At 40.4% G+C, this 70,333-nt stretch overlaps 1 long non-coding RNA gene across 1 annotated transcript; it reads left to right on the forward strand.

Annotated features, from left to right (window-relative positions):
• The first annotated feature begins 6,719 nt into the window (after window positions 1-6,719).
• On the forward strand, window positions 6,720-58,506 carry LOC115292854. Its single transcript, XR_003909174.1, has 3 exons — window positions 6,720-6,798; window positions 56,509-56,813; window positions 58,145-58,506. It is a non-coding gene; the product is annotated as an uncharacterized LOC115292854 (long non-coding RNA).
• Window positions 58,507-70,333: the final 11,827 nt, after the last annotated feature.

A 70,333-nucleotide genomic window follows, 5' to 3' on the forward strand; every position in this document is an offset into this window, starting at 1 on the left:
GTTGCTTCTTTAGGAATTTGCTCCCAGCTCAATGGTCACTGCTATAAGAGTGGTCAATTACATTGCTGTATGAAGAAGAGCCCCATGAATCATGAGAAGGGAGAAGTGGATACTGGATAAGTTATCAGTAAGTGTCCGTTGCCTATCCAGCATCCATACACACCCTTCTTTCCATTCATCCTCTTAGAAACATGTTTCCTCACCAGGGACAATGGGAAGATTAGTGCTTTACCTCCACCTTTTGATTCTCTGGGTCATGTGGGGGGGGGGGTCTTCTCCACTACATCTGAGTGAAACTCCTCATAGTCTAGGGACTTTTGGCAATATGTTTCCCACCTATAATATAACCCATATAAAATGATAAAAAGCAAATAACTGCAATAAAAATTACCATTTGAAAAGAGAAGAATGGGAAAAAATACACACAATAGTCCTTCATCCACGCCAATATCAGTCCTGCTGGGCAGAGGTGGTGAGGACCACATTCCAGTAGGTAACTCTTTATATGATCATGCTGGCTGTCCAAGGTCTTCTCTTTGGGATTCTATCCTTTGTTTGCTCTTTTCCTTGGCAGTATGTTATTTGAGTTAAGAGCAAAAACTGTGCAGTAAGAATGCCTGTATTCCAATAACTGTCTTTTCTATGTTCTAATTGTTAAGAATGTGGGCAAATTTCTTAAACTCATTGTGCGTCAGTCTCTTCAGATGTATGGGGATATTAATAGTACATCGTCTTAGGATCAGTAAACATGTAAAGAAGGAATGGGTATCTGCAAAATGCTTAGAATGTTGCTTAATATATATCAAGCACTCAAGAAGTGTTATGGTAATTTCAGGTGGGCATTGGGAAGGATGATCCATCTGAGGGTCTCTTTGGCAATAGAACTTCCTTCTGGCTTATTTGCCAGTGAATAGTTCCTTTGTCAGTTATCTGGCCATAGTGAGAGATCAGATTCATAGCTCTTGAGTTTGAGAAGTAGAGTTTTTGAGCCTCGGTGTCAGGTTATTTGGAACCAGGCACAATTTTCTAACCAACCTGTACAGAAACAGAGGTATCTGATATCATCTCACTAATGTATATGACCAGGTAGATCCTCTTTATTTGCTTTTTCTTGAGCCAAACCTTTCCGTAGGAATACCCACTGTGGATAATTGCCAAACAGTGTATCAGCCATCAGATAAATTCAGAATACTGAATCCTCAGGCACCCAGTGCTCAACCACTTTGCCCTTTGGTGATGTCATAGCTGACTGTACAATTGTGGACCTTATATTACCTGTATCTTTTCTTATCCAGGTTGATAGAAACAGGTCACAGACAGAAGAATGCTCCATGACAACATGTCAATCACCGATAAAATGGACGCTTGTCCTATTTATGGGATTATACTGGACACCATCTCCTTCCATTGCCTTAGCTCCAAAACCAGCTGAAGTTTGAGCTGCTCTATAACTCTTCTTTTATAAAGATCTGTGGGGAGAAAATATGAAGACAGGCCCAAACATTTATAGAAAGTCTTTATTTTGTACCCATTTTCACACATCACTCAGATGAACCATGAATTCTACTTTCCTCCATTCTCATATAAAACTACATACACCGCACTGTACATGTAAAACAAATTTGGAAAGGAGCCTCAAGCTGGCCTCTGAAATTGTGTAAGCAATTATCACATTTTTGTGAGCAAATGCAGTAATTATATGTGTAATTTGGCAGCTGGGTTTGAAAATTTGGCCTTAAATGGAACATAGACAGGAAAAATAAATGTTGGAAAATGCCAATATTTTATAAAGATTTTGAATCAAATAATGGTGGAATTATTGCAAGCCATCTTAATTTTTAATTATAATGATCATTACACAATATACAATCATTTTTTGAGGAAGAAAAGAACTATAGATCAATTGCTCATCGTTTTTGTTAAAAAAATGCCTCAATTCTTGAGGAGGATAATTGCATTTTTTAGAGGTTATGGTACATATTTCAAAGGCTTTTTTTCTTTATGAAGAAAAGATAGTGATTGCCTACTAGTTCAACTTCTATGACATATTTTACTATGGGAAGAATAGAACTCTTTGTACTGATTATTTTAGAGAAAAGTAGTATTAATCCATGCTTATACTTGAGCTAGTACTTTTAAATTAGATAAAGCTTTCTTATAGGCATTTAAGCTTTGGAATATTAGATTATAACCCAAATGACAAGTAATTTAGATTTCTTTGATCTAGATTTAAATTGAACTTACATAGTAAAATTATAGTTTTTGTATTGTCATCAAGATTGATTCTAATGCATGTGGGTTTTTCATGTGGTTATAAGGACTAGTGACTTGGATATAATGTTAAGGATGACCCTGGAGCAATGTTATATTTTGTTGTTAGCACGGTAACGTAGAGGTGAATTGTGCAGACTCTGGAGACAGATGGCCTGGATTCCAGTTCTGACTCTACCATTCTATTAGCCCTGGGACCTTCAGCTGGTTACTCTGTTTTAGATGCTTGCTTTAAAAATGTCTTGCTAGTTGTGGTTGGTTCATATTATCATCAGCTATTACAATTCTATATTTGCATATAATAATCATTAACCAAAAAGTCAAGATACAACATACACGTTGGATGGATTTCATTGTTAATTTAAAAAAATGTAAACCCGTCTTTTAAATAGTCTTCTGGATCATTTTGAATTTTTAAGCACATTTTTTGTAACTGATTTTATCTTAAAATGTGTTAGATGAAGAATTTGTACTAGAGGTAGAAACGTTACCACTGCCATTTTCTTGTTCAACTGAGCTTACAAAAATGGTGTTCTCTTCTATTCATGGTTTCTTTGTGGGATTCTAAGCCAGGTGTCCATTTTGGGAAGGTGAGTTTAGTTAAAACTCAGTTATATACTTTGTAACTCCACTTTTACCTGCATCTGCCTAAACTGTAGTGTGCTGAATGCACAAAAGAAGTGAAGGGGTCCTGCTCATTTCCTCTGTTTGGATATCTCGGGTATTTCATATACTCTTGACATTCTTACACATAGACCAGGAAAAGACACCAGCATGAATTCATATATGAAGCATAATTAAGCATATACAATGTCTTGGTTTTTAGAGAACAATAAATAGATGTATATATAATTTCTAATATTTTTTTCTGCACAGACAAAAAATCATCTTGCTCATCCCCTGGACATGTGCACCCCTACTCTGGAGACCACAGCTCTGGGAGAATAAACCTGGTGGTGGGGGCACAGGTAGGCCACAGAGGTGAGAGGCAGAAGGCTGGAATCAAGTTAAGAAACAAATATGGTTTTCCAGGAACACTCAAGAAATGAAAGGCATGTCTGATCTCAAGGAGCTTTAAATTACATAAAAAGACAGAGCATATTTTCATGATGCGATTCTAGGACAGTTATAAAGCAGTGAATCAATGATTTGAACAGGGCTGTAAATTGAGGGGTATGAGGAAGGAAGGAGCCTGTTTTTCCCCATGGAATCTCTTGCTCCTTGATGCATGAAGTTGTAACAATGATTTATTCTGTTGATTATGTCGGCTTTATCCAGGCAAATAACTCTCAGGTGAATATAGGAAGTCCCAAACACTTTAGTATGAGTGAATTTCAAGTATTTTCACACTTTCAGGGTTGTTGTGGTGACTAAATGTCCACCACAGTGCCTGGCACATCATATGTGCTCAGCAATGAATAGTTGTCATCGTTAATGACAAGATCAGTATGAGGTGGTTGGTTGTGGGGTGGGAACATCCTTATGTATATCCATGAGGAGATGAAGTGCAGGGTGAAAGAAGTGCTCGGTCTATTTTAGGATAGTATGAAGTTCTGGAAGGATGGATAAAATGCATAAAGTATTCTCTAACTAGGTATGTGTGCTTTCTAAGGGGATTGAATAAAATGATCCACATGGTGATGGAAGTGGGTATGTCAGTCATGAGCTTAATTTGGGGAAAGGAAGTTTTGGGAGTTGAATTTTGAATTGAGAGGTGGCCGACCTAAGGAGAGTGGAAAGAACAGAAAAAATACCTGGTGGGAGCATTGACATTAAAAGGCAGGTCATGAAAAAACAGAAAAGGCAGTCCATGCATAAAAACCTGAACTTCTCCAGTTTCTGTTTTTGGAATATAAAATAGTGCTTAATTCTACACTTGCAAACGAACTTCTCGTTCAGTCATTGTCTAAACAATAATTTAATGCTTATATGTGCTAGGCATTGTTCTATTTATTGGCACTATATTATTGAACAAAAGGAACAGTCAATGCTCTCATAGAGTTTAAATTTCACAAGGGGAGACGGACATAAAGATAAGTGACAACAAGCAATGAAGAGAAATAAAGCAGGGTCAGAGTTTGGAGTATAGTTGTGGATGTGTGTGCACGCACGTGTGTACCTGTGTGTGTGTGTACCTATGTATCTGATTAGATACCCTAGAATACCAAGCCTGAGACAAAGCTTACATCCTAATACTTTTGGGAGGTACAATCTCAGGGCAGTAAAAGAGAGGGAATATGAAATGCGAAGCAGAGGAATCAGGAGGGGAAAAGTGTGCATTTTTGAACTGGCCACAGCGTCAGAAGAAACAGCAGGGTTGCTGGATTATTCAGGACATTCCCAGAGAGACCATATGGAGCTTTATGTCTGGGGAGAGAAAGAGAGGGCAATTTATGATGATTTCTTTCCATCCCTTGTCTCTCACTAATCAAACTCCACCCAACAGGGTGTTCCACTTCTGGTTGTCTTATCTAGCCTCCCAGGGCAGTTCTTGGAGCGTCTGAACCCTGTATGGACCCAGTTGGGATAGACCTGGGTTCAAAAGCTCCCCAGTGGAAAAGCGGAATCATCCAGCAAAGCTAAGAGGTGAGCGGATGATGGTGACAACCAGGACTTTGATCACAAGCATTGCGTGTGCTAGGGCTACTCTATCTGGGAAGTAGGGCAAATGGGTGATGCCTGGAGACAAGTGAATGAATCTGAAGAAGCACATAAAGTGAATCTTGTATATGAGCTCTTTTGTGTATGGTGGCCAGACCACCCTGATAAGGTACTATTTGAGCAGAGTTCTGAAACAAGTGAGGGAGCCAGCCTGGATATCTTGCAGAAATCCATTCCAGGCAGAGAACAAGTGCAAAAATCTTCTTGAGGCAAAAGATGGAAGCATAGTGTGTTTGAGAGCAGAAAGGAATCCAGTGTGGCTAAATTGGAATTATTGAGGGTAAGGGTAGTAAGAGATGAGACAGAAAGGCAGTAGAGGCTAATCCTTGAAGGGCTTTTTAAACCCTGATAGATCTTTGGCTCTTACTCTAAGTGTGATGGACATCTTGGAGTTTGAAGCAAATGAGTGACATGATGTGACTTACATTTTTAAAGGATCATTCCAGGTTCTTTTGGAGAATGGATGATAAAGGAGTAAAGAAGGAAACTGGGAAACCATCTTGGAGACTCTTGGGTCAGGCAGTGGTTGTGGAGGTAGTGAGATGTTGGATATTTGTTATGTTAAATTAAGGCTGTTAGGGTTTGCTAATGGTCGGATGTGGGCTGTGAAAGTAAGAGAAATCCAAGAGGATTCCAAGAGTTTTGGCCTGAGCAAGTGGAAAAGAGAAATAAGTCTCACTAGAGCCGGGTTCATTTCTTTTGGTAGTACTGGTTTGTGTAAATGTATAGGACTATTTTCATCAAATACCCTACAGGATATTTTGGTAAAAGCTGAGCAGGACCCTCTGTTGTAAAGAACTTCAAGTTGAATTCACTCAGAATGCATAATGTGTTCAACTAATTTATGTCTTTTAAGATACATTTGGTATGAGTAGATTGAAATTTAAAATTTCTGTTATGCATTATGTTTGGTTATAGTATCCCTATTAAAAAGAAAGGTTTAATTAACCCAAAAGTAGTAACTTGCCTAAGTGGTGTGTGTGTGTGTGTGTGTGTGTGTGTGTGTGTGTGTGTGTGTGTAGGGATGGTGGAATGTACTTATTTTTAGTAGTCCTCCAATGAAAGCAGGCTGGAACTCCTTGCACGATATTTCAGATTGCTTAAGACATTGTCATGTTGGTTTTCATTGTTATTGATGCTAAACACTCTAAGAATATCTCTGGCTTATGCAAAAGGTCCTGAAATATTTCAATGATTTATGAAACAAAAAGGCTTCTTCAATATCTGCGAATCAACCATGATGGCCTCAACAAACGCAGTAGTAAGCATTTATTAGAGTACGTGGAACCCTGCTACCTGGCGGCTTTCTGTTCCATTAACACGTTGTGAAAAAGTCTTGATGGAGCTTTTAGCCATAAAACATCCTAGAGTGTAATCTGTTTTTAGAAGATTAATTTCATCTGAAATAGTAGAGCAAATGATAAACAGCTTAAAGAGGACTAGAGAAATAGATTATGTTACAGTTGAGGGCAATAATATCATTCCACACTTAAGAAAGCTTTGCAGGAGAAAAAAAAACATGATAAGAAAAATGGGTTGGACCATGTTTATTGAATGAAATCCATTAGGATAGTACTGCCAAGGTGTGTTAAAGGCGAAGGAATATATAGGACCTTTTCTAGTTAAAAGAAAATGATGTAGAAAATTTTATTTAAAAAATATTTTTGGTTCATACAATTATTTGAAACCCCCTAAATTTTAATCTATTTATCTCTCTCTCTCTCTCTCATTCTCTCTCTCTCTCGTCTATCTTTTATTTTCAACCTGACGTTTCTGAACAAAGTGAGGTTAAACTCAAAGTGGACCTAGCTGAGAAGGACACCAATGAGATCTAGTTGGCAGAAGTTCTACTTGGGGCAGACAAAGGTTTGTTTTTTAACTTATCTTAAAAAAATTTTTTTTCTAATGTTTATTTATTTTTGCAAGAGAGAGAGAGAGAGAGAGACAGAGTGCAAGTGGGGGAGGGGCAGAGAGAGAAGGAGACACAGAAGCTGAAGCAGGATACAGGCTCTGAGCTGTCAGCACAGAGCCCAATGCTGGGCTCGAACTCATGAGCTGTGAGACCATGCCTTGAGCTGAAATCAAACACTTAACCAACTGAGCTACCCACGCGTCCCCGGGGGGCAGGCAAAGATTTTAATTAAGAACAGGGAAATAATTTAGTGTGACCTCTGACTCAGGAGGGAATATGGTTTGATTGTAAGATTTTGCTTGTTATGTCTCAAATTATTAATAATTGAGGTCTGTGCACATTATTAGTGGCAATGTTAGTAAGAAGAAAGTACCACTCTGTAACTCACCAGAGCTGAGTAGGAGAAACTGATTCAGGTTTTGGTGCAGCTCAAGACACACTCTGACTGAGTAGCAAACACTGAGTACCCAGCTTATGCCCTGTGGAGAGATACCCTTGATGACAAATAACACTCCTTAGAGTTTTAGACAGACAGGCACAGGGAAGGGATATGCTACTTACCCAGGGGACAGTAGCATATGACATTTACCACCTGAAGGAGATGTTGCAGATGGAAAATATTATCAATTCCAGGGGAGTTTTTGGCATACTTACAGATGATACACCCATGGAAGTTTGACTGCTTCCGGACATTCCAGAATCTTTGGACTTTGAGATCATTCACTAATCATCTTTTGATGATGAGCCTGATGTACCATCTTTAACCCTTCCTAATATTCTTTATATTCCAATTCCAGGAAAACCTGATACAGTGAGATAGTCATGCACCGATTTATTCATTTAGTCAGTCAATATTTATTCAGCACCTATTTGTAGGCAGTGATAAATACGAGAGACATTTTTCTTATAAAGGTTGCTATTATCTGATAAATAATAGTAATGATTACTATGCTTCCCCAAGCTACACAGATCCTGGTGGAAATGGAATGACATTTGCAGCCACAGTGCATACTTCTCTGAGTCTCCTCTCGTCTATAATTGCAGGATTTCTACTTCTGGAAGAGGGTCCTGCAGTTAGTGCCAGGAGTCTCAAAGGGTTTCTGATGGGTACACATTGGTTCCCCATTGGTTTGCTGCTTGGTTTCCTTCCGGTTGACCTCCAGTCCCCCCGACACTCCGCTGGCTCAGGGGCTCATAACTGAGCTGCTTTCAGTGGCTTCCACCTCTTCCACCGTGTGTCATTGCTGCTGACGTGTGCGATCCCTTAGTTGGTAACTAAGTTCTGGAGTCCTCAGGAGGCCATCGCCACATCATGTTTTTGGAAGAAGCAGATAAAATATTTGGGGTCATATGATGAAGCAGGACTATTCATTGCCTTCCTCCTCAGTTCTTCTTCCATTCTCTCTCCTTCTCCTCAAGACCTATCACCAGAAATGTATTTATTTATTTTTAAAAATTTTTATAAATTTTTTATTTTAGAGAGAGAGAGAGCATGAGCAGGGGAGAGCATGAGCAGAAGGAGATATAGAATTTAAAGCAAGTGCCAGGCTCAGCATGGGGCCCAATGTGGGGCTTGATCCCATGACCCTGGGATTATGACCTGAGCTAAATCAAAAGTCAGATGCTCAACCGACTAAACAGCCCAGAGGACCCTTAACACAATTTTTTAAAAAGTTGATTGGGATGGGGAATGGAGGGCAGGAGAGTGGGTGAACAAGTCCAAGTGACACCTCTTAACTCAGAATTATGCCCTCCTTGAATAACCACTGTTATTAAATTGGCTTGTATATCTGATTCCCTTTCCTCACAGGATAGATTCCTCTTAGTTCTTATTGCAAACAGTCTTGTCGTTGGCCCACTTTATCAGGCCTGAAGGCATGCTCAAATATGATAGGCTGAAGTCTATTAATAATACTCATCTGAATCTCATTTTTCTCACAAGAACCCAGAGATTTTTTAAAAAATTTATTCTACAAATGAAGTCATTGAGGTTCAGAGAAGATAACTCATCAGGGTCATACAGATTAGACTTTCCATGCAGATTCCATAATGTGGCATTTAGGTCTCTTTACGCTCTGGCCTCCACGTATTTGTTCATTTCGTCTCTCTCCACCTCTCTGTCTCTCTGTCTGATTCCAATGCCCTAGTCATAGAAAACTGTGTGCAATTTTCTGAATATTCCATACTCCTTTGACCTTTGTGGTATCATAGGTGTGTCTTAGATTGGGTTCCCTGGAATCAGATTCTTTTTTTTTTTTTTTTTTACCGTTTATTTGTTTTTGAGAGAGAGAGAGAGAGAGAGAGAGAGAGACACGATGTGTGTGTGGGAGGGTCTGAGAGAGAGGGAGAGACAGAATCAGAAGCAAGATTCTGTGCCCAGCTCAGAGCCTGACATGGGGCTTGAACCCCGTGTCGTGAGATCATGACCTGAGCCAAAGTCGTCTGCCCAACTGACTGAGCCTTTCAGGTGCCACATCCCTGGAATCAGATTCTGAGATGGAGAATTGTTTGTGAAGTGCTTTTGGGAGATTCACTTGCAGTGAAGTGAGGAAGCAAAGATTGTAAGGAATTGAGGAAGGTGAGATTGTAAGGAAGTGAGAAAGGCAGGATTGGGCTTCAGGAAAAGCTGATGTGTAAATGGTTTCAACTAAGGCCTCAAATAATCCTATCATGGAAATAACCTAGGGCAAGACCTGAGGCCGAGGGCAAGTCCCTCAGTGAAGAATGCAGATGCTTCAGTCAGCTTGTCCATTACCTTGGAGGCTAGAGGACTGGTGAGTCAGCCCTGAAGAAGGCATAGCAAAGTGTCCACTACACAAATTTTCCCTCTCACTTTAATGTTCTTACCCAGCCTATTGCTCAAATAAAATATTGCCATATTTTAGTTTCTTTCATATTTGAATCATTTTTTTAAATCTTCTTCAACTAATTTTTCTTGGAGTTTCTAATTGACATGCTTCCCGCCCCTCCCTACCATGACAAAATAAACATATATTTTAATCTAATTGCCAAGCTCAACTTAAAAATGAAGGGAATGGAACATACTTTCTTCTTAGAAATGTTTTTCTTGGACCCCCCTGACCTCTCATTCTATTTTGGAACAGCTGTTTTCCAGCTCCAGTACGCAATTCTCCTCCTGGGATATGTTTTCCCTGAACTCCTGTGCTGGCAGTAATATTTCTTAGATTCCATGCCTTCTTGCTTGGGTTTCTGTTTAGAGCCTCAAGTTACTTTTTACAAAGGACTAGTGGAGATAAACTTCTCATCTAAAAGTGCGTTCTTTTGCCATGGAATAGAAATCTAGTTTAAAAATAATTTCTACTCATTACTTTAAAGAATTACTTTATTGTTTAGAGCTTGAGAGCTAATGTTGATGAGAAGTCTGGTGACTCTAGGATTCCCCTTCCTTTGTGAGTCCTTTTTTGGTGGCCCTTTTTTGGGTTTTCATATCATCTTCTGTGACTTGAAATCTCATGATCACTGAGCATGAGTCCTTTTATTTTTTCAGGAGTAGAATTTAGTGATTTATCACTTACATATACCACCCAAAGCTCCTCCCAACAAGTGAGCCTTTTTTTTTTTTTTTAAGATTTTTATTTTTTTAAGAAGTCTCTATATCCAACATGGGGCTCAAATTCACAACCGGGAGATCAAGAGTCACATGCTCTACCAACTTAGCCAGACAGGCGCCCTTGAATGTGAGTCTTCTTAAGATCATCATGTTAGGTACTTGGTGGCTGCCTTTAATCTTATGGCTTCTGTCTTTTCTCAGCTCAGGAAATCCATCTCCAGTTATTTTTTCTTCATTTTCTTAGTTTCTTCTTGTATTTTGTTAATGAATCTCCTCAATTGATTCCTTGTGCATTTTCTATTTCTTTATAATTCTCCTCAGTAGTTTGGAAGATTTGCTCTTCTTTTTTTCTAACCCTTTCTGTCAAATTTGTTATGGCAATCATATTTTTAATTGCCAAAATCTCTTATCTTTGATGGCTCCTTTTTATGACAGTCGATTCTTGTTTACAAGTGCAGCTTTCCCCCCCCCCCCCCCGCCTGCAGTGCCGAGGGGGCAGGGTTTCGGGTCTCTTAACTCTTAGCCATTAGAACGCACAGAAGTGTGTTCCGGTGACTTGAAAGCACTTCTCAAAACAAGAAAAAAAGAAAAATATCTTGTGGGAATCTGGATGGAGCACTGAAGGTCTATTCTATGGATACAATTTTGACTGTGACATGACATTCTTTATTGACCCCTATGAAAATGATTAAAATGATTTGCATCTTATTTTAAGTTGGTTAAAATCCTATCTTGGAATTTCTTGGGATTCGTCATGACTTTTCAGGCATTCTCTGGGCCTCACTTATTGGCAAAATATGATTAAACCAGACAGGGCAGGAAAAAAGGTCAAGGTTAATTGGATTTATTCAAAGTGAGGAAATGTTAAGAGCTGCTATTCCATTGAGACTAGCGAGCCTCTAGAGAGAGGAGAGTTATAGTGGGGAGTGTGGTTTTTATGAGAAGTCTACAGAATGTGGTCACTTGTCCAAGGATTTTTTGGGAAAGAATAAGGAGAGGCTTCAGCTTACGGTATGTATTCTCCCTTATCCATGATCTTCTTTGCTGAAGGGATTCCAAACAAGTATTGTAAATAAAGGATAGGAGACTGAGAAAGAATTTCCAGAGGATAACAGTGCTGATGAATCACTTCCCTCCTAAGAGCTGTGGTTAGTTGGAGATTTCAGAACTCAGTTCCATGTAGTATGTTACTGGTATTTTTACATTATAAAATCTGTTATTTGTGAGTGTTGCTTAGGTTATACTAACTGGGGTTGAATAATTCCTGAAGGCTTTTTTGGCAAACTCTTTACTGTATTTTTCTAAGGCATGAGAAAAAAGAAGTAGTAACTTCCAGCCCTGGCAAAACTTCCACATTTCTCCTTAACACCTCCAATAAGAGTTTCCTTCCTCCCTCCCTCCCTTCCTTCCTTGTTTCTTCCTTGTTTCAAGAATTTAATGCCTGTGGGAAAAATCTGCAAAAGGACTTTCCATTGATAGAGCGGGCTGGTCAGGGTTATAAAATATTATCCTTAATCTTATACGATGACATTGCTCAGAGATATACTATCCACCTCTTGAATAACTTGTTTGTTTTTATTAATGTGACTGGATTAATAAATGGAGTACTAATTCCAATCAATCCCTTCTTTGGTGTCTCTGCAGATGAGGTAGGACAGGGTTTTGTGCACAGTTGGGATGAATGAGGTAAAGGCTACTGACCTATTGATTTTCTCTGAGACTTTGTTGGCAGCACTTGGTAATATCTAATATTAGGATAGATTTTATAGTTTACTAAGATCTATGCTCTAAGCAAATACTCCACTTTGGAATTTTGAGAAAGGGAAATAACAGTCATAAGGGCATGGAAATGAGGATATTTATTAAATTTAAACATTAAGTGTAAAGCCAAATGAGCATTAGTCTTTAATCTTACAAGTTACAAAATAAAATAAACAAGTCCAGTAGCTTCAAGTTGACACAAAGATAGGTTTCCCTCACTCCCTTCTCTTAGGATTCATCACACTAACACACATACAAAAATAAAACCAACATTGCTATGCATTTTTTCTATTTCACCACTATACTTTTTATTTTATCATTAGCCCCTTTCTTGGATTTTGAAGTATAGAGTCATTGATACCAAATTTCAAATAAACACACACAGACACACACACAGACACACAGACACAGACACAGACACAGACACAGTCACAGACACACACACACACACACACACACACACACACACACACACACATTCCAGTAGGTATGAACACATTTCCCATGGTTAAAGAGCTCTTGATATTTACCACTCAACAATTTCTCCAACTACCTTTAAAAAGGCTTTCAGGTTAACTATTGAAAATCCAAACATTATAGCTCAGTGCCATCCATCTTCAGAATCCAGGAAACAGATCAATATTTGAGATACAGGCTGTTGAATCTATAAGCAAACCTTCCAAAGGAGCTTAGTACAAGCAAATGTGATTCTCTAATTAATCACATTACATTTTAGAAACCTATTTGTTAGAAGTACTCACTATATAAAAATTTTTGGGCTTTGTTAATGGTCTGTGATAGGGTAAGTGTACAGATTTATGCCTAACCAAGAAAAGTCCAACTGAACATATTTTGTTTAAATTAATAAAGAACTGTGGAGGGAATTGGGGGTTGAAGGATTAGGTAATGAATAAGAGAAACAGATGCAGATGAAATATGACTTCCTTCGTGTGGTGTATTTCAAGGAATCTTTAATTTACCTGAATATGGCCATGAGTTATGCTTAGAGTATTGTATTAGAATTCCTAGTAGAAAGGGATTTAGATACACACGTAAAGTTAAATATGGTTAGACAGTAAAATATTGATTGCTTACCACAAACAATGCAGCAGGGTATCTAACACTTGTTTTCCTTGTGGAACATAATAAGGTAATTAATTTATCTCTAGCTGAGTTTTATTTGCGAAAAAATTTTTTTTCGTGGAATCGATTTGAATGTATTTTGTGTGTATCTCAAACAGCTCTCTATTTGTGCTATAATAACCATATGCAGTTTGTGGCCGCACTTCAATAACCATCACCTTGAAAATGGGGATACTTCCTTCTTCTTCTAAATAGTAAAATACAAGGCTCAGTAGTAAAACAGCACTGTGGATATAAAAGCTAATGACTAATAGGAGAGTTCTGACCCTCTGAATTGCATTTACTGTTCACCAATGATTATGTCATTAGGAATGAATTAGATAGTCAATGAGGTGAATCTTCAAATCAAAGCTGCCACTTTGAAATTTTCAATAATTTGTTCACTTGTAGGATTAGGCTAGTATTTAACAGCCATTACTGTTCTATTGCTGGGGTTATGGGGCCGTGAAAAGCAGTTTCTTATGGTATCATTTTCTCTCTCTCTCTCATTTTGTTTTTTGAACAACCGTATTTTTTAAAGCTAGAGTTCTCTGATTATTTACTCCTGATAGAAACAGCAAACTGGAGGCAAAATAAATCTACTATTTACTACCTGGAAATTACAGAAGAACACAGAGTGGTAGAGGTCAGGGGACTGTCCTGAACAGTGGACATTCCAGAAATGTTGACGGATGATGATTCTTGCTCCTGCCTCTGACTATTCTTTTCTGCATATTGTTTTTACGATCTAAATAATGTGAAAAAAAAAACCATAATGGCTATCATTATTTTGGTTTGTTTGTTTGTCTATTAGGAGAATTCACTTATGACTTTGAGAGAGAGCATGTGCATATGGGGGGAGGGGCAGAGAGAACTCCAGGCAGGCTCTGCACTATCAGCGCGCTATCAGCGTAGACGGACACAGGGCTGGAGCTCATGCATGAACTGTGAGATCATGACCTGAGCCAAGATTAAGAGTCACGACTGAACCACTCAGATGCCCCTGCATCCTCTTTTTTATTGAAAAAGCATTACTTTAGTTTGTTTGTGGATACTCAGCTACTTGTCTAATTTGGAATAATGATTACCGTAGCTGCCAGTTTCTGCGTGCGTGTTATGCTAGATGCCGCGCTGGGGCATCACCCCACGTAGTTCTTACTGCGCCCTGTGAAACTGCAGGGCGGGTGGAAAAGGGAACTGGCTAGGATGCAGATAGTATAACTGAATATACTATATTCATTGGTTTCACAGAATCACATCACTGGTTGCAAACCTCCCTCCCCCACTCAAAATTATTGATTTAAAAGACAAATCATCAGTAGTCTCTGAGAACATAGAGGAAAAGATATGGTAAAACTGAGTAGGAGAGAAGAGCTGGCAGAAAGGAAGCAGACAAATAGTAATTAAAGTAAAAAGGAACAATGTAAGAAGAAAACTTGCATTAAAATCAAAACAGAACAACTCCAGGCCAGTGAATTGGAAGAGTTTGCTGTGATTCAGGCAAAAATTTTAAACTAGGAATTCTGAAAATAAGCAATTGTTGACAAAACCAGTCTGGTGAATTTTCTAAAGTCCAAGGATAAGGGACCCCTTATCCTTTGGACCTTTGAGTCCCCCCTATCTTTGAGACCCCCCCCTTCAACCCTTGGAAAATTTAGAAGTGTATTCTTTAATTTCTAGTTTCTTGAGATTTTCCAGTAGCCTTTAAAAAAAGGCTCCTGTGGAGGTGGTCCACGTGATGCTGGGCATCAAGTGACTGAATCAGAATTTGCTAAATGCGCTTGGTGGAATACTAAAGTGGGATTTCTAAATAGTTAACACAAGGACAAAGTCAAATGTGTTTGGGAAGTACCTGGTTGAACAAAGCCAAACAAATTTATTTCCTGCAAATATTAGTTCCTTTAAACTAAGAGAAATTAAGAATTTCCAAGAAGGGGGTAAAGTAAGTAAGGTTTCCCAAACTAAGCTCCCTTACCTGTTTTTTTTTCTCAATGAATTTTTTTTTTATTTGACTCCAGAGAATAAATTTTGGGAAATATTTTGAGTAAGGATTGCTAAGGAAATTTTTAATGATGTTCTCCAGAAAGGGTCACGGCACCTATGTTTCAGAGCAATGAGTTGTTGATGGTTTCTTTCTCCAAGCTGGAAGTAGATACGTACCAAAGAGAGCTGAAAAGCACCTCTCTTGTTGTCCCATGGTTGGGGAACCTGCAGCTTTTACCTGCCCAAGAAAACACAGTCACTGAGCCCTTAGGTGAGATGGGAGGGGTAGGGGAAGGAGCAAGGAAGGGAGGGAGAGAGAAAGAGAGGTGGGAGAATCTGAGGCTGGTATCTGGTTCATTGTGAGTGTGTTAAGTCATCTATAGTGCTTTCTACAGAAACAAAACTCAGTTACTCTGAACATATTCTTTTGTGGATATCACAAATACTAATTTCAAGCATCTTTTGTGTTCTGTCACAACAGAACAGAAATCCAGACTAAATGAGTTTCTACAATATGATTACGAGTCAAGATTCTGGTTGTTAGCCTCCTACAACTGTTATGCCCAGATCATAATATCATCCCCAAAAACCAGAGACCGCCAGGGAGACCAAGTCACGCATTGCAAAAGCAAAGGGCTTTATTACAGGCTTAGGCTCAACGGGCCTAAACTAGGGCTCACAGACTTTACCAGTGCAGTGGATCCGTGTGAGAGCCCCGGAACAATGGCTGAGCAGGGTTTTTATGGGTTTGGGAGGGGGGGGGGAAATTACAGGAAATTGTGACACAGGTACAGGGGTCCAATCATTATTGCCTAACATCACTGGCAGTAACTTTAACCATACACATTGCTTAGAGTGTTCGTTACTTTTGGCGGGACCCAATCACAACATTTAGAGTATTAACCAATTACAGAGTGGACCCAGGACCCTCACGTAGGGTGTAACTAGCCTTAAGCAATAAGTGATTATCTATAGCTTCTATCTCTAGGCCCGCCCTTAGGAGTGTTAAGCATTTTAGCTGGCCGCTTCTGATTGGGTGTTACTAGGGTGGTCCCTGGTTGAGCTATCTGTGCCCTTTTATTGTCTAATGATTCTGAGAAACCCACACCTAGGCCTGTAAGGTCAGAGGGGAAACTTAAAGCCATGGAGTCAGTTTGGTTCAGACCTATGTCCTTTCACAACCTGGTCATTGTAATGGAGTTTTGGCTTATCAAGGCTTATCTCTGTTTAGTTGCATTACATGTTATGAGAGGGCTATAATATGCTACAGATGAAGAAACAGGCTCAGAGAGGTAGGGATTTGCTAAGGTCACATACTCAGTGAATGGCTGAGCTGGTAATTTTTCTAATGGCCAGGGTTAGTCCCCTTGGCCATACTTCTCAAAATAGGTGATAGTCTTATACAGTGGGGCTGTGAAATATTTCCCCAAATATTTCACAGTGGAGAATTTGTATGAATATGATGAATATAATGTTCCATGTAGTAGTCACTTATGAAACAGAAAAAAATTGTATGTGATTTCCTTCCCTAAGTCAAAATACCATTCTCTGCCAAGATTGAAACTTTTATTCGGTCCATAACCTTTGAAAATGAAAAAAATGAATTATTTTAACAGGGTATTTGAGATTGGTTCTATATTTTTTTCCAGAGAATATGCTCAAATAACTTATTTCCTGAATATGCCTCTTGAGAAAACAACCAGTCAAAACAAAAGTCTGATTTTTAAAATTATCTCCCTTTGGAACAATTTTTTTTTTAACCACAATAAGATATATCCAATTAATGTTCTTTAGAGCAAAGGACATTCGAATAAGTTCATATTTCAAAGTTAACCTCTGTGAAGGATAGAGTTCACATTAAAAAATGTCCTTGATTCTAGTCGCCATACTTTATTCACTGCTAATCCAGCCCAATTTGGGGGAGAAAAAAATACCAGGTTTAGAATGGAATTCTGTGAGAAGAGGTTTGAATTTGAATTTTACTTGATTGAAACAGTTGATCTACTTATGTTGTTAAATGGCATTCAAAGTTGGCCAGGTAGACCCCAAATGTACAGACCATGCTATAATTTTTGTCCTTTTAGAATTCATTGATTTTTGAAGTTATTTGGAGCCCTTGGTTGTTTTTTAAAAAATGTCTGCCATCTGACACATCCTTTGCTGGGTATTTAGAAATGTGATTACTTGCTCTTTGTTTTGTGTTGGAAAGTGGATTCTTTCCTGGTAGCCTGGCTTATCTGCATCTGCACTAATTAGTTGGGTGGTGAATTAAATAAGTTACACCTGAGTTAGTTGAGAGCTTTAATCTGCCTGCATGAGTAAGAAAATTCTAAGCTTCCAGTGAACTGAAAACCCAACTCACTGGCAGGATAGAGGGTGACAATGGTCACAGCTAATGAGGTTCTGTTGGAAGGGATTGAATAATCATTTAAAAATCCATTCATTGGCTGATCCGCCTGTCTGGACAGGGCATTGTCACTCATCTGGCCTGGCTGCCTGGGGCTCTGTATGCTGTGGTTAGTATAACCTTTCTGGAGAGTCCACTCCCAAATCAACAACCACATTTTAACAATAGGAGCAAATGTATGATGAACTTGTGTTTCTTAATCAAACTGAATTTCTGCATTTGGCTAACAGTATCCCGTATTGAGGCGGGGGGGGGGGGGCGGAAATGGCTGTTACATCTTCTGTTTGTTTCAAAGAGCCAGCAACAAGCTCTTGGCATCAATATTCACAGTGGGTTTTCAAACACTTTGCAAAAAACATCAATAGCATCTGCTCACACCCCATCACCCTACCCCACATTCATTTGGTGGATAGCTCTAGCTTGCTGGATGCTAGATTCTGCACCTTTATGTATTTAAGCTCAGGATTTATACTGTGGACTGACTCCAGCATAGTTAAAAAGTTGCTTCAAAACAGTTGCCTTTTGACTTCAGGCTCACCCATGCTGCCCAGGCCACTGGACCAAACAGCACACCGAAAGACTGAGGACTCTAGTCCTAGCCTCTCCCTGAACTTACTGAAGGACAATGACAATCACTGTGTAGAGTCAAAAGACCAAGATTTAAGTCATGCCTCTGTTTTGGCTAACTTTGAGATCTTGGTCAAATACTTTTTTTTTTTTTGAGAGAGAGAGAGAAAAGAGAGATTCTCAAGCCTGGGGCTTGATCTCATGACCATGAGATCACAGCATAAGCTGGATGCTTAACCAACTGAGCCACCCAGGCGTGGCTCAAATATTTTAGTTTTAGCCTTAATTTCCTTCATCTGTATTATGGGGATCAAATTATAATCCCCATGTACTCCACAAGGTAACTAGTTACAGTCGAAAGGAGCTTTAATTGTTATTTCTGATATTAAATAAATATATATTGTCTATTTTCTGGCCATAGGTTTATTCTCTAGAGAATGTTTACTACCATTCCACGTTAACATATTTGTGATCAGCTATCTTGTAGTTATTAAGCCATTGTATTGCCATTGCAAGAGCCACACCCCCCCCGCCCCCCGCCCTAGCTCCAATCATGGCATAGTTTTCCAAACCTTCATCTTTCTGCTCATACTCCTTTAAGAGAGTATAGGTTTTTTAAAATGTACTTGTTAGGATGTGGCACCCAAAACTTGAACACAGAACTCAAATTTGGGGCCTGATGTATACTTAATATATTCTTATTTTGCAGAACTCAGAATGAAGTCTCAAGATTGCTTTGGTGATTTTTAGCAGCTAGATCCACTGACCTTACTGAGATTTTAGCCTGTAAAACCCATAGGAATTTTTCACACCAATTTCACATGCATCTACAACTCCTTCCTATGTCTAATAATAATAATAAGCAACAGCTAACTTTTATCAAGTGCTTTCACTGTATAAGGCTATATGGTTTGCATATATTAATTGTTTAATTCTCACAAAAAATTTATAGCCAAATTCTATTATTTACCCAATTTATAGACAAGGAAGCTAGGACTTAGGGAAAAGGAAATGCAATAGATTTTTACATGTTAACCTTGTATAGTACAATCCTGCTGTTTGTTAATTCTAGGAACTTATTTTTCCTTCTTCCTCCCTCCCTCCCTCCTTCCTTCCCTCCCTCTCTTACCCTTTCTTTCTTAACAGTTTCCTTGGACTTTTCTACATACACAATCATCTTGTCAGTGAATGGGACAGTTTTATCTCCCCTTTTCCCCCCTTTTTCTTGCCTTATCCTTTGGCTATGACTTCCAGGACAATATTGAGTGGAAGTGGTGAGAATTGACATCTTGCCTTATTTCTGATTATAGGTAGAAAACATGCAGTCTTGCATTATTGTTTGATGTTAGCTGCAGATTTTTTTTGTAGATGTCTTTTATAATTTGGAGGAACTTCTCTATATTCCTAGCTTACTGGGAGATTTTAAGATGTCATGAATGTATGTTATATGTTGTGAAATATTTTTTTAATTTATTGATATGACCACATGTTTTTTTTGTTGTTTTGCTTTTTAGGCTGTGAATATAATGAATTATACTGATTTGTAAATATTAAGTCAGTCTTGCTTTGTTTAGGTTGTATTATTCTTTTTGTAAATTGTTAGATTTGCTTATATTTTGTTAGGGAACTTTATGCCTATTTTCATGAGAGATACTGGGGTGTGATTTTGTTTTTTGAAATGTCTTCGACTGACTGGTTTTGGTATAAGATAATACTGGGTTTGTAAAATTACTTGGGGCATGTTCTCTCTCTTTCTGTATTCTGGAAGAGAATGGGTAGGATTGGTGTCATTTCTTCTTTAAGTTCTTTGTGGAATTTGCCAGTGAAACCACATAGGCCTGGAGATTTCTTTTCCAGAAGGTTGTAAACTGCAAATTTCCTTACTTTTAAGACTCTTTGGATTATCTATTTTGTTTTGATTGAGTTTTCGTAGTTTATGGTTTCCAAAGAGTAGGTTAATTTCATTTTAGTTAGATTCAACCGTTTTCTCTATTGTTTTTCTCTTTTCAATTTTGTTGATTTCTGCTCTTATCTTTGTTATTTCATTTTTTTTTTTTTTTACTTAAATGAGGCTTATTGTGCTCTTCCTTTTCTAGTTTCTTGAAGTGGAAACTTGAGAATCTTCTTTTTTTTTTTCCCCCCTTTTTTTGAGAGAGAGAGAGGGCGTGAGAATCCCATGAGGGGCAGAGAGACAGAAAGGGGGAGAGAGACAGAGAGATAGAGAGAGAGAAGTGAGGCTCCTCCAGGGTCCGTGCAGGACTCAGGCTCACCAATAGGGGACTGGAACTCAAGAACTGTGAGATCATGACGTGAGCCAAAATCAGATGGTTAATGACTGAGCCATCCAGGCCCCCTAAGCATGTTCTTCTTTTTTTGACACAAGAATTTAATGCTGTGAATTTCTCTCTGAAATTTTTGTTACATTTAAAATATTTTCTAATTGGAAAATTTTTCCCTTTTATCCTTAGATTAGAAGTATGCTGTTTATTTTCTAAGTATTTGGAAATTGAAGAAGACAAAGAAAAGTGAATTAAATTTTTTTAAGTTAGGAGTGTCTGGATGACTCAATTAAGCATCCAACTTTGGCTTAGTTCACGATTTTGTGGTTTGTGAGTTCAGGACCTGAGTCAGAGCTTACTTGGGATTCTCTCTCTCTTTGTCTCTATCTCCCTCTTTCTCTCTGCCCCTCCCCTACTTTCTCAAAATAAATAAATAAACTTCAAAAAATTCTTTTAAGTCCATCGAAGTTTGATTTGTGACCCAAGATATGGTTCCTAGGTATAAGAAGGTCCGTCCCAAAAGCTTTGTACTTTTCCAAAGTCAGATCTCATGGTGAAGGGTGGGAAGGTAGGTCACTTGCAAAATAGTCCTTTGTTATGGGTTTAATGCTTGAGTCATATGTTTTGTTCTACAGCAATGAAAGGAAAAATGGACCAAACTATTTTTGAGAAATCAGAGTTAAAATCTCCATGAGCAACCTAAGAAATTTAATGGGTCCAGGAGTAGAGGTGTAAATTGTGAGGTAGTTAACTTTGCATTTTATTATATAAGATACTGTTTGTTTCTAATCATATCCAGAGTCCTAGCTATACTGTGGTAATTGAAATTATTTTTTAGAAAATAGACTAACCTCAGTGTTTGCAAATAGAGTTTTGCGTAGAAATAAGGCAAGGCAGGGAGGTTTGCTTCATCCACAGCTCCCTTCATGGTTTTCTACTGGCCTTAACCTGTAATTTCTGTCATAACAGTCTAGATTACTAGAATCCTACCAAATATAGCTCAAAAACTAGTTCTGTGGGTAAACAATAACATCCAACACTCAGAATTTCCAGCCTTTTTAGTCAATCAGTCATTCATTTTATTGTATTTTCCATATTCTAGAGACTCTAGTAGGTGCTAGAAATAAAGTGATGAATGAGAGTAGACATGTATCTGTTCTCAGGTTTTAAAGACTGGGGCTAGGGAGCAGGAATATCATTAAATGTGTCCTGTTTGACAACCTGCTGATATTTCATATTTGTTCTAATTGTTCATTTTCTTTGGTTTTCAGAGTAGCAATAAAATAATCTGTAAACAGTGATCATTTGAGTTCTTTCTTCCATGTATTTATATCATTTCATTTTTCTCTTGTATAAAATTGGCAAACACTACCAAAACAATAGCAATCATTGGGAATGTAGTTTTCTTTTTCTTTAATAGACTGCTTCTAGTGTTTCATCAATAGGAATATGTTGCTTATGGTTTATTTTTGATAGTTGCTTGTAGTATTAAATAAATGGCCTTCTATTTCTAATTTATTAAGAGATTTTTTCATTTAAAAAATCAGGACTTAATGTTGAGTTTTATCAGACATCTTATTGGTATTTATCACGATCATCTTTTCTTTTTTAACCTATTAATGCAATGAGTCACATTAATAAACTTTTCTACAAATATTGAAATCATTTGAAGTTGGTTGAAGTGTGTGTGTGTGTGTGTGTGTGTGGGTGTGTATTTAAAATAATGATCTGGATTATTATATAAATTATATTTTACTGAAGTTTTTTTACATATATAAGTCAGATTGGGTTACAAATTTTTGTGCTCACGTTGTTGGGTTTTGGGGTCAAGGAGAGGCTAATCTTCAAAAAGGAATTGGGAAGCTTTCAAAATTCTTCAGGAATCTAGAACTATACTGTCCAATATGGTAGCCGCTAGCCACATGTGACTACTTACATTTATAATTAAATTAATTAAAATAGAAAATTCAGCCTCTAATCCCCATAAAATTATCAGTAGTTTCTCAAAAGGGTGTTTAGAAGCTGCCTCTAGAACAGAATGCCTCTCACATTTTCAATCTGGTCTTCAGATTGCTGCCTCGCTTACGTTTCTTTAAATCCTTTTGCTTCCAGTTGTCACCACGGTAGGGAGGAGGTGTCGTGGGACAGGAGATGGGGTGAGGCCAAGGGAAGGGCACTAAACAAAGGTGACATTCTTTGACTTCTTTTTGGGTCTCCTTGTCTAACCAGATGTTTCAGTTGCTTATTGGACAGCTGGCTCTTGCTTTCACCCCGTGTCCTTTAATATTTTTTTTTCAAAAGATGGCACCACTTTTGGAGGATATGGCTGGAATGAGTGGTTGTTCTCCCTGTTTCTCCTGTCCCCCTGCCCTTTCCACACTCCAGGAATTTTTACTCTAACTTTAATCTTGCATTGAAATAAGTCCAGACATTTTTGTGCCCGGTTTTCAAGATTTTCTAAAACCACACTGCACTCAGTCTTGTTAATCTTGTTTCCGTCCATACTCAGAACACCCTGTCCTTTGTTGGGGCAGTCACCTAAGCAGTCCTTACGTGGGTCACTCTCATGGCTGCTCTCTGCCTCGGGAGAAGGTTGATTTACACAAAATCTGTCCCATGATCCAGTTTCTCCAAGGTTCACCGGAAGCTGCACTTCCTCTAGGGACCTTCCCCTCACTGATCTGTCACCTAGAGGGCTTGTGTAAACACGATTGGGCTCCACACTCAGAACTTCTGATTCAGGAGACCTGGGGTGGGAGCTGAGAGTGTGCATTTCTAGTAAGTTCCCAGGGGATGCTGAGGCTGCTGGTCCACCCTGGGAACCACTGCTCTGAGGCATCACAGCAATTGGCATAGGTATCACATAATTCAATCCTCAGTCTTGTTGTTTTCTAATTACGTCACAAGTTTTAGATGCACCTCTCTAAAAAAAATGGAAGATCGGAAGTGAAGGAAACTCAGAGGGTTCCTCTGGTCTTCCAGGAGGAGGGTGACCCTATCTGTCTGTCGTTGGCTGAGCCTTCTCCTTTGCAGGCCGCAGGCTGGTGTCTGCCACTTCTTGTGGTCGGCTGAACCCCCACTGGGGTGTGGCTGGCCAGCACCTGCCTGCTGCAGCTGTGGCTCGTTGCAGATTAAACCTTGGCCACTGGATGCCACTCTTCTGTCCGAGTTTTGGGCCCATCTCTAGCTGCGAAACTTCTACCAGTGAATGATTATTTTTGGTTTTGCCCCAGGGTTACAGTGTGAAGTTTGATGAAATTGTTTAACTGATCATAACGCCCATCTCTCCAGTGAACTGATGCCTGGGCTTAGGCAAACCACAGCGAGTTTCAGTTCCCATTGTTGCTTGTGCCCTGGTTTAATCTGAATCATCAAAAGCCTCTTCTACTCCCCGAGTCTCCCCGCTTATGATGGACTTGCTGGACGCCAGAGCTTGGCATTTTCAGGCTTGTCCCACACCTTGTCTCAGCCAGGAGACACTGGCATATAATTACATGCTCTCAGTGGTCATTGATGTACCTCTTCTCTGCCCGTCTGGGCTGAGTGATACGCCCCCTCTACCACACTTTCCTAGCATCTTAGATGTATTTATATGGGAGACTTACAGGGCATTGTATTTATTCACTTATGTTGGGAGTCTGGCAGGATTAGAGGAAAGTGTGCAGGCTTTGAAGTTGGACTCAGGCTCTGGTAGATTCCCCGAATGACTCCAATTCTTTACCTTTTGCCATATGACTTGGCAGTTCACTTAAAGCTAGAATGTATTCCTCTGACTTACCTGGGTTTGTCCATGCAGCTTTCTTCGGGCAGTGGAATTTAGCATCGATGATACAACCGTGTTTAAAAGGTGCTTGCTCAGCTGGAGTTGCCCTCCTGGGTGTGAGCCATGCTCATGAGAACAATATACCCAAGATAGCCTGCTGTTCCCCAAAACATGACAGGTCTTGGGAGCAGGGTCACTCTGAATCCAGCCCAACTGGGATCAAATGGCCTTCAGCTGACCTCCAGGTCTCTCCCTGAGAACAAATGAATGTAAATTTAAGTTACTGATACTTGAGGTGGTTTGTTGGCAGCATTTTTTGGGAGTACATAGGTAGACGGGGGTTCAGATCTGATCTCTGGAACTCATAAGCTGTGGTTTTTCGATATGACCAACCTTTCTGATGGTCTCACACTTAAATGAGATTAGTAGTAGTTAATCTTTAGGTTCACTATTAAGTATTTAAAATGCCAAGCATGGGGCCTTAAAATCTCCTCTACAGCTACCGGCCCATAGTGCATATCCAGAAAATGTGTTTTGAGCGCATGATATGTGACTTAAAGAGTGATAATGGTGAGAAGTGTCACATCGTGGGATTCAAGGACTTGTTTACAATATTGCAACCACAGAATGAACCTATAGAAGTTTTGTAGGGGTGTCAACCTCTCTAAAATTCTGGGGAATGAGGAGACATCACTATGCCTTGAGCATAGGATGAGGAAGTAGTTCTATGTCATCCTGAGAACTCTTTCACCTCTGTCGTCCGCTGATCCTAGGATCCTCATTTTCTGAGAAATGATTTCTTCCCGCTTGTCCTGTGGCTATCTGATCCTGCTCCTTGTGCTATGTCATGAGTCCTCCTCTCTCATATGGCCTTGTGGTTATTGAGTATTTATTGTGACAAGAGCCCTGACTACAAGTTTGCTGGGGGTCCTGTTTGTAACTCAGACGCATATGACTTTTTTTTAAATGTCTGAAAGTGGTTTGTGAGTTACCTACTAGTTTGTTGAGCCTCAATGTCATTTGCTACTGAATCTCAGGGAAGATGCTAGGTGGCCTTCCTGTTTGTCCCCTGGGCTAATTGTAATGGGCAGTTGTGATTCCAGACCTACTATCATCTCAGGAAGTTCACGGATTTTACCTAATTAATGTTTATAGCTTTCCCTGGTGTGCCTAGATGGAGGCAGAGAGAAAGACTTGCCAAATAATTACACTGTGATTCTCATCCCACTGATTGATAATGGACCCTGGGGATAATCTGAACCCCATGCTTGGGTTTAGGGCTGGCCGGCCTGAATGTGTGGCTGACCCTCATGTGTGGTGGGTTATCTTGGACACCAGATACAACTGCAGGTTTGCTCACTTCTTCACAGTTGCCCCAGGTGGCCCCACGCCCCCGCCTAGGATTTGGTCTAGTTCTCTTCCTCTTGCATGAAGAGATCTAGGATGCAAAGTTAGACTGTCTTCTTTCTATCCATTGTTTATTGCTTTATTTTTACCACATTGAACTGACTGGGAGCACCATCAATGAACCTGATGTCCCTGAACTCCTGCTTCCCCAAAGGTGGGACTTTTTCTGAACAAGTCAAGTAGCCTGGAAACAATACTACTGATTACCTCAAATAAGCCCCCCTACCTTTTTGCCAACAGAACTCCAATTTTTTTCATATAATTGCCTTTCAGGCGACACTATCCCCACCTTGGGGGGTATTTCTGGTTATTCTAAGCCATGTGTGGTCTTTGCATTGCCCCAGACAATTAATGGTGTGCGGTGGGCGGCTGACCCAGTTTCGTCTACTGAGCTCTGAGGAGCAGGCTTTTGGTGCAGAGACATTTGGGAAAATGTTTCCTCACCCTGAAAAAGGAAACAGCAGGAAGAAATGGCCTTTCCTGACTGGTTGTTGTCCAACCTGCAGGCGGAACCCAAATCGTGGCAGCTTTCTTGTGATCAACTTTCTTACGGAAGCCCACAGAGGAAAAGAAATAACCTCAGGACAGGAAGGCAGAAGAAAAGATGGCCCTTGGCGGTTTCACTGAGTCTCTGAATGGACCAACACTGGGGCCATCTTCCTTTGGCACTTGTGTTACGTGAAGTAGTAAAATGTCTTCATTGCTTAAACCATTTAATGTTGACTTTTTTGTTAAGTGCAGCTAAAAACAGCATCATGATAAAAAAGAAAAGTTCTTTGTAACACTGAAAATTCCAAGTAGATTTTAGGACTGCACTGGCTGCCTTAGCTCCTCTATGGCCGTTCTCTCCCTGTTTCGTTGCTTTTTGACTGGTTTATTCAGAGGCTTTCGAGTGAGTTTCTTCTTGCATTCCATTCAACGCTGGCCCACTCTGCAGTCTAAGCTCGCAAGCATGGTGCTTACTGATGTGATGCAGCAGGGATGTATAACCCACATGGAGGCCGAAAAGACAGCTTTCTCCAAGTCCTTTGTCCACTCTGAGCACTTACTAGCAGAGGCCGAGAAATCAGTGGGATAATCCTGGGAAGCAGATTTGCTTGATGTCGACTCAACCGCTTACTAGTGATGTGACCTTGGGTTATGTTATGTACATTTTGAGCCATGGTTTTCACATGTTTAATATGGAATCTAAAACACCCTCCATGTAAGATGGGCATAAATGCCTGGCCTTTACCCATCCCTCCAGTCTGCTTCTCTTCTAGCCACACTAACCCCTTCCCCAAGTCTTCCAAAGTGTTTTACCTTCTCTCACCACAGGACCCTTGCACATGCTGTTTTCTCTGTGAGGGATGCTCTTTCCTCACCCTCTCATCCCTCCACATCTGGTCAACTCCTATTCACCCATCATGCTGTCAGCTTAGGTGTCCCTTTCCTGAGTCTCCTCCATAGATCACCTTTCTTTGTTGTTCTCATGAAACCAAATTCCTTTCCTTTATCACAGGTCCTAGTTATTTTTTAATATTTATTTCTTATTATCTTATTATATGTATTACTTCAGCAGCCTGAAGTTCCAAGAAATCAGGGATCATGTCTCATGTTGCTGTCTGTTGTATCCCCGGAGGGGCTAGATCAGTGCTATTCCTACAATAATATTCAATAAGATTTGTTGAATGACTGCATGAATATGCAAATTTATGATATTTAGCAGGGGCTCAGTAAATCGTAACTGCCATTGTTAGCGTGTTCTCTTGTCAGACTTTCCAGCCATTTCATATTTCCTTATGTTCTTTTGAATGGAATCCAGAGTATTTCATCACTAAGTTGCCCTTTACATATGGTACAAAGGAGCAGATGGTAGAGTATCGTCAGAAATCCCAAAGGACTTTACGTCTCTGAGCCTCAGTTTCTTCATTTATGCACGAGTTAGAGCCCTACTCTTCTGGCATTCTTCACACTTTCCGGTGTAGGGCAAGTCACAGGGTGGGTATGGCACATCTTCCGGGGTCATTGATTTTACCTGAACATTTGGGGAAAATGAAGCCTATATAATTAATTAATAAAACAAAAATGCTTTCTTGAATTGAATTGCAAAATGTGCACACATTTTAAGGTAAAGGGACCCACCCCCAGATCGCTTGGCGAATGCATTCATGTGTCAGATCATCCAGGTCCTGTCCCGAGGGATTTGTTTTTAACTGGCCAGGGTGAAGCATCTAAATGTATTTATTTAAAAACTCTCTGTGGTCACTCTGTGCGGCCAGGACAAAGATTACTGGAATCTACTTTGGTGTACTTTGGTGAAAAAATGGGAGTTGGTGCCCTGGATGAACTCAAAGGTCCTTTGTATTTCTGACCTTTTTGCTTTGGGTCTTTTCCACTGATGTGGCAGTTCTAAAATTCTCCATCTTGGTCTTTCAAAGGTACTTTTGGCCCTTCTCCACGAGAGGGTCTTCACCAGCAACCCAGGCAATAAGCTCACGAGAATTTTCAAGGTGTTTGAAACCCATCCTGTGGCCCTTGTTGATAAGCCTGCCTCTATGTTGTCAGAGAAGAAAAACGCATGAGTTACCCAATTGTCTCCCATCTGGCTGGTACCTGGATCTCATTAACCAGGAGTCTGACCCATTGACTGGATCTGTGGTACTGTGTGGGCTCACGGCAAAGAACGTGAAGCCGTCTCTCAATAAAGCGTCTCTGCCTTTTGAGCAGGCACATCTAGAGACCTTCACGCTTCACATACAGGGATGCTATGAAAACCAAATGTGTTTTATTTATAAGTCCCTGCGCTCCCCCTTCCAACCTCCCAAAGAAAAAAAATGGCAAGCAGCAAATGCAAATAATTTTTCAAATCGATCGTTTTATGAAAATGCCTGCTTTTATTCTATCTTTTTTAAGGACTAGAGAATCACATAAATGACAATTCCAGAAACCGTAGATTTATGACTTTTTTACTTTCCAAATATGTTGGCACGAAGTAAAAAAAAATAAAATTTTGTAATTTTGGGAAGAGAATAATGTACTTTTTTATTAAAATGGAAATGACACACTGCTGCATATCTAAGTTGATTTAGTGTTTTTATTAGTTATATAACTGTTTTAATACCTCACTAACTATTGCATTCTCCCTTAAGGTTTCCATTGTTCACATACCCTAGAAACAAATTGATAATTCTGAAAAAATAAAGTATTTCTTGGTTGTTTGCTAACAGCAGAATAGCAATCAGTCACCACAGGGTTACTACGATGGGCATCATTATATCTGGATCCTTATCAATTTCACTATACGGGTAAGTATTATTGCCGTATACCGGAACTCCTTTGGTGTTATTGCTTAATTTTAATTGTGATTGTAAAATGTGAACAATGTGGATCTTTAAACCACAATTAAACACCTGCTATACTTGTTGTCTGTTGGCATTTAAAGATATATTGAGTATTTAAAAACTGCTGATTCAGATATTACATTGAGCATAAAAATAGATTTAATTTGAGAACAAATGTTTGCTTAAGGAGGAAGTTCCAGGAAAGTTTTTGGGAAGTCAGATAGGTGAGTCCAAATTCTAGTTTGAGAGGAAAGCAGAGACCCGATAGAAAGTGTGACCGTGGAGCAGGATGCTCTATGGCCTGCTCCTGCCGGTCTCCTGCCAATTTCCATTAGCAGTGGGGATCTGATTCTGTCCTATTGACAACTTGTTAATGAGGAACCTCCGTACAGGAAGCACCTGCCCAACGTTGATGAGATATTAATAGGAGAAATAACAGAGTAACAGAAGCACAAGGGAGGGTGGTGAGGAGAAGGGGGAACCATATCTGCTTTCAGCCCCAGGTCCCTGCCCAAATCAAACATGAAAAATAGATGGTTCTGGCTGTGGAGGCTTCAATCCTGCAGATGGAGGGCGATTTGAAGTTTCCTGAAATCCACGTTCAAAGCGAGTATTGGTCCCCGAGCTGGGTCTGCAGTCTGCAAACTGAAGTTTTTCTTTCCTTTCTTTTGTTCTGATAGGTCAGCCGAGCCTTCATCACCGCCATCATCATAATTAACCATTTTCACGGTGCCTGCACCACACTGTACTCAGTTCTGAGTTTTCAATATCATTGAAAACAACGTCGTTTGTCTAGGCTCAGATATGCTCCAATGTCTTTGGAAGAGAGAGTTTCTTGTTTTAATTTCCCAGCAGTGTTTTTACAGACAGAGAAGAAGGGAGTAGTCTGGGTGGGATGGTGGGAATAATAAACGAATCTTTCCTTGGAGAAATAGGACCACAGGTTGGATGTGAGCCGCAGGAAAGAATAAAATATACTGGGTCATATTCATCTAAGCTTAATTCTTTACTTACAAAAAAATCAAATCAAAATAGATTGGCAAATCCCAACTTTCCATTTCAAGTAAACAAATTCTGATGGTGCATGTGGGAGCTGCTCAACTATGTAGGAAGGTTCATATAGAAAGATTAAGCTTTTTGCAAAGACTGCAGAGCATGGGGCTGAGAGGCGAATGCATGATGAGGCATCAAGAGAGTGAAGCGCGCCTCTCTGGGTATCGAACCTGGGGTAAGGTGCACAGGTAAATTCCATACAAGTCTATAAGCTGGAGTGTCTTACTCACATATGTTGTAGAACTCTGAGCCCTTCTCTCCTAAGCTCCGTCTCCTTGCTGTGACACGCTAATGAGAAGCAAACCAGCCTTAACAAATAATCCTCATGTTTAGTGAGAGGCACTTGAGCACCCAAAAGAGGGGATCACCTACAAAAAGAAATGAAATCTCTCTTTTCACAAGGGCAAGCCATTCTCCCTCTTTGGGTCTCTCTGCTGTCACCAGCAAAATGGAAGCGATCTCCTCCCAGATTGAAGTCCTAGGGGGAGCAAGGAAATGTGCTGCAGAATTTTTTATTTTCATTCTTCAAAATCATATAGCCTGAGTTCCGCCTCTGCTTTGGCACACAGGAATACAGGGGTGAAGCCAGGGGAAGGTAGAAAGGGGAGAAGAAAGTGGACATTAAGGCTCTACATGTATTTTCTGCTTCATAATTATAGCTCAAAACCTCATTACTTTAAAACCAAATTTGAAATAAGAACTATTCCTCTTGGGTCTCGTGTTAAGGGACCCTTAAATATGATACTTTTGCCCAATGAAGACACATAGTAGGTGCTCAATAAATAATTTTGAACGAGTGAATAAATACAGAGCAGGCCTATAGAATGGATCATGACAAGAGTTGATATATTAAGACAATCTTATTCACCAACCAACCTTGCACAATGATGGAAAAAAACAGTTAATATCTTTGACTATGAAAGCTTATTAGTGAAGGTAACACTGGCCGCTCTAATTTACAAACTCCCAAATCTCAATGGCATACCGCCGTGTTAGATTTCACTTAGTGTCTCGAGTGAGGGTCCCTGATTGGGGAGAGTCTCCTCCAATCTCTGGTTCAGGGATTCTGGCTTCTCCAGTCTGTGGCTCCTGCAGCTTCAGCACGTGGCTTCCAAAGTTGCCAGAAGAGGAAGAGAGTATGAAGGACCAGGTGTGGGAGGCTCCTGGGGGGCAGGCCAGGAGGTGCGACCCGCATCTCTTCTATCCACCAGCATCCCGAACTCAGTCCTGCGGCCACACTTAACTGCAAGGAAGAATGAAACCCATCCAAGAAGAAGGGAAAACAGTTTGATAAACAGAGGAGAATTGTTCCAATGTGTGTTAGAAAAAACTGATGGGTTAGGAAGCAGGTCCAGGCTCATCTACCTGCTGAAGGAAAATAAAATATATGGAACAGTGTGGGTAATCTTTGGTATGGATGGGAACACGAGATGTTTCCTTCGCATGGTATGAACCTTGAAATGACAAGAGTGTCTCAGATTCTTAGCAGGAGGGGAAATGGAGGATGACTTCTGTTTGGATGGATGTTTTTGTTTTGGGCATCACCTTGGATCTAAGTGAGTGCCACTATTAGATGAATTCACATCCTCTCTAGTGTGTTAGTGTACTAGTGCTAGTATGGTAATCTGAATTAACTGTTAATATGTCCCTGGAGACCACATCACCTGTATGCCAAGGACTGGCCTTTCCTTGAAAATGCACTGATAAATATAGGTCAGGGAAACTGACTTGATATGCAAGCTGGGTTCATGTCATAAAACTTCTGTGATTTATTGGTATGTTCTTATCCCCCCCCTAAAAAATCGTTAGGATTTTTTGTTTCTTGTATGTATGACTTTTTAGCAAGCATGATGCCCAGAATGAAAATGCAAGAGAGTTTGTCTGGTGTCCTCAGGGGCTTTCCAGCATATTTTTTAGACCCTTGGTATTTAGTGTTGTTATCTAACTGGTACCAGTTCTTGAATGTTATGGGCATATGAGAAACCCAGATTTGGACAGAAAATATTCAGAAGCTTTTAAAGGAATTTGAGCATGCATTTTTGGCCTGTTGAACATAAAGTAAAAAACGTGGGCTTCCATTCTGTGCATCTTTATTATAAAAGTGAAATGAAGAAAAAGTTCATTATTTTACAAAGCAATTGGTCTAGAATGGATTGGAAACAGAAAAATAAAGTGTTTCATTGCTAGGATAGTTTGAGAAACACCACTTTAGATGCTGTCATAGGTTCCGAAGGTGGGTTGCTATGAGAATCAACAGCTGTATATATGAAACTGTAAAATGGACTGCATTTTCCTCACTGACGCGTTGATCAGGCTGACACCCCCCCAGGAAAACCCTGCCTTCAGAATGTTTGAGAAAAAGGGAGAGCAGAACAGAGAACACAATGAAGTATGTTTTTCAAAACCACTGTTTACTATCTCAAAGGGTTGGCCTGTGCTGACTGATCTGTGGTGCGGAGGAGGCTTACTGGATGTTTGATCAGGGCACAGACACAACAGTAGGATGGTCCTTCAGGGATGTCCTCATGGCCTGCCAGTCCCCAACTCACTTGTAGTGTTTGCATTTCACCCCAACGTGGAATGTTTTTGAGCAAAGGAGCAGTGAAGCAATATTTTCAGAAAATCAGACTTGTGCACATGTATTGATAGGATGGATCGGACTAGGGAAAGCCTAGGAGGCCCCTGGGACAATGACTTTGATTGTCTGGCATATAACTTTTTGAAATGGATCACTGGAATCACCTTGATCTTGGTGTTATCATGGTTGTCTGTGCAAGAACCCCAGTGTAGTTGACCCCCATTCCCCATTTCACTGAATAGGGTGTTAGACTACTATAGGAGCACCCATTGGACTCCCACGTACAGTTAAAAAAATTTCTTTATGCACTTTTAGAACAGCAAAGGATTTTTTGGCAAGAACTAAGCCCCTATTAATGAATAACCTATATGCAGGGTTTGAACAATAACTTACATATATTACTATAAGTATTGATGAAAGTATCATTGCCTAACTGTGGTGAGTCCTGAACCAGAAGAGATATATTAGATACACGGACACAGGTAAAGAGGAGACCCTTCCCCTGCCCAGATCTGACGGGGGTCCTTTCTTCAAGGCCATCTTTGCTACTTTGTGGTGCTCTGGCTGCTCTCCATTACTAGTGCTGTTTGCCAGGTATTTACTGAGTTCCTATTAGTGCCAGGCATCATGTGGGGCACAGAAAACAGAGAAAGTAGTGAGATGCATCTCTGCCATTTTAACATTTATGTCTAAGTCTTGAATTGGCTGCAACATGGCTTTGTTCTAAATGCAGTTCAAATAATTGATACCTGAAAACCAAAATATTTTCTAGCTTTATTTATGCAAATTCTCTAAGTTATACCTTTATATCTCATTAGGTCTAGGTCAACCAAATGCTACATATCTGATATATTGCCTATATGTGATACCATAATGTGGATTTAGCTTTTTAGTAAGTAACGCTAGAAACCTAGAAACATAAAGAGCATAAGTATAACTTTTGTAAAACTTGTGTTGAAGGCTTTGACCACACTATCTAGTGTCCTTATACAAGAGTTTGTAAAATAAATTCTTTGTATAACTCAGTGCTAGTGAAAAATTTCTCTCCTCTGGTATTTTTGCTTATTGGAAACTAGGATTTTTGCAAGTTGTAAACTTTGCTTTCTTGCTTTGGCTACCAGGATGCTCAGGACTAGGTTTCTGGCAAGGTACCTATCTTCTTTTCTTTATGACACTTTTTTCCATCCAGAAAATACTTTTTGCTGTATCTTTAGTGAAGTCACTTCAAATTCTTAAATAAGACACAGGAAAAATATAATAAATACATAGTCTATTATAATTTGTCTTCTTTATAGTTATTGGGAAAATTCTTTAATGACAGAAATGCTTTCCCCAACACTGCCCGAAACCAGGAGGATCAGTTCTCTAATGCAGTAGTCTTTCAAGATCCATTCTTTTTTTTTAACTTTATTAATTTTGACAGACAGAGAAAGTGAGTGGCGGAGGGGTAGAGAGAGAAGGAGAGAGGATCCCAAGCAGGCTCCTCACTGTCAGTGCAGAGCCCTATGTGGGGCTCTAACTCATGAACTGTGAGATCGTGACCTGAGCCGAAACCAAGAGTCAGATGCTTAGCCGACTGAGCCCCGTGGGCCCCTCTCAAGACCCATTCTTAAGGGCGTTGGTTGGGATTTTAAAAACCTTGGTGATTTTAAGTAGAAGAAAAGAGTGTTTCCTGGGCTACGTGCTGATTGGAACAATCTTTGCCCCAACCCAAAGCCCTTTCCTCGGAGGCTGATTTCTACTCGTCCTGAAAGAACGTGTCCTTGGGCAGCTCTGAGGCTCAGCCGGCTGGACTGGACCTTTGTTGTGTAAAACTCCTTCATGGTCTGGACCTGTGTATTAAACTGTTATATAACTTTGCAACTTTTTCCTGATTAAGGATAACATTTTTTTTTGTTTTAATTACATTCATTCATTTATCTAGGCATCATTACTGAGCGTGTTCCCAGTATGTATCAGGCATTATGAGACAGCAGAAATGGATTAGCCGAGGCTGTGCTGACGTTTTCAAACTGACCAGGTATTAGCTGTAAGGAGTCTGCAGTCTGAAGAATAAGACAAACGTGAAATACAATGATCCTTCCCAGTCACGAGGTTGACATTCCCCCCCAAACAAACAAAAACTCAACAAATAAAAAAAACTTCTCTGTTATGGTATGTTCTATCATAACGCATTATAGGAAAGATAGAATTGGAAATTCAGATAGAATCCATGAAAACTATGGAAATTAATAGAATGTTTGGAAATGATTCCAGACATGAAAGTAAAAAAGATAACACACAGAGTAAAGAGAATATTGTTATGAAAAAATCTTCAGGGGCGTCTGGGTGGCTCAGTTGGTTAAGGGTCCGATTCTTGGTTTCTGCTCCGGTCATGGTCTCATGATTTGTGAGTTCAAGCCCCCAATCTGGTTCTGTGCTGATAGCGTGGAGCCTGCTTGGGATTCTCTCTTTTTCCCTCTCTCTGCCTCTTCTGCTCTCCCTGTCTCTCAAAATAAATAAATAAACTTAAAAAAATTCTTCCAAGTTTGGAATTAAAGCACGCCTTTCAGTGACACATAGGGGTATTATCTAACAAGGCTACGTACAGATTACTAGTTTTCTTGGTGAAGTGCCTTTGCCTGACTTTGTTATTTCCTCTTAATTAAGGCTCAGGCTCTGTGAAGTTACATGTTAACGTGTAGATCTCACGTGGCAGAGGTGCAAATAATTTCTGTCCAGTAGCAACGATAACCCCAAAGTTTATGGTTTTTATTGTCTTGTGAATCATTAATCCGTTTTGTGTCTAACCTTGCAATCTAATTCTAACATTTCTTTTTCAATACCTATAAATACTCCATTCCTCAAAATGCTCTCTGGACTGGATTTACCTTCTCACTGCCTCCCTCATTAATGAGTTAATAAATCTTTGACAGGTGTTCATTTTATATTTGTATGAGAGTCTTATTTTCAACTATGAAAAATCATACCTGACACTATGTGTAGCATTTCACACATCTTACATTATTATTAGTGCAAAATCAATTTTCTTTCATTATTTTTGCTTAATAGAAAACTTTCAGAATCTTTCTTCCCTATAGTTTCAATGAGACATATGGAACGTTGTTTGCTTTGTTGTAGATGATCGAGGAGTCCAATCATCCTGTGTCTGTTCGTCCATTCGACAGTTCAACAAGTTTGCCTTTTTATATTTTTAACTTTTGATTCCATCATGAGGTCCCGCCACCATCTAACCTCCGCACAAGGATGCTTGATGTGGAGACAGTACTGGGGAGTCTTCATTTAATCCACTCAGTTCATTATAGCAGAGGCTTTCTCTGACATTCTTCCCAGTGTCTCTGCCGATAATAATGCCAGGCCAGGGCCTAGAAGGACATAACAAGACACTCTCATCAAGGACTTCTAGCTCTCATGTTTGATACAGCTGTTTCTGTCCTTCTAACCGTAATAATTAGTTAACTAATTCAACAAACATTTTTTCTGAGCCTGAAAGAAACTTTTCACAACTATAGAACAACAGCAGTGGGGTGCCTGGGTGGCTCAGTCAGTTAAGCCTCTGACTCTTGATTTTGGCTCAGATCATGATCTCATGGTTTGTGGGTTCAAGCCCCACATCAGGCTCCACACTGACAGCACGGAACATGCTTGGAATTTTCTCTTTCCCTCTCATTCTGCCCTGCTTGTACATGCTCTCTCAAAAGACAGAAATAAACTTAAAAAAAGTGTTTTTTAAAAAAAGAACAACAGAAGTAAGCATTTGTTGAGTGCCTACTATGTGCCAGGCAAGGTTCTAAGGATTTTAAGTAATTAACTCAGATAAATGAGACCCCCATATCTGAAACCATATGCAGCTATACCGCTCAATATGGTTAAGAACTAAGACTGCATTAGGATAACTTTACTATCCAGAAAATTTGTCTAGAAAGATGAATTTATGAATACACTAGTCCTTCCTTATTCATGGTTTCACTTTCTGTTGTTTCAATTCATGATCGTCCAGAAGCAGATGATCTTTTCTGACTTAATTTTCGAAAGTTAATGGTAGCCTTATGCTAAAGTCACAGTGCTTGTGTCATCCTGTGTCATGTACCTCACTTCATCTCATGTAGGCATTTTATCATCTTTCCTCATTACAGGAAGGAGAAGAGTGGGTACAGTATAAGATATTTTGAGAGAGAGAGAGACCACATTCACAGAAATTTTATTACAGTAGATTGTTATAATTGTTCTATGTTTTTATTGCTGATGTCTTACTGTGTGTAATATATAAATTAAGCTTTGTCATAGGTATTTATGTATGGGAAAAACAGATTGTATATAGGGTTCAATACTATCCACAGGTTCAGTCATCCACATGGGGCCTTGGAATGTATCCCTTGTGTATAAGGGGGAAACTCCTATATATTTCTTATTTCAGGAACTTGTAGAAATCCATTTTTCTCTCCCTCCCCTGGACAATAGTCTAGTAAACTAGGTCTCATCAGGGTAATAATATCATTTTCAGAATAATTCTTGACTAGCTTATTGAATATTGTCTACTCTTCAAGACTCTTTTCAAGACCTTTGTCCACTGAGTGCACCAGTCCTAAACTCTTCTATTACAAACTTTACTCAGTGTCAATCAGATACCTGCATTAAAATACTTGTCTTAAATGAGATGCTAGTAAGACTTGTCAAGGCATTGGATTCCTTTGGTGCAGTGAGCAATAAACTTGGCTTTGCTTGATCAACAGCTCATTTTGATGGTCTCTTCAGGGAGTCAGTGTTTAACACGTGCCTTCCTGGAAGTTACATTCTACACTTGATCTTAGCCAAAAGGCCGAGAAGCGATGGACGTTACATTCTAGTGAGGGAGGGAGACTTTAAACAAACACGTAATATAATTTAAGGTAGAGGTAGGTGCTGTGCATGAAAATAAAACTGAGGAAGAGAATAGAGAATGTTAGGAGGCAAGGGCTACTTTAGGAGGGTTTCTCTGAGGACATGAAATTTGAGCAGAGGCCGAAGAGAAGTGAGAATATCTGGGGAAAGGATGTCTTAGCTGAAAGGAACAGGAAGTAGAAAAGCCCTGAGGTGTGTTCAATAGCAAGAGGGCTGGGTGGTGGTGGTGGGGGCGTGGCCTCAGCCAGTTACCTGTCAGACTCCTGACCTCAGCTCCGGTCTGATCTCACGGCCTAGGGATCGAGTTCTGTGTTGGGCTCTGCATGGAACCTGCAAGGAATTCTCTCTCTCCCGCTGCCCCTTTTCCCTGCTTGCTCTCTCTCTCTTTCTCTAAAATAAAAATTAAAAAAAAAATAGCAAAACGGCAGTCTCCATTCTGTGGTGACTGGACTCGGGGGGGAATGAGTGGATTTGGGGTGAAGATTAGGAGGCTATGATAGAAGTCCAGGTGTACAATGATGTGGTTTAATTTGAGTGCTCTCAGTGGAAAGCCTGGTTGGATTTGGGTTATATTTTGAAGTCAGAGCTCAGTTTGGAGAAGTATTTTGGCTTGAAAAATCCGGTCAATGGTGGAGCCATAATGAGACCAGAAGACAAGAGGAGAAAGAGGAGGAAGGAAAATCAAGAACTCTGATTTGAGTACTCGTGATGAAAAGGATAGACATAGGGAGTGACTTAAGGCCAGAATGGCATTATATAAGCTCACTCCCTTTATCTTTGGTGGCTTTATGGCAAAAACCTGCTTTTAGATTCTACCATCTTCCTTCCTTGTTCTTCCATCCCCCAATATTCTCTTTTTCTAATCATTCCTAGTAGGAATGACGTGGAATTTACATATGCTCAAGTCAAAATGAATACACAAGTTAATCTACATATTCTAGAGTTTCACCTAAGGGAAATTTATAGTGGGGAGAAGGATTATTTAATTAGCAATATATTGTGAAAAGGGCTATAGTACAATTTTTTTAAACAGTTACAATTTTGGATCCACTAGTGGGTTGTGAAATCAGCTTAGTAGGAGGTGAAATCAATTTAGTGGGTCACAAACAGCATTTGAAAAAATGAAATAGAATAGAGAATAAAAGAGTGCATCACACTTAATAAGGGTAAGTATTATGTGAAATTTTTGTTTCATACTCACAATATGTATATACTGGGCCACAGTGTAAAATGAATTTTTTACGGTGAATTGTAAAAGACTGAAAGTCAGGGCTGTGGAAAAGGTGTGTTGCAATTAGTTTTCAGAGGGATAGCAGCAATTTCAAAGTCTAATGTTATATTCCAGTTAAGGCCAACCCACATAGCTGTGGCACTTTAATTTTTCTTATTTATAAAATAAGAATTATATTTTCTCCCTGTATATTAATCTGGATCCTACTAGTGGCAAGTAAGAAAAACCCGGGTCAAAATAGCTTACATTAAAAGAAAACTGGCTTTATTGGAAGGATTCTGGGTCAGGTCGTGGAGTCTGGAGCAAGAGCCTGAGGAAGAAACACGCAGCTTTGGGCCTGGGACTGGACCAAGGGGACTCAGGTCTGCTAGGACCTTTTCTCTCTCTGTGCAGCTTGTCTTTGCTTGGTTTCATTCTTTCCTGTGGCAGACAGGTGTCTTCATATGGCAAAAAGTTATAATTATCATTAGTTTTGGGTTTATACTGTTAGCTCTGAGGTCTAAGAGACAAGAGGCCTCCTTTGCTGGCATCCATTAGATAATCTCAAGGGAAGGCTCTGATTGGTCTCTTTCTGGTCACATCCCCATCCTTGAACCATCACCCTGAGGAGGGGTATGAGGGCTTAGATCGACCAGGCTAGGTTTTGTGTATAAATGGGGTGTGTGTGTGTGTGTGTGTGTGTATGCCCGCACATGTGCACAGGCATGGCCACACGTGCCTGGGCATGCGCGCTCATGCACACGCACACGCCCATGCTTTTAGAAGTTGAGGAAATCTATGTTAGGAAGACAATAATTACATCTTTTTTATATGCCACCAGAATGCTCTGAGAATTAATAAAATATAGTTCACGAGAGGTTCTGAACTTGTAATTTACCTTGAGGAATAACTTAAATATCTTCACAGTAAACTAGCATCTGTGGAACAAATTCTTGGGGTCATAAAAAGAGCAAGATGTGATTAATTCTACAGGAGGTGCCTTACAGGCCACCCCGCCCTCTGCTAGACTTGCAGAATGCCTTCCTAAGGCCCTCTGTGAATCAATCCTAGCTCAGCTGGGTCTGTGCAGAGTTGTGTGATTTATTAACCATGTTGGTGAGAGCCAAGTCTCCATAGGAAAGATGAAGAAACACTCTGGCACCCTAAAATTCTTCAAAAGATCCTGCAATCTAAACTTTGTTCTTTTCTAAGATTCCAAATGCCTCACATTTAAAATAAGCTTCATCCTTGGGAAATGATATCTGGTAATGGTGAGGAAAAATATTTGCTAATGAAAATCTAAGTGAGGGATGATGAAGCTAAACACCATTAGATTTGGTTAGTTTCCCTACATGATTGGTTGAGGGCTAGCTTATCTGCAGAAAAAAAGTTTCTTTATGCCAGCCATTCTTTTCTAAGAAGTATCACCTCACTGTGAGTAAGTCATTTAAATATCTTATGCTGCTCCAGAGAATGTCCTGGCTACCCAAACATTTTCTTGTCAATCTTCTGTAATAGGTTCTGTCACACGGGGCCCTCCTGGGAAGGAAACAGGTTTACTTTAAAATTTTATGAGATCAACTCCTCTATATCCAATGGCTGGTCATAGAATGGGATTATTAATACAGAATAAGTAACAGGCAACTGAATTAGAGGACTGTAATTCCATTGAGAGGCACTAGATTTTTAAATTAATTTAATGCTTATGAAAGCTATACGACTGACAGGCCAGGAGAATGGAGTGGGCTTTTTTTTCCCGCTGATGAGTAAGTACAGCTGTATCACAGACTATTACCGAAACTTCTGGCAAAGCATGTTGAGGTGGTCTTTGTGGGGACAGCTACATCTGTCTTTGTTTAACCTCTTGTTTCAGAATGAGCCATGGTGGCAGGGCTTTATGGTCAAAGAAACCTGGGCAGGACTCTCAGCTCTGTCTCTTGCTTATAGTGTGAGTTAGGTAGGGCTGCCAGATAAAATATAGTGTACCCAATGAAACTCGACTTTCAGGTAAAATTTCGGATTTTTTCCTACTATACGTTATTCCTAAATATTACATGGGACATCGTTATATAATAAAAACTCCTTATTTGTTGTGTTTCTGATATTCAAATTTAGTTGGGCATCTTATATTTTTATTTGCTAAATCTGGCAGTTTTACATTTAGGGAAAATCATTTAAATTCTCTTTGTCTTAGTTTCCTCATCTCTAAAGTGGAACCAATAACTCTGGTCTTGCAGGGACACTGGAAGCTTAATAATATGACGTATTTGACAAATATTTATTGACCGCCGACTCTACGTGGTGAACAATGCAGGCAAGAATCTGTGCTTGTGAGGTTTATATGCCATCGTGGGGGGAGAGAGACCATAAAGAACATACCTATTGTATCAAATGTTGCTCTGTGCCATGGAGAAAAAAACAGCAGAAGAGCGGTAGGGATGGGTGATGGGGAGTTGGAATTTTAAGTAGGTTCATCAGGGAAGGCTTCACAGAGAAGGGAATATTTGACTAAAGGCTGGAAGGAAGTAAGGAAGAGAGGAAGCACATCCCATCCCGGGCAGAGAGACCAGCAAGGGTAATAGTCCTGAGGCAGGAGGTGTCTGGCATGTTGGGGAAACAGTGGGGAAGCCAGTGAGCATGAAGAGGAATGAGCCAGGAAGAGAGGAGAAGGGTATTATGTGTAAAATGTGTGACATCCGCTTGGTGCTCCTTTTACCTTCTGTAGACTGGTATGCACCCTGATGAACCCTAGTCAGTGACCAAAGAGTCTTCTGGAAGATCATAGTCTTCCAAAGCCTGCTGGCCTTGTGGCCTCAGTTTCCTCTGTCACAAAGCGGGGGTGGGAAATACCATGATGGCCTCCCTTACAAAGTTGTTAAAGGGATCATCAGAGTTAAGACATGAAAAGTTTTGTGAACCATAAAGTGTCACATACAGGTAGTATTATACCTCAGACTGCACAAAAGCTTGTTAGTTCTTTCTACTTTCCTTTCCAACAGAAGGGAAGGATAGTATGGTAATTTCTAGAAATAAATGTAAATAGGTAAATTTATATAACATATAAATACTTTTTTCTGCATTCAGCTGGTTAGTTCAAAGCTCTCAGCTGATGAATCCAAGGCTATGGGTTTTGGCTGCAGTTGATAGCCAATTACCTTTACTCTGTTCCGAATTGTGAAGTATAGAGGAAGCCCCACTTTCCAGAAACTCAGATGTGTTAGCCCATATGTTATGAAGGAGCCTTGCTGAGAGCTTCATTGACATATTAGGAGCATGGAGACAAGGCTGGGGGTGGGCATGTAAGACATATCTGAAAAGGCCCTGGGGGCTTGGTGGGCTTGGTAGAATCCTAGGTTGGCAAGAATTAGGCAAGAACAGACATTAGAGCTGGGGTCAGAGTTCTTGGTCACATCTTGAAGGAGCAGTTTCATACTGAAGATACTTTGTGACAAGGAGCTCAGGAGCTCAGGCAAAGAAAGAGAGGAGGCAATAAGTGGAAGGCCTGTATCTCAGATGCAAGGGAACTGCTTGCTAAGAATACGGGTGGAGTAATGGGATGGGGTTTGTTTTTTCCTATGCATGGTTGGAATCCACCTCTACTGAAATCATTTGGACAGCTAAAATGTGATTGCTAGGCTCTGTTGAGTCAGAGACAATGGGTGGGTTTGAGAATCTTCAAACAGAAATGGAAATAATCCTGGTGGTTCTGATGGAGAGAGGGTCTGAGATCTGTAGGTGGAGGTAGGTACGTTCACCTGCTTTGGTTAGGTTTGAAGGAGAGAGGGTTGTTTTTGTTTTTAAATATTTTATTTTTTAAAATGTAATCTCTACCCACAATATGGGGCTTCAACTCACAACCCCGAGATCAAGAGCCCCATGCTTCAATGACTGAGCCAGGCAGGCACCCCAAGTGGATTGTTTTTAACACTAAACTGAGCCACCCCTATTAGATTTTGTGTTTTTAGAGGTAATTACTGTCTTATGTCTCTGTGTAGTTTTTCCTTTTTTTTCCTCCATGGGTATTAACCTTGACTTCTCTAACTAAATTAAAGTTATCTGATGATCAGGAGCCATGTCTTTCACTTGTCTGTGGCCAAGTGATACCCAATTTAGTGCTGGGCATGTGGAATTTCAGTAACTACCTTCTGAACTTTAAGAATTAATTAAAGAGCCATCCTTGCGTCCACCTTACCTGTGAAAACATTTCTGCAAATGTGCTGATGGTCTTAGAGAACCAGTGTGATAAGATATGGATGCATCTGCATAAAACTTTTCTCATTATTTGTGAAATGGCTTATTGCAATGGTTCTTTACCTTGAATGCATAATAGCACATTTAAAAATCCCGATCCCAGGCCATAACCAAGACCAATTAAGACTCTCTGGGCATGGGACTCTGCCCATTGCTAGAGAGGAAAGAAGAAGTGTTACCAGAAGCTGGGAGTCTGGAGGAGGAAATTCTGCAGGGCAGGTGATTAAGTCTTGGAGGGGAGTTTTGAGGGCCGGGTGCTCAGACCTCCGTGGAAGCCATGGCTGGATGGTACTCTGAGCTCTGGTGGGAGCACAGCCAACCATGCAGGTGGGAAGGCTTGGTTGGTACTCAGGTAGACAAAAGAGTAAGACCAACTGGTACTCATTATGAAGGTGGGAGGGAGGCAGCAGCGTGGCTGCTACTAACCTTGCACATAGGTTATGACATGGCTGATGCCATGAGTGCTGAAGAATTAGGTTGGAGCTATAGCTGTCCTCTGCAGCTGGAAGCATGAGGCTTAAGTCTCCATTCCTCTTTTCTTAAGACCTGTGAAATGGTAGGCCACTTGGCAAGAGAGTTTGGAAATGTAGTGTGTAGACTACTGGACTGATTTCAAGGCACACTGTAGGGAAGGATGAAAAACGGATTCACAGCTGATAGAAAAATAAGTGATAAAGCTAGGACTGGACCCCAGATAGTCTTGCTTCAGACTCCGTGTGAGCCACCACACTTTGCTGAAGAGGCTGGCTCCTCTTTCCTCCCCTGGGAGCCATAATGACCTGGTCTTCTTTTCAGAAGCAGAGAGAGAGAGAGAGAGAGAGAGAGAGAGAGAGAGAGAGAGAGAGAGAGAGAGGGAGGGAGGGAGGGAGGGAGAGAGAGGGAAAACAGCACCTTGTTCCTTTGTTGGGTGTCTGCTGAACCACTGGGCCTGCTGATCTGCCCCAGTGCTAGCTAAGTAGGGGCAAAAGCATGGAGGAGAGATGGTCTAGTGGTTTTGTCAAGAAGAAAAGGGGACGAGTTGCCTCCCTGATTTCCCAATTCCTTAGTGATGCTGAAGATAGACCATCATGCCTCAGGGCTCCAGGACTGAAAATTTGGAGGAGGGATGAGATTAGGGGCTGCTGGATTTTTGGAGACCTCTCCAGTGAGGGGCAAATACACTCACACATTAGACAGCAGCTGCTGGGAGTTGGTAATGGGAATGGTAGGGGTGGATTCTCCCTTTGTGGGGCTAGTGGAGACCTCTAACTGCCTCACGATATGGACCAGGAGGTAGATCAGGCACCTAAACCAGGAACAGCCTAGGAAAATGAGGGTGTTCATGTAAGGGCGCAGTGCTTTTGTTCAACAAAAAAGGCAGCTACTTTGCCAGCACAGTCGCATTCAGAAATAACCCTTTTCTCTTCTTTCTTTCAGTGGAACCCAAAAATAATAAGCACAGGGAAGCAGGAGGTACGAGAAAGAGAGCAGATAATATTCCCTACACACACCACAGAGACACAGTGCTACTGCCCAGGGGATGGGGGGCACTCTGAATTGAACACAAGCTCTTAAAAACTAAGGATTACCTCTTGTAACCCACAGGGGACCATAGAAAGTGACTGAAAAGTTATGGAATCAGGCTGAGCTATGACATAGGATACCCACTCATCTGTAGAAAAGTTGGTTGGTTCAGCAGAACACAGTTGGTAGCAGTCAGCAGCAAAATAAAATAACTTTAGGTTTATACCTTGATTAAGTTCAAACTCCTCAGTCCAACCAGCTAGAGTTTATATTCCTTGTAAAACCAGTGTCCCATATGGCTCAGTCTGGAAGCCGCATCTTGTTCAAGAATCGTATTTTCAAAGCCAAAAGTAATTAAAAAGGAATTCTCTTCTCTATTTGGATTTTGGAAATCTGCAATAGGATCGAAATACAAATCTCCAGCAACTCCTTTCCCTTCAATCAACTCTCTCAATGTTGCAATTACTCTAGTGCCTTTTTTGTCAAGTTAATTTAAAATTTCTCTATGTCCAACACGTGCTGGAACTTCTCTCCTGTCGTCTCCTGTCTCCCTTGTCCTCGGTACTTTCAGATGTAAGTTACCTCTAACCATTTTTTCTCCCCTTCCCTTCTCTTTTGTTTTATTCTTGCTTTTCTTATCTTCTCCCCCATCCTCTTACTTATGCCCCAGCAAAGCCCAAAGAGCCAGTTAGGGGAAGGTGGACTTTCTGGAGGGTGCTGCAGAGATGCTGGGGCAGGACATAAGAAGGGAATAACAGAAAGGGGCGCGTGTTTTCTGTCTGGAAGGGGGGGGTGCTCTTGGCATGGGGGCAGGGACAGGCACAAATCCCCAGACATTGCTAATTCTTGTTGAGCACACTTGAAAAAAATCTAGCATTTTCTGGTGCTGACAGCTCATAAAATATTTTTACATATCTTATCTCATTTGGTCCTCAAAGCCCTGAGAATGAGTATTATGCCCATTTCTACCAGTGAGGAAACGAGGCTCAGGAAGACTAACGGACTTGAACAAATTCGTAGGACAGGACCTTGGGATTTGACCCCATGACTCTTGGCTTTGTCCAGGGCTGCTTCTCTCCTGCCACCTGTTCCTCCAACGGGTACTTCAGGCTCTCCATCTGCTCTTCCCTCAGATGTTCTTCCCTCTTATCTTACCCTTCTCTCTCTCCCCTACTATTTGGGCCCACTGGAAATTTCTTTTCTGATTTGAAACCACATGGTTCTTATTGACTAAGAGGCAACAAAGACTGAGGAGTTTCAGTGTTTGTTGTTGTTTTTGTTCTTTTAATAACAGAAGGAGAAGACTTTTAAGACACTTCATCAGATACATTCTTCCTCAGAATGGCATGGATGTATGGCTTGGATGTTAACATCATGACTCATGTAAAACATGGGTCTAGGAAGTAAGGCAACAGGCCATTTTAACAAACAGCAGCAAAAGCATCCAAATGCTGGGAGTGCGGTCACTGTTCCAAATGATCTGAATGTTTCTTTTAAAAAGTTTTTAGGAGGTACTTTGTAAGCCACATAACACAATCGATTTAATTTTATTTTTTTAACTTATGCCCCCTTTGGCCCCAGACAGGATTACTTGGCTTAATCCATTATCTGTTTACAAGTCTTTTGTCTGCTTCAAGGAATAAAGTCTACTCCCAGAGGACAAATATTTGGTGTTATCAAATATAAATGTCTATCTATCTGTCCATCATTTCTATCTCTGTTAAAATAATGAAAAGCCTACTAGGGTGACTAGATGTGCAGATTCAGGAACATGACTTTGTAGTTATCTGACATTCAGCATTACTAACATAGGCCCAAGCTGAAAGATGTTCTGTGATATGGGGCAAGGGCCTGACTACTGACTGTTGGGGAGGTGGGAGGTGGGGGTCAGGGAAGCAGTTGTTGTAAAATCCCAGAAGCTTCCAGCTTTAGCACGTGAGGTGAAGCAGCTCCATTATGGGAAGACTAGTCCTGGAGACAGTGACAGTTAATAACTGGCAACCTGGGAGGGAGAATTCAGAAGTTGGGAATGGGTACACAGCTCCCAATAAGGGGACCCGAGGGGAAATGGGCCAAGCACCGACATGACCAGATTGGTCATGCATTGATAACATTGGCCATTAAGGCAGGTGATAAAACTGGTTTGGCCATTTTCACTGAAAAGCCCTTACCTGGCATTGCTGAGTACTGATTGGCCAATGCCACTTAATGGGCATGTAAATATTCTTGAAGAGATTATTATTTAACCTACTTAAAGTGAAATGGAATTGCTTTAATTCCTTTTCCTTCTGAGTACTCCTCTCATGTGATAATTCTGAACCTCAAAAGAGGCAGAAGAAAAAATTCATTTGTGGGAATCAGTTCATGACTTTGTTGGGCCAACCTTTCCTTAGCTTGGCTGCTTTGATTTTGATCCCGAATTTGACCAGCTGGGCTTATTCCCTTCTTTATGGTGAAACCAGGTCTGGCACTTTGACCTGTTCTCTTTCAGGAAGGATAAGATAAGAGGATGGGGGGGGGGAGAGAAGAGGGCGTGTTTCTGAGGTGATCCCAGACTTTCTGCAGATTGCATCGACTCTGGTGCAGTAGACCCAGAAGTCAGGAAACCCTCAAGAAAACTGAGAACCCCACTGAATTTTTGCCAGTTTTGTTAGGTTTAAAAAATATTAAAAAAAATTTTTATATGTCTTTATTTTGAGAGACATAGACAGAGAGTGAGCTGGGGAGGGGCAGAGAGAGAGGGAGACAAAGAATCTGAAGCAGGCTTCCAGCTTTGAGCTGTCAGCACAGAGGCCGACGTGGGGCTCAAACCCATGAACCATGAAATCATGACCTGAGTCGAAGTTGGACGCTTAACCGATTGAGCCACCCAGGCACCCCTAAAAAATATTTTTAAGTTTATTTATTTATTTTGAGAGAGAGAGAGAGAGAGAGAGAGAGAGAGAGAGAGAAAATACATCTGGGGAGGAAAGAGAGAGAGAGGGAGAGAGAATCCCAAGCAGGCTCTGCACTGTCAGCACAGAGCCCAACTCAGGGCTCAAATTCATGAACCATGAGATCATGACCTGAGCTGAAATCAAGAGTCAGATGCTTAACCGAATGAGCTACCCAGATGCCCCTAGTTTTGTTAGGTTTAAATCATATATTTTATTTTTTGTGAAACGTGCTTAAAAATCATTCCAAATTTATATTGTCACAGACTAAGCGTGTTTCGATAATACATAAAACCTCAGTGAAAGCACAGTGGGTGTATTATCAGTGTTCTGTGGCTAATACACCGTTTTCTGCTCTAGCAAATTACCACCCATTTGGTGGCCTAAGAGAAAAAATATCTTCTTTCACAGTTCTGTAGACCAGAAGAAATCAGTGTGTTGGCTGGCCTGCACTCTCTCCTAAGGCTCTAGTGGAGAATCCTTCCTGCCACTTCCAGCTTCTAGAGGCTCCAGGTGTTACCCTGGCGTGTGGCTGAGTGACTCCAATCTCTGCCTCCCTCCTCACAGGGCCTCCCCTCTTCCTCTCTGTGTGTCCCCTCTCTGTATGGCTCTTATGAAGACACTTGTCATTGTATTTAGGGCTCACTCAAATGATCCAGGATGGTTTTCATCTCAATTGTATCTGCAAAGATCCTTTTTTACAAATAAGGTTACACTCACTGGTCCTGGGGATTAGGATGTGATACCTCATTCTGAAGGCTATCCTTCAATCGACTCCAATGGGGCTGTTGTGCTTACCATATTTTTTAAAATAGCTGAACATTGGCATCTAAAATGTGTTGTAATTATGAGCTGAGCTTTGCTGAGCACTTTCCCTATGCTGACATGGTACAGAGTCTTTGAGTTTTTGTTTTATAATAATCCCTCACGACAGTTCTATGAAGTAGCTCCTATTGTTATTTCCATTGCACAGATCAGAGGCTGAGGTGTGGAGAGATTAATCGACTTCTCCAGGGCCACAAAACTTCTGTGATGGGGAGAATTGGGGCCAGGATTAAGCCTAAGTCAATCTGCTTTGAATTTAGACCCTTAACAATTATGTTGTGGAAGAAATAAATACACCTCAAGTGTCTCAAAGGTTTTGATTCAAAAAAAAAATATATATTTCCTAATTATCCATGTGCATATCTTGATCTCAAATCCAAGACATCTAGCAAAATCTGATAAATGAATTTATTTGAAAATGAAGCAAATATTGTGCCTCTAGGAAATAGCCAGTGGTAGGGTCTTCTTTCTAAAATAATTCTAAAATTTGGGGAAAGGCAAAAAGCTAAGTTTTGCTAAGCAACATTGAATTTCCCAAATTCCCCTCAATTTCAGAATCTGCATGGTAGGAACACAGAACACAGCACACCTTCAATGGGGCATTTTCCTGAAATTCTCAGTTGCGTTTCTTGTGGCTTTCTTTGCATACAACAAGATCCAAGGATTTTGAATTAACTTTGCCATATGAATTAACTATGGGCAAGAGGAAAAATGCCCTCGTGTAGCCTGTAATCATGGAAATTGCAGTTGATCATGACTCTAGAGAACAGTTTCCAGTCTGACTTGAGTCACACTAGCTGGTGTGACTTTTTAAATTAATTTATTTTTTTTAAGAGACAGAGAGAGACAGTGAGAGCAGGGGAGGGTCAGAGAGGGGGGGAGACACAGAATCTGAAGCAGGTTCCAGGCTCTGAGCTAGTTGTCAGCACAGAGCCTGACGCGGGGCTCGAACCCACGAACCATGAGACCATGACCTGAGCCGGACGCTTAACCAACTGAGCCACCCAGGTGCCCCTAATGTGACTTTTAAAAAGTTACATCATTTCTCTGAGGCTCAGTTTTCTTACTTAAATGGCCAGGATTAGACCATTTCTTTCATCTGTGATGGCTTGATAAAAGCTATGAACTCTCTTCTCAGAAGAATGCCCATATACAATTTTATACCCAATCAAAGATTCACATGCTTCCTGTAGCCCATTTACAAACCTCCTAGTTGTCTGGCGACCTTGAGTTATGAACTCTGTTGCAGACCATCTCTAAAGCTCCAATATGCTACGACTCTTTTAATACTTGTACTATTGCAATGTATTAGAAAGGGAACCATGTGTGACTTTATGAAACACAAATCCTTTAATAAACAGAGAATGAGGATAAGGCTGTGTAAGAGCTGACAGCAATCACCTATTTTACTACAGAGAGAAAGGTGCACATTACAAAATGTTTTTAACCTTTATTTTTCAGAGAGAGACAGAGAGAGAGCACGTGTAAGGAAGGGGCAGAGAGAGAGGGAGCCAGTGGATCCTAAGTGGGCTCTGTGCTGACTGCAGAGAGAGCCCTATGCAGGGCTTGAACCCACAAACCGTGAGATCGTGACTTGAGCTGAAGGCAGATGCTTAACTGACTGAGCCACCCAGGCGCCCCTGAAAACATACCGTTTTGAGTGTCCTCCTGGAATATGAAGACCCTATGAAGCTCTTTCAATAGTCTGGCGTCTATTGAAGGGTTTTGACTTTCAAAAGATTTTGACTTTGGAGTTTTCATAAAATTACATTTTCCATCTGATGCCAGGGAGGCAGTACTGCTCCTGTCACAGCCAGGATCCAAGTGAAATGGCTGCTGGCAGTTCCAAGGAGTCAGAAAGAGTTCATGTGGCAGAGGGATCATGCCCCGTGCACAAAGAAGCTGTGCTGTTCTTCCAGGGTGGGTCTGTGTGTGAGTGGGCACTCCCAGGATGCTCAGCTGGCACAAGAGGCGATGCCCAGAGACAAGATTTCCATCACAGACATGACCCAATTGTGAGAGCTTATGTGTTAAATGAATCACTCTTTTTTTCTGAATTGGTTCTCCTGTGCAAGTCCTCTTGCTTTGCTGTTTGTGTTTCCCCACATTTAAGTTGTCACAAAATTATTTAGTTTTGCGGGCTTTCGGTCAGCAGAGGTTTGGCTGTTGGCTCCCTGATGGCCGTGCACCCCCTGCACCAGACAATGCGATTCTGGACGTGTTTGTCCTTGGTGTCCTGTTGGAGATACCTGACCACCGGCAGGTGCAGCCAGGTTAGCAGAGCGGGGCTCGTGGGCTGACGTCTTCTTGGGGCTTCACGAAGCTTCCTGTAATTGTTGCTTGTCAGCCTCGTTCAGGCACCAGTGCGTGTGCGTTTGTATGTGTTTGTCCACACGCACAGGTGTGGGTGACATTCGGGATGAGAAAGACAAGGGAGAACCAAAAAGGACCCGGTCCCTTGGCCACAGCAATGAGAAGTGAGTGTCAAACTGTACCTTCCGACGTGATGTCCTGGTCTAATCTGGCCGCATTGCTCTAAAGCGCTGTCTGCTAGAACTTTCTAAAGTGATGGCAGTCATCTTTATCTGCACTGTCCAATAAGGTTGCCACTGGCCATATGTGGCTATGAATAAGGCTCTATGAAGGAAAACTGAAAAATTTTAAGTAAATCAATTTAATTTAAATGTAAATAGCCACATATGACTAGAGGCTGTGGTCCTGGGCAACACAACTCTGGATGGTCCCTTCGGATTTCATCTTTAAGGAATGTTCTCCAAATACAAGACACTGTGTCTTAAATCACTGGCATCCCCTTGATAGGCAAACCTAATGATCAGCTTAGAGTAAAAAATAAAAAGAGCCTTATTAGCTGGTCTGTACAAATAGAGTTGTGGCTCATCACTGCCATCTCAGTAGCTTGGATTCTTAGTAATATTTGCACCTACCTATGTGCATAGGTATCTCACACCCAGCAAGGCGGTCTCCTGATGGGTGGCCCCTGTTTCTTACACATCCCTGCCATTTCTGCCTAGGTGGTACCTGCCAAAGCCTCCTTTTCCTACCCTTAGAGTTTTTTATTCTTATTCCATTCACTTCAAAATATCATTACCATTGCAAACAAGGAAAATGTGTTTATCAGAAACTGCAAACTCCTTTAGGGCCTCATAGGATTAATCACGGTTATAAAGTTTTATTAAACACAATTTTTGTTTAATGACAAGCTCCACCAGTCCTTCCCATTCCAAACCAATCCTGTCCTAAGGGTGAATTGCGCTTAGCAGATTGTTTTCAACAGACTCTTCAAGACAATCCCTATTACTTTGTCATGCACAGAGATATTTTTCTTCCTGGATAATTTGAACTTCCTTAAAAATCACATCTGTTTCATACTTTATTTATTTGTAATTTAAATCCTTAAATTGAATCTTTCATTACTAACATCTGGGCTTGAAATGCAGCCCACTTGAAAAAATACAAATTTTATTTTATTTGTAGTTACCCCCCTTCACTCGGTAGCACTGGTACAAACATTCTCTGGCCAGAGGCAAAACAGCCGGGTATCTTAAAGCTGTGATGCTGTACCACGTGTAATGTGGCTCACTTGATTGTCCCTGAAGTGACTGGCAATTTGCCCAGAATTAGACTGAATGCATGTAATAAGCTGTAGAATTTCCACAATATTGACAATTAGATATCTCTATACAGCAGCAGCTGTGTATTGTTCTCGTGGTATGGTCCCCTCAAAGCACCTCCTAAAAAGAAAAAAAAAACCTGGCAGAAGGTTGCAGGCAGCAGAAAGGTAATATACATTGTATGAAATATCTCAAATTCAGATTAATCGGGATGTTTCTATTAGTACAGTTTTCTGCAATGGAAATCATGGCTGAAACAGAATGCTTTGGAAGAAGAGTTTATAACAGCACATCTGTATCGGGTAATTGCTATATTTTTAGCATGTTTCGGAAGGAGATACCTTTCCGCATTTCCATGCATTGTGGAAGGAAGGGAATTGTTTTCTCCAGCACTCCTGGAGCGTTTCAAGTCTTGGAGAGCCAGCGGTTCTGACCCCATGGACATGTTGATATACCTTTACCCTTCTGAAAAGGCTTCGGTCATTGAAAATAACTTTCACTATCCCCTGAATGGAAATCAGCCCCAAGAAATCATCTCATTTGTGGATAGTTTTGACAAAAAAGAGCTCGGCTTCTATTTTGTCTTTTTTTTTTTTTTTTTTTTTTTTTGCACTGGTGATACACAGGGAGCCATTCGGACAAACGTGGAAACATCTCTCCACGTTTAACCATTTTTCATAATATTTCCTCACCAACCCATTTGTGCCATGATTATAGAAAAGAAAGGAGAACATGAAGGAATTGAACCGATAGTTTCTCACTATCTAGAAGCCACTGCCCACAGTCCTAGGATTTGAATATTATTTTAAACCACACGTTTGAAGTGTGCATTGTGAATGGCTAATCTTTGATATTTTGCCCAGTGGATCTGGGGCAGGCTGTTGTCTGGAGCCAGACTCAGCAAACTTTGGGTTTTGTTGTTTGTTGTTTGTCTCTTTGCAATAGAAATGAATGTTTTAAAAGAAAGCTGCTGTTTTTAGAAAAATACCATAAAACCTCAAGGATAATACGATGCCATGTTTTCTACTGCAGATCTTAATTTATCAAGCTAATTACCAACAAAATGTAGCTAAATTGCTGATAGTCTTGAGACTGATTACTTCGGGAACAAGACATTGTTGAGCTCTTCAAAGGTTAGCAGGAGTGTTTGGGTAGCACAGTAGTGTAGGATTCTTTCTCACCTCAAATTATGTTGTATCCTTCTTTTAGAAAGCTCTACATTATTAAGAATGCGTTCAGTTTGGTTCAACACATACATTTATTTCCCCATTAATGTTAATTAGAGGAGAAAAGAGAAACCAAATTTCTTATCAGTGAAGGGAACTTACTTTGAAACTTGCAATTTCTCTGTTGCAATCCAGTTTAAAATTCCTGTGCACTCTGTGTCCTTTAGAGTTTATTTATATTTATACTTCTATTCCTTTCCCTCCCCTGGGCCCAGTCTTTGATGACCACTCAATAATGATTGCCTTTTGTATTTAAAAAGCACCAGGAGATAAGTGGCAGTCCCCTTCCAGTAACTGGGAATCCTGTGAGATCATGACCTGAGCCGAAGTCGGATGCTCAACTGAGCCCCTAGTAACCAGAGAATTCTGAATTCTCTCCTTTGGGCTCTGCCCCTAACAAGCTTCAGACTAGCTGTTTCTGCCCCCCAGGGCCTCAGTTCCCCCACATGTGAACAAAAACATCAGCAGAACTCGATGATCTAGAAGATAACAGTCGATCACGACAGCCAAGTAACAGGTGCCACGGCCCCGAAGTCGGCTGGACTCTGGGGAGTAGGTTTCCTCCCATCAGGCGTGGGAAAGGCGCTTTCTCGGCAGCCGCGCTCACGCACCTTCGGCCCAGGGTGCTTGCGCTGGGCTGCAGCTGCATCAGTGCCTAATGAGGTCAGATCGGGATGCGGATCCCTGTGAACGGGACACAGGGCTGAGACGGCACGAAATGGCATCGCTGGGGTCTTTCTTTTGCCAGCAGCATTACATTGAGTCCCTTTGGTGCCTAATGTACTCTAATAAAGGAGGTTAAAGAGCCAGTACATTAATTGACTTCAGTCCTAAGTCCCTTTTATAACCTGTGTTATCAGCATAAGTACGAGTGTGGTATAGTAAGGAATATCATTATGAAACAGATTTCCTGAGAGAGGAATTAGCCGGCTCTGGTGGGCCTCCCTCCTGTAATGAACACACTTCCCTGTTTATGAATACAGTTATAGATGTACTCTTAACAATTCTATCGGGGGGGGAAGAAAAGCTTTGCTGGATGTCTAATGCCTAACGGAGCATTTTCTCCGATTGGTTCTGGAAGGGTTAATTTGCAGTTTACTATTGAATAACATAAAATGAGCTGTAAATAATGTAATGATATGTATTGTTAAGCTGCATATACTATACCAGGTGCTAGTACACCCACTCCTCACTTAGATATAGTCTGGGGGCAGTCAACAAACACAGATGTATTTTAACAAAGGGAGAGAGAGAAAGATAAAGACAGAAAGAACAAGAAAAAAAATTAAAACATATGTAAGGTAATTTAACCAAGATAGAGATCCAGGTAAAACTTGGCCTATTTCTTCCCCCCTCAGAGTAGCTTCACTGTACTGGGTGAAATACAACAGTGTTTTGGCTTGTTTTTGGAACACACACGAGCCAAACACGTGGGGAACACCTTGACAGGCCTTTTGTATAACTACAAGGAAACTGATAATCCTAAATAAATTACACGGGAAAAATATGAATCTTTGAATACTAGTAATTATAATGGTTATTTTTCACTTTTGTAGCACCTGCAAATGATGTATATATAACAAAGCTTCAAAAAGGCTCTAATTAACTTTTTTTTTTCCATTTACTGGCTTTAACCAGTTTGCATTAATTGGCAATTTATATCTATATATTTTTACCAAATATTTCTATTACTTTTGAGTGGTTGGAAATCACACATTATTGAATTTATTTCCACTGAGTTTGTTTTTAATTTTTGTCAGCCACTTGCTCTAGACTTTTCTTTGCCTGCCCTGCTCTCAAGAGAGTATGAAGGGAAGTGGAAATTTCTAGGTTGGTCTTGTGGGCAGAAGAGACCCACACTCGCTTCTATGGTGGAGTGACATGACTTCTGACTAATAGTGCCAGTCAGAATTCCTAACTGCTCCTACCAAATGTGCAAGGGCTCCGTTTGGAAGACGTCCAGGCTCAGCTTTGCGAGAGATTACTCTGGGCTATTCATGGCACCAGATTAGTCCGACCGCCATGAAGATGATGCTTTGTTCTGCTTTTGGGCTTAGGGCAAGTCAGACCCAGATGAAGCAGAGCTCTGAGGGGGCCTTAAAATGGACACCAAATTAAAAACCTCCCAATATGCAATCCTGATTATTCTGAAATTGCCCAAATGCTGCCATTTTGGGTGGCAATGCCAGGGAAAGACAGAGTCTGAGATTGTCTGAGGGCTAAACTTGTGACCTGGGAAGGGGAAAATAGGCACTATTTACCTCAGGAAATCGGATGAAGGAGGAAACAACCCATACTCTTTAGTTTATTCTTTCTCTCTTTCTCTCTTTCTTTCTTTCTCTCTCTCTTTCTTTCTTTCTTTCTTTCTTTCTTTCTTTCTTTCTTTCTTTCTTTCTTTCCTTCATTCATTCATTTTAAAGGAACATCTGGGTAGGTGCCTATATCATCTACATAGACGTAGGCACCAGTGGGAGGTTTTGATAACTATCAACCAAAATCTCTCAGTTGCCAGGGAAAAAGAAAGGCTACTATCTAGGGGTTAGATTAGTTGTCTGAAAAGAGATAAAGATGCATGTTTCCCTCAGGAAATCTGAAGTAGGAAGAATCAGATCAGGGGTGTGTGTGTGTGTGTGTGTGTGTGTGTGTGTGTGTGTGTGTGTGTGTGTGTGTTATACTTTCTTAAAGGAACAAATATTTTTTTAGCTGCTCTCCACTTAGGAGTAGAAGCTGGTGGAAGGTCTTGGCTAGTGTCAAGTGCATCTCAGACCAGGGATCTGTCTTTCTGGCTGACCATAGGCCGAGGCCAGAGTGAATGCTGCCTGAAAGTAAGACGCGGCCTCTCAGGAAGCAAACGCAAGATGGCTGCCGCAGCCATCTGCAGGACATCAAAGGCTGTTGCCTGATGGCGCTTGGGCTGCCAAAGCTTCTAAAGGGTTTGGCGCCTGACTGGAAATCGGATGCAAACTGTCCATCTGCCGCATGGCACCGGCGACAGCTGATTCTTTTGCAGTCTGCAAGATGGACCCGGCCTAAGCCAATCACCCCTCGTCCCTGATTGCACAAGGTTTGTCCGACCCGTTTCATTAGCCAGACACACAAGATACAGTATGTGGTTTTTCATTTTGCTCAGTCCGCGACACTATAAACACCAGGGCTGTGGACGAACTGAGAAACCAAAGGGGACACACTGCTGCTTCTGCGGAGAAAGCACATTGGCAATGTTCAAAGCATATTGGAGCATAACAGTAGCCTGAAAACCCCAATATGGATTAGGACAGCTGACCAGATGTCTTGACTGGCATTTTTTAACAAGTTTCAAGGGTATCCCTATAGGACATAAATGCTAACTCTACATCTGTGTACCTCTTTTTCTGTCCACCCCCTCCCAGCTTCAACAAAGAGTGTGATGCCTGGAAACTCAGAATGTAGCTAACAGCTCCAGTGACAAAGAAAAGCTTTGACATGCACACACTGTGGACTACCTACCCAGGAAATGCCTGCCCTCCGTTGGGAGGGAATGACCACTTGCCGCCGAGGGAATGAATGAAAGCATGGCCTCAAAGTGGATGTGGACAGCTCTTCAGCAAGCTGCCCCTCTGAGGGCAGAGGAGTATTTTTTGGAATTGGGGATGGTTTCCTTCACTACCGTCTGCAACAAGCTTTTATGGGCGCGCCAGCAATTCAGTGTCACATGGTGAATTCAGTTTTGCTCCTGGCTAATCTGGTTGGGCTGTGCTGCATCGGAAAGCCAGGCAATATGCAATCATTCCGTGGTGAGATGGAGGGCGGGCATGAAGAGAGAGAGCTTAGAATTTTAGGAAAGAGGAGCACATTTATAATTCTAATTTTCAAAATTATAGGCTTGTTGGCATGGGGGGGATTAAATTGGATTTTAAAAGTTTGAAAATCCAAAGGAAAAGCTATAGTATTTCTATTTGGGTTCTCAAGTGTTATGGTTAAGTTCTGGACTCTGTGGTAATGGCACATTTAACCAGAAAGGATTCTTACTTAAGATTTCAAATGTTCCAAAAGATTATGGATTTTTGTGTGTGTGTGGATTTAAAATTGCCTAAAGGTTAATCCCAAACCACATTTTGAGCTCTTGGAGGCTATCGTGTGGATTAAATGCAGCACCTCCTGTTCTTTAAGAGCAAATTAAGCATATAACTTGTCACTGGGTGTCTTTGTCCGACTTCGTCTGGATATCTGGTTAGCTTTCTATCTGCAATCATTTGATCAGAGCAGAATGTAATATTGAACCTGCAAATTTAATGTGACTGACAGACGGAATCGGCAGGTTTTCTTTCTCAAAGCTTTCTTTTTCTTAATAATCAGCATTTAAGTGCATTGGAAATAAAATTTTCACATTCAACTAAAATGTGCATGATAGCAAAGCTAGACTCCTCTTAGAACATCATGGACTCGTGTTAGAGTTGGAATGGAAATTTGAGATTATCTTGGCCACGATTTGCTTTATATCTATGAGGAAGTTTGATGAAGGAAGAGAGGAAGCAATGTGTTCAACAAAACACAGCCTCAGTCCCGTGTGTGTTTCCCTCTTTGCTTGAACGAGGTTAACCCAACAACTAGACTTGCTCTCCTTAGCAGAGTAAGATATAAGTACATATATGGATCATGTTTGCTTTGGTTAAAAAAACAGAAGGGAAAGATAATGCTTTTAAATGTTAATTAATTTATTTTAAGTGTGTGTGGGTGCAAGAGCACGAGCACAGGAGCAGGGGAGGAGCAGAGAAAGAGAGGGAGAGCAAAGAGTCCCAAGCAGGCTCCATGCTGTCAGCACAGAGCCCAGGGCAGAGCTCCAATCCAGAACTGTGAGATCATGGCCTGAGGTCAAGAGTCTGATGCCTAACCGACTGAGCCATCCAGGTGCCCCAGGATAATGCTTTTAGATGAAGGTAGAGACTTTCTAATTACAAACTTCAGAACCTTGCCTTGACTAGGAGGAACTATGGATTGGATGAAAATATTTCCTCAATTCAATGTCATCCATCTGCTCTTTTCAAGGCTATTTCAGAGACCATTTTGCCTGCAGATGGGTAAAGCACTGAGATTTGTCAAGTGCAGTTGTGAGCTGGCACAGCCTTCGAAGGCTCAGACCAGAGCTCCTGGTCATCATCCTCTACACGCAGAAGCCAAGAGGCAGACCAGCCCCATAAAGAGTGCAAGCCTGCCTCTCCGGTACCAGAGTCCTTCGGTCAGAACCCATGTCGCTGACGGCAGCCCGGGGTTCACACGTACGTGACAAAAGTTTAAGTGTTGGATGGCAGAAACACACTATTTCATTGTCTGAGTTGGCACAGGCAATTCTGTTCCACAGATAGTTAAAAATAATGCCAGGTGCGGCATAAATAAAAGTTCCTAACAGACACTGTGCCATTAGACTTGCTTTTGTAAATGAAAGTCTTCCTTTGTTCCCGACTTTTTGCTGAAGCAACTTTTATGTGGGCCGATGAAAGGAGAAAGCTCCCAGACTCAAACCTTCCAAAAGAACATGTTGTGTGAATGTGGAGTCTTGTATCTAGGGTCCGACTCTTTATATCCCTTCCTTCCAGCTTGAAATCCACTTTGCTTTTTAGTTGTTTTTCAAAGATGGATGGATGTTGTACAAAATCTCTTTCTTACCAGATGACGCCAAATTATATGACAGTTTTGACTCCATCCCATGTGGTAGGTTCATAAAAGTCATTCCATTAGGCACAGTCACCGCATTTATTTAGTCTGCTCGGGCGATCTGAAAAAAAAAATCACAAGTGTGCTGAAGTTGCGATTTGAAAAATCACAAATTAAAATTTGAGAATGAAAACTGAAGGCAAAATGCTTCAGCACAGTTTATGAGGGTATATTCAAATACTGCCGTTCCTGCTAATAACTTGTGGACAAACGTTTACTTTTTTACAAGACAGAATGAGCAGAAATTATTTAAAACTCCTCCCTTACAGCCTCATTATTCTCCCATCTGTGAGTCTGGTCTCTCTGTGGACTCAAGTCTTCCTTAGATGCCATACAAGTGAACATCAAATATTGATATTTCTTTAGCAAGATTTCATCTTGAATTCTGACTTGATTTGTGCAGGAGATCCAGGTGAAAACAACTGTTTTGTTGATGGGCTTGTAGGGGGAGACCTGGCTCCTACCTCTAGAATATCTGGGTTGTAGAGTGTGGCCAATTCCTTGCCTTTGGAAGGAACATGAAGATAGATTGAGAAGTTACAGGGAGGAGCAGTGGTTTCAGTGTGGATGTTTCTTCCGTGTGCACCTGGGCACCTTTCTTCACAAACAAGCAGAGGCCCAGCATTTGGCTGTTTTCTGGATTTCTTTGGATGTACATGATGATAAATAGCTGGAAAGAAAGTAAAAATTAGGCTAACCATCCAGGTGTTTTGACTGGCTGTTCCGGGCACTTCAACAAACATTTTCTGAGTGCTCTTACAAATAAGGCTGAGCGCTAAAGGCATTGGGAGACACCGAGGAGGATAAGATACATTTTCAATCTGTGCGAAGTTCGGAACAGAGTCAGGCTTTTGCATAATGCGACGGAGCTTAGCTATAGCCTGAGAAATATGAGTCCAGTGGGTATAGGCAGAGGAAAGTCATAGTTCGATAGGCCATATGCCAATGGGTCATGTCGATGCATCAGACAGCAGAGATTGATCACCTGTTCCTTTTAAAAATGTGCCATTGCATATGGGCAGAGAGGTTTATAAATTCTGGCAGATATTTGAAACTTCGCAGACTGCCACGTTTCTTAGGCTGGGTCAGGACTAGAATTTGTCCTAATGTAGCAGTTTTGGGGTATCTGTCATAGATCGTGTTCTGGTTAGGAGACCTGTGTCATTAGTCATCCCTAAACCGCGGCCTTTTTGAAAGTGTGAACGGAGGCTGTTGATAATTATGCTGGGAAGGCCTGAGTAAAGGGACACACGGTCACTCCGGTTATGGCCAAGACAGCCGAGGGTGCGCTCAGAATACCTGCGGGTGGGCTATTCCTCGCGTGCTGTCTCCAGACCCCAGCATGTCAGATTGAAATGATGAGTGAATGCAACTTTAATGGTCATGGCCTCAGCATTTATTTTGCCATCCCTTGCCTGGAACAGGACCCTTCTTAGCTACCTGCACACTAACTCAAACGGCCTATTCTGCTTGGAAGCAGATGTCTGGTTGAGAATTCAGCCTGACAGTGGTTTGGATCATCTACTCTCAGGTAATCCAGGGTACCAGATTAGGGGCATTTTTTAAATTAAAATTTTTTATGTGTTTATTTCTCTTTGAGAGACCAAGAGAGACTGGAGAAAGAGTCTGGGAGACAGAGGATCTGAAACAGGTTCTGCACTGACAGCAGAGAGCCTGGTACAAGGCTCGAACTCACAAACTGTGAGATCATAACCTGAGCGCTTAACTGACTGAGCCACTCAATTTCCCCTGTTAGTTGCATCTTTAAAGTGAACTGCAATGGGTCATATATTCTAATTACACAAGACTACCTGGGATAAGATTTTGAACTATTTCTAGTGATAACATAAAAAAAGATAGTTAAGCTAGTATCTCTTTAATTTTTCTTGGATTTTAAAAATTGGATTTAAAATATTTTATTAACAGTATCTTATCTATTTCACTTGGTTTGCAAATTTTGTGATGGAAATTCTTTAGGAATCAGAGTAATTTCTTTCTTGAGCATTTTATTTCTGTTATGAATTGTACCAAACTTAGCAAAAACATGTTGTTTGGCACATAGCAAGAACTCAAGAAACGCTAAATAAACGAATAAATAAGTGAGTTTTGTTAAAACAAGTAAAAATAGATTGTCTCATTTCCTTTCAAAGTTCTTTATGGACCATCAAAATTCTTTAAGAGATGATTTCCTCCCCCTCCCCCCCGGCCAGAAATATCAGTTTGGGATTGTGCATTGTTCTTAAGTCACTTGCCTGTATTCCTGAGCTTTGTACACGTTTGTGTGCATGTGGGTGCATGTGTAATTAACTGTCTGCAGGAGCAGAGCATTTAAAATGCAACACTTTTCTATGTTTCTGGTAGGAATTCTACCCGATGCTTCTATTTCATAATCGGCGTGTTCTGTGCGGGTGAATCTATCTTACTGTTATCCCTTGTTTGATCAAGGTCCGCAGTTCCAATCGCATATACGTCTATCTCCCATGCCTAGCACAGTATCAGACAGAATTCAACTACAACGTGATTCATTTAAAATAATGATGGCGAGGAAGTAGAATCTTCATTCATGTGCACATTACAAGTAGAAGCTCAAAAGGAAAGGGACTGGAATTTTGGACTATATTTTCACCTAAATCATGAAAAGCAGTATCAAATGCAGATTGCTTAGTCCGTGAAAATTTTTATGTTAATTTGATATTTGCTAGGAACTCTGCCTTAATAAACACATCTATCTTCACTTTTAAGATAAAAAGCAGAGATGCTTAGCAAAATCTCAGTCATGTGAGAAAAAAACTCACAGACTGTATTTGGAAAGACTGTGGAAAGTAACAGGCAAATTGTGGATTCTGTACACTAACATTTTATGCTCTAACCCAAACAAAATTAATAGTTCACTTGGGTTTTGGAAAGATTGCTCCTGGACCAGCAGTGTATTTCTGAATGACATAAATATAAGAAAATTAGAAATTAACTTTAAATGGGTTTAGGCTTCTTACATAAATGAGAGCCACCCTTACACAAATTACTAAATCTATTCAGAGTAATTTATCAAGCAGTTACATGTTGTTTTGCTGTGTTGAAATTCCAGAAAATTTAATAACAGTATACTTTCTGGAAATTGCATTAGCATAGACCATTAATAAGTTAGACCTATGGAGCTCATGTGGGGGTACGCTGCCATTAGCAATGTATAGTAAAGTGGAAACTGGTTATCATTTACACATATCTATGGTAATGCCGAAAGACAAGATTTTCCAGGAGCTTTCAGTATCATCTGAAAGCACTTAGAAAATTGTTCTATGGCATTTAGCAGTTAACATGAGCCAACAGTGGTGACATAAATGGTCCCGAATGAAAAGAATGTATGGGGGCCGGTCGTAGAATTTTACAGCCAGAAGAGCTGTTATCAGTGAACTACTCGGAACCCCAGATAAACAGGCTCAGAGAGGTCAAGTGACTTGCTCGAAGTCGCACAGCTAGTTGGCGGTGGAGCCAGGAGAGAGCAGTGGGTCCCCCTGACTCTCAGCACCACGCTCTGCTCACCCTATCACTCGGAGATTGGGGAGTGCTGGGTTAACACTGCTTACAAATAAGCAGGGCTCTGGCAGCTGATGGATACATTTGGCTGGGGCGAATAATTAAGCGGAATAACCACAAAACTGCAAAAAGTGTGACAATTAATTTTATCTATGATTTGGGTTTTTGGAAGAGAGGGTTCTAGCCGGTCACATTCGAATAACGGCTAACTCTTTGCGGAAGGTTGCCCTCCTTTCAGAGAACTGTAAAATAATGATTCGGCAATGTGATTCATGCTTAAAACCTGTTGTCCATATCCAGGAATCGTGGCAAAAGCACTTATTGCAGCCCTGTCCCTCAGGTCCCCTTCAAATAAGTAGGCAGCCAAGTAATTTTGTGCAAGGAGAGATGTCATTTGGGCCACAACCCGAGCCATTTTTGTCTTATTTGGGGATTTTCCGACCGTCTTAGACACATCAAACTCGGAAAACAAAGACAGCGTATCATTAAAAATTAAACCTAAGTGCATTCGTAAGCCACCTCTCCGGTTGGTGAAGGGAAGGAGGTGTGAGGGGAGGCTCGAGCTGTGTTCCAAGTTTAATGAAGGGTTTTCACCCTCCTTGCCCTTTGCCCTCATGGGCGCCCCTGCCGCCCTCCTTTGTGTGGCCCTCCCAGAAATACAGTCCTTTTGCGTGGATCTGCTGCTTTTTGCAATTACAGTGGTCTCGCCGAGCATTAAGAAAGTCTAGGTTATCAGAAAGCCACAAGCTTACGGTCTCAACTGCAGCTCTTCCCAGTTTTGCTGGAAACCCAAGTCTCATTTCAGCGGCGGGGAGGCCCTCCGACGAGGCAGCCATAGCGGCCAGAAATTAAAAAGATAAATAACTTGGGTTGGAGTGTTCTGACAATGGCAGGTGTGAGAATAGATTCTTTCTTCCCTTCCCACAGCTCCCCGTGTCACTTTCTACCCTTATTCTTTTGTTATTATCGTACATATTTCAGCATTATTATATCTGCCGCGTTGCGTGACACTGCAAAAACACGGTTCAGAAAAGCTGAACTTAGAATTGTGGTGAGAAAGAAGTTAGCTTAATTATTCTCCGGGAGTAGAAACGATGGGTTTTGTCTCTCTCCCTGAGTCCCTTCCCTCCTAATCGCAATTCAACACCCCTTTCCCCGGCATTGCTGTGTATGAACTTCCTGCGGCTAGACAAATAAATTCTTTGGAAAACCGCACATTTTTATTTGGAAATAATGCCATCTCTTTGTTAGATTTGCAGCAATCCTATTTTGCCTCTACTGTTTTTAAGTCGAAAATGAAAAATTATATAGAAGATGTTTGTGCATCACATTGTGCTGAATGGTATGTAGGTCAGCGTGCTGCAACGCGGAAGATAAGGGCCAGGGAACAAGTGTTCTATGTACTTACAAGCAAATATCAGTCATAATAGAGGAAGACAGATCTACAAGAGCGTTTTGGCTTCGGAAATGTTTCTTGTCATTAGCATTTAAAAAAAGCTATGAGATTCGGGCCTATCAGCACCGATTCACAGCAAACCCTGGCTTGCACAGGTTGTTATCTGTTTCGCACAGAGGTACAGCTGGTTAGCAAATGGATTTGCAGATTTTTTTTTTTTTGCAGGGATGAGTAAAAAGGCAAAGAATCAGGTACTTACAACCCATTCAGAATGTAACAATTTTGTTTGTGTTATAAACCAAACCTTCTGTTTTTGCAAACTGCATTATTTTTAGAAACAGAACCAAGGGGAAAAAAAAAAACCCCAACTGATTTAAAAAAAATCTTTATTCATATTCCAATATCCCTAAGGGTTCTAATATCCGTGAAGTAATACCAGCAAAGAGAGCAATAAGGAGCAGCAGACTCTGTTGATTCGGTTTACAATGCGGCTTTATTGTGTTAGCAGTCAAGTCAAAAGGCAATATCTAATATTTTTAATTTTTTATTTCTCCCTCTACTCTCGATGGGAAGGGGGAGAAGGTGCTGGGTAAAGGTGTGTGCGTGCATGTGTGCGGGAGAGTGAGAGAGAACGAACGCGAGGGCATATTATTGAGCCCACATTTCGAGGGAAGGATGAGGGTAATGTATCTTAGTATTTATGTGAACTGGTATCAATTATCATAAAGGATACCATAATACAAGGAATACAATAGTTTTTTTCTGAAACCATATTGTATGATAGATGTAGATGATTGAGTTCTTTGGAGAAAAAGGCAATTACTGAGAAAACAGACAGCAAGGTGTTTCTGTCTCCTGGGTCTGGAGATATTTTAATCCTTGGCTTTTATTAAAGGGGTGCTTGGGGAGTTTCCCAAATGAAGACATGATGCAGGGCCCACATTTGATCACGTAGGTGCATATAGATACCTGTCAAATATTTTCTGTAAAGACGTGGAGTTGTGATGAGTGTCAGATGTCACATGTCAAAAAGCATTGCCCCCCACATCAAGCCCAGTGGATGAATTACCACAAATGATTAGGCGTGCAATCAAGCAATCTACGAGGCTCCCGATGTCACAGTCACTGTTCACATAGAGAATACTTATATTACATACCCTTCCAGTGCTATTTGCTTCATTAATAGGGAAGTTATGGAATCCTGAGCAGTGAAGCAGGGTAAGCCAAATCCTCTGTCAACCTCTAAGACTTAGATCAAAGATTGGAATAAAGCAGGTGTGGGTAGGGGGAGATGATAAAAGAGTAAACAGAAATTAAGAAATGGATTGGATGTTCTGGAAACATTTGATAAATGAAACACTTTGTTGAAGTACAACACTGAGCATTTTTGATTACAGTGCTTTATTAGAAAATAGACAATCAGCCACTCCACTTTTAAATCAAGTTTTCTTGCATTAGTTTGTTTCTCTGGCAAGGCAAATACATTTGTCTCTAGTTAAATCACAATACCCTAGCCAATTACCTTTTGTAGAAGCATCTAGGGCCTTGCTTTCCCTGTTTGGTTGTATTATCCTAGCCTGTCCTCTCAGGAAGGTCCATGATTAGGACGACATCTCAGTGTAATTGGTTCCTTTGCAATCTGTATATTTTTTATTTCATGCATTTAAAAACATTAGTCTGAGAAAAGGTCCATAGGCTTCCTTAGGAGTCCATGGTCCAAGAAGGATTAAAGAGGTAGACTTGAAATAGACCATTGGGGAAAGAATGCCAACACCCGAAACACAAAATGTGAGAGGTATGCATACAGACCACACCTCCAGTCAAGTAGCAGATATGAAGTTCTCTCTTCCTTTCTCACCATCTCTGAAGAATGCCTTAAAATGTTGAGGGCTCAGCAAAGCTGAGGAACTATGGAGGAAAGTATCAAACGGGGTGTGCTTTGGGAATAAAGAAGTAAAATCCTTACCATTCATGTCTGTACATCTCCTTTTCTCACAAAACTTGCCTTTCTCTCTCCCCTGCCTATTATTCCTTCCCTTCGTTCTTTCCTTTGAAGAATCCTGACTTCTTGTGCTAAAATTCCCACAAACTATAGACTTCAGGAAAACAGAAACTGTTTTTTGTTCTTCATGGGATCTGGTCCAAATAAATATCTGTCGAATGAATGAGTGAATGCATGAGTGAATGAATGCATGAATGAATCAAGTTTGTATAAAGGGAAATGATACTCTATACTGGAGATTTCCCGTATGGACAAGCAAAGGCTGAAAAGAACCAACATAATGTCAATCAAAGCTGGAGATGAAGTATTTTTTTTTAAGCTTATTTATTTTTGAGAGAGGGAGAGAGAGAGAGAGAGAGAGAGAGAGAGAGAGAGAGAGAGAGAGAGAGAGAGAGAGAATGGGGAAGGAGCAGAGGGAAAGGGAGAGAGAGAATCCCAAATAGGCTCTGCACTAACAGTGGGGCTCAAACTCATGAACTGTGAGATCATGACCATGGTTGAAATCAAGGGTGGGATGCTCCACCGACTGAGCTACCAGGTACCTCTGGAGGTGTCTTATAGAAAAAAAAATTAATTCTACCAGATTAAAAACTCTGGGCCTCAGATGTGAGAGCTGTCCAGCAGAGACCTGGTTAGATTGTATGGACAGTGTCTTCTCTTTTTTGTCTCTCCCAGCGTAGAGTGCTCAGGCAGAAAGGACAGCCTCTCTGGACAGGAGGACTGCTTGACATTTCCCAGGCACATCACCTGGGTCATAAGGGGGTCTTTCATGGGGTAGACTTGCCTGCTAATAGCACCTTATTGGCCACTACCTTTGTAGCCACTAATGCCCTCTCTAAAAACATTACAAAAGCTTTCATGCATAAAACTAATGTAAGAGTAGTAAAACAAACATCCAATGTCAGCAGTAGAACTGTGCAAATATCATTGGAATCCATTTTCACCTTCTAAATCCATGCTTCAGCCTCTCAACGGGAGGTATGGAACCAATGTTCTGATTGTGGTTTATCCTTCTTTGCCTTTTGTTATGGTTCTATCACAGATGTTTATCAGTGATGCATTGTTTGGCTTTGTACATTTTTTTTTTTTACAAGCGGTATCATATTGTCTTTTGTAGGTTTATGTGATTTGGTATTTTTTCCACTAAATTTAGATATCAAATTCATTCACATTAATACCTGTAGCAATAGTTTGCCAGTTTTTCAGGGTTGCATAGTATTCTATTATGTGAGTAACTTCAATTTGTTGGTATACTTGCCTGCTAATAGCACCTTCGTTTTCTTCTGTTTATTTGGTGCCACAATACAGGATGTTACGGATACTCTCATCCAGTCTCCTGGGGAAGAATGTCTGACTTTGAAGAAGAACTTGTACATGTATTTTTAAAATGGATGTTGGACATTATCATGGTTTATCAAACTATTATAGTTTTCTGATCTCTTTGGATACATTTATAAGAGATGTAAACATTTCAGTATTTATAACATGCCAGAAACTGTACCTTCCGTGACTGTTCAAACTGGTGATAAAATTTTTTAGAAGGACCCAATTAAAAACATTCTTTTGAGGCTGGGAGAGAGAATAGTTTTAAAGATCACTTAGGAATGGGATTTCTGAGTCACAGTTTATGTGCATGCTCAACTTTTCAAGGTAAGACCAAATTGTTTACCAAAACAGTTGCTCTGATGTGCATTTCCACTAGCAAATGGTGGCCTGTTGTTTCACAGTCTTGTCAAAAACACTTGGTGTAGTCAAACTTTAAAACCTGAGCCAGTGGGGTGTGGGTATGATGGTATCTGTCAGGGGTTTTATTCTGTTTCCCTCATGACATTAAAGCACTTCTTCACATGCTTCTTGGCCATTCACATTCTCCCTTCTATGAACTGTCTATGTCCATCCCAGAGGAATTTCTGCTGTTACTATGTAGTCTCATCCAGCATCCCTGATTTCCCATCCTCCTTCCTTAATTAGGTGGGATCATGTGAATGTTTCTGGCCAATGGACCACGAGAAGAACTAGAGCATTTAAGGGTTGGTGCATAACTCCTGAGCTCTATCTTCTCCTACAGAATGACCACGGAGGCTTATGTAGAGATGCTGGGGCCCCAAGATCAGAACAGCGTGTACCACTGAATCACTTCATAAAGGACAGCTGCCCAGAAGAGTTGCTTAACCTGCAATAGACAATCTATGAACAAGAAATATACCGAGATCTTTAGGTTTATTTGTTGCTCTGGCGTATTTTAACCTTATATGGTATTTTGGTTCACTTTTTAAATTTTTACTTTTTAGTGGTAAATAAGGATTCTTTATTATTTATTTATTCATTACTGATCCTTTTCTGTTTTTCATCTGATACAAATATCTCCTTCCAATTTGTGGATTATATTTTTATTCTCCTTATGGTGTCATTTGATGAACAGAAGTTCGTCACTTTAATGGAGTCAGATTTGTTAATCTTTTAATTTATGATTTGTGATCTTATATTTTTAAAAAGAAATCCTACCCAACTCCAAGGTCATTTAGATAGCATTATTTTTCTAAAAGCGTTAATGTTTTGTTTTTTACTTTTCAGTTTTCATTCATCTTAGAATTGCTATTTTGTCTACAGCAAAAGTAATGATCCCATTTTATTTTGCTTTCCTCTGTAGATACCTACAGTCTATTTTTTCCTCTCTGACATTCAGTGCTACCTCTCTCATAAATTGTTTCCATATATATTTGGGTCTGTTTTGTCTAACTGTTCATTTGGTCTACATGTCTATTTCTATGCCAAAACTATGTTAATTACTATGGTTTTAATATATGACTTCTAGTAGGACAATTTCCTCCATCTCCTTGTTTCTTGTAAGTGACTATTCATGATCCTTTGCTCTTCAGTACACATTTTAAAATGGCAGATAAAATTCCTTGAAAACCTCTGTTTGAACTTTAATTAGAACTGCATTGACTTTTTGGATACATTTGGGCAAAGCCCAAATTCTACTGATACTGTCTATCCTTTTATTAACTATCCATTCCATTTACTTAGGCTTTTATATTTTTATGAGCAAGACTGAGTATCTTTCCATTTCTGTGAATTGCCTATCTATATATTTACCTAGTTATATATATGACACATATATGATATATATAACATATATATGTATACATACATATATTTACTTATTTTTCTGTTGGAGTTTTGGTTTTCTCAACCTCTCAACTTTCTCAACACACAACTTTTCCTTGCATGTTAGAGAACCTGGCCTTTGTGCTGTGTTACAGATTCTCTTTTTTCCAGTTTGAGACTGGTATTTTTACTTATGGTATTTTTTGTTGTTTTCACCATGAAAATGTTTTGTTTGATGTGAGCAAATAAAGTTTTTTAGACTCCAGGTTAAAAGTATTTTACCCATGTTTTCTTCTAGTACTTCTATCACTAGATAGGACCTTAAATATTTTTTAATCATGGAAATTTTTGAACATACAAATACATGGAGAATAACGTAATGAATTCATTTTATTCATCAGTTAGCTTCAACACCTTTAATTACATGTCCTATCTTGTTTCATATGTTCATCCATTCTCCTATTTAATATTGTTTTAAAGCAAATCTTAGATATTATATTATTTCATGTAAGTGGTCTTTTTAAAATTCACATTGTGGGGCGCCTGGGTGGCTCAGTCGGTTAAGTCTGACTTTGGCTCAGGTCATATCTCACGTTTGTGGGTTCAAGCCCGCTTTAGGCTCTGTGCTGACAGCAGGCTCAGAGCCTGGAGCCTGCTTTCGGTTCTGTGTCTCCTTCTGTTTCTGCACCTCCCCATCTCATGCTCTGTCTCTCTCTATATCAAAAATTTAAAAAAATTAAAAAAAATAAAATTCATATTGTATGTTTGTTGCTGGCTGATGCAATTAGTTTTATTGTACTAATTTTTATTTAATGTAATTAATTTTTATATATTAAGCAAATGTCTTGTTTAAAACGTACTTTAAAATAATTTGTTGGTAGAAGTGTCTGAGTGACTCAGTTGGTTAAGCATCCAACTTTGGCTCAGGTCATAATCTAATGGTTCACGAGTTTGAGTCTGGCATGGAGGTCTGTGTGGACAGCTCAGAGCCTGGAGCCTACTTTGGATTCTTTGTCTCTCTCTCTCTGCTCTACCCGACTTGCTCTGTGTCTCTCTGTCTCTCTCTCAAAAATAAATAAACAAGAAAAAAGTTAAAAGTAAAATAAAATAATGTGTTGGTAGATGAATTTTCTATGTGAAAAATCCTATCATATGTTAATTATTATAGTCTCTCTTCTTGCTTTCTAAACTTATATCTTTTATTAAATTTAAAAAGTTACTGTTTCATATTTTGGTGACTAGGATTACTATAGAGGATTTATTTTTATAATTTTAAAGACGATGATTCCAATATTTTATTTTATGTTTTATGTACTGTAGGCTTTCTCCCTCCTTTTCTAAATTGTGATGAATTATAAGACTTTGTATAATTAAACCAGATTTGTATTCAAGGGATAAACCCAACTTGGTCAAGATGCACTATGTTTTAAAAAACTAAAAAGCTGGAATTAATTTTTTAATATTCTGTTCAGAATTTGGC

This window comes from Suricata suricatta, chromosome 5 (genome assembly GCF_006229205.1).
Source record: "Suricata suricatta isolate VVHF042 chromosome 5, meerkat_22Aug2017_6uvM2_HiC, whole genome shotgun sequence".
NCBI lineage: Eukaryota > Metazoa > Chordata > Mammalia > Carnivora > Herpestidae > Suricata > Suricata suricatta.